At 42.8% G+C, this 72,089-nt stretch overlaps 2 protein-coding genes across 3 annotated transcripts in view; both read left to right on the top strand.

Annotated features, from left to right (window-relative positions):
* The first annotated feature begins 15,566 nt into the window (after positions 1-15,566).
* LOC145391043 (uncharacterized) lies at positions 15,567-50,895 on the top strand. The gene is made up of 13 exons (XM_080265775.1): positions 15,567-15,614; positions 20,786-21,043; positions 22,508-22,607; positions 22,799-23,082; positions 39,556-39,664; positions 40,480-40,545; positions 42,959-43,126; positions 43,728-43,864; positions 45,546-45,691; positions 47,021-47,250; positions 48,474-48,599; positions 49,638-49,765; positions 50,817-50,895. The coding sequence occupies exons 1-13, from the start codon at positions 15,567-15,569 to the stop codon at positions 50,874-50,876; spliced, it is 1,860 nt and encodes a 619-aa protein (XP_080121901.1). The 3' UTR covers positions 50,877-50,895.
* A 15,899-nt stretch (positions 50,896-66,794) lies between these two features.
* LOC145390943 (TIP41-like protein) overlaps positions 66,795-72,089 on the top strand; it is a 16,674-nt gene continuing 11,379 nt past the window's right edge. The window contains exons 1-2 of one of the 2 annotated variants that reach the window (XM_080265679.1): positions 66,795-66,834; positions 70,626-70,802. In XM_080265679.1, coding sequence (XP_080121805.1) covers positions 70,633-70,802 — 170 coding nt within the window. In that variant the 5' untranslated portion in view covers positions 66,795-66,834; positions 70,626-70,632. Of the gene's footprint in view, positions 66,843-70,625; positions 70,803-72,089 lie in introns of both variants that reach the window. The other variant, XM_080265680.1, reaches the window with a different exon arrangement.

Raw genomic sequence — 72,089 nt, 5'->3', positions numbered from 1 at the left:
CCCTTGCAGCCTATGTCATGTAGTTCCACAGCAGAAAAAGACAACGCTACAGCTCTACATCCTTTCCACAGCGTTTCTTCGTAACTAGCATGATATGTTAGGGTTAATGTATTGTTAAAACTCAGTATTGAAGAATGGGAGATTACATTTTTAGGCTAAGTTGAAGTAAAACGAGTATAGTAAGCAAGACTAATCCCAGTCTCAGTAACTATGGCTTCTCGAATTAAACGCGACTTTCATGAGCAGTGAAATCGTGGGAGTGGCTCACTTCCGTCAGGTAAAAACACACCGACCTAAGAGAGAGAGAGAGAGAGAGAGAGAAACATTAAAAAACTAGAAGACTAATAACGGAATACTTAACGAAAGAATTCACGAGAATGAACCCTGGCAACGAACTGTGCATGTACTATACACAGTGGGAGGCAGACGGCACTCAATTGAGACGATTACACTAAGTGAGAAAGGGAATGTACATCATAGGATCAGTTCTGTCGTATGACTGCCGGTTACTCTTGCCTTAAATGAGCCACCAAGTCGACCACGATGAGAATTCAAATTGCAGGCTCCTGAACGGTTAGCTTTCATCCCTCCCAACGATCAATAATTATTTAGTGATGCTGACCTTATCTATGATGTGAAACGTTGTTGCTGAGAGAGAGAAAGCGCACAAACTTTTATTTCTGAAAGGTCACTCGCCACTTGTAAACCTCAAATATTAAATGCACTGACGTATTGTTAAGCTTATATTATTTTTGACTGAATACTTTTCAAAGAGTGAAGGTTGGGAAAGTGATCAGCGGGATGCACGACGAGTTGAGTCCCCGACCTTCATCCTGGTAACTCAACTCTGGCTGTGTAGCATAAACCCATCTTACCAGTGAATAAAAATGAGTTCCTAGGATACAATTAACCAGCAGGTTATTTATAATACTGTTTCGCAAACATAAATAATTTACAGTTAAGTACTACCAATATATGAAGATGAAATTAAATTCTTAGTTTTATTATTTTAACAAATTGCATTCGCATCCACATCCGCATCCGTGAGGATGTGAAATCTGAATTTCCGCATCTGCATCAGCAAAATATGAACGTATAAAATCCGCATCTGCATCCACATCCACAATATGCAAAAATCTTAAATCTGCATCTGCATCCACATCCGCAATATGCAAAAATCTTAAAACCGCATCCTTATCCGCGGAATGTCTGACATTATAACATCCGATGCATCACTATACTGTATAAGCAGTTCGCAGCGGAGCTAAGTACATCTCTCACGTCCAAAATTAATGCTTCACTCAAACAGTGTAAATGCCTCAGTGCTTGGAAGACAGCGTATGTTACTGAACCACCTTATCTCATTCTAGTAGTTCAGTTACTCTTCTAGGAGCTGCCTAGCATGGGCCAACCGGCCTACTGCAGTTATCCCCTCTTCTTATGTTCTTATGTTCTTATGTTCACTAATCCGGAAACCCTTAACAGACTGCGACCTATTGCCATCACACACTTTCCCAGTCTGATTTTGTGAGGAATTTGCGTTCGACTGGACCTCTGGTGACATTGCTGGTTCAGTCGAGCCTTAGCAGTTTGGCAGTATGAATTCCTCCTCCGCCACACACACCCCCTTATAAGTTTAATAGGTTTCATTTACCGAAATCAGGAGCAACGTAAAACATCCGTGGCACTAGCCTTTGTGAACTTCATCAAAGTGTTTGTCCTGGTCAGCTACAGCATAATCATAAATAAGGCGGTCGAGCTGGGACTACGAGAAATCCTGATTACATGGTTGACAGACTTCTTCACAAAACGTCGACATGTTGTTAGATTTAGGACCGCCTCCACCTCTCTCCCCCTTCCCTATTTCTTATCACTGCTTTCAAACAACCAGCAACCTTTCTTCCTGTTGTACCCTTTCAAGCACTTCATCCTCCAAACTTCCATCCTTACTCATCATACTACCCGAGTTCATAAATGCACTCACATTTTCCATTTCCTTATCTTTCAACCTCACTGTACATCCATTGACTTAACACTCCTCAAAGACCATAACTTTACTCATCCCTACATTCACCTTTAGAGTCCGTTTCTTACACACTCTGCTTCAAACAGTGGGATTATATATATACTTCATCAACCCCTTTACCATTAAGGAACTCGGCTGGTCTGCGTAGCGTCAAGTATAGCAGCAACGACAAACAGCAGATCTGATCGGACTGAACCGGTTAACCTCTTCAGTCCGATGACTTTCCTTACTTCAGTCTTGCTGCTTACCAGACGATTTTCCCCAGCATTAAACATTTACGTACTGGAGGGGTTAGATATTGCCTCAAACACCTTCACTAAGAGAGATCCTTCCTAAGTTGGAAAAAATCATCTGGAAGTAGCTAGAATACAATAAACAACTCGTCATGGAAATGAAAGGTTAAAAGTGTAACTCGCCAAAGCCGAGATATTCAATAAAGTGCATTATAACAACTCACCAGATAAACACATTCATTATGTTATCAGAGCAGCAGTTTTAACACTAATGTCATACACGTAAGAAGGGAGCGAGTATTTTTAAAGCTTCTTAACTTTTTCAGTTGCGGTGCTGCAGAGGGAATGCTTCACGTGGTGGGACAGACATAACCCTGCGGTTCAACTTCCTGGTTATTCAAACGTCTCTCAACTACTTACATCTTCCCCAAAAGGATGATTAAAAAAAAAAAAAAAAAGGACTGCAGGAGAACACCTTAAACCTTCAGTCCTCAGTCCACCTGGTCCACGTTTCAGATGAGCCTGGTGCAAGAACAACAACATTTTGTTTTATATCAGGGGCTGACTTGCTTCCATATTTGTATTGTGCTTATCCGTCACTTTTTTTTGGTGTCCATTCTTGCCACTTCCAGATGATTTTATTCAGCTGAGGGGAGTTTTTTTAAGGGAGGGAGGGGCATGAAGAGTTGGAGAGATGTTTCATTAATCCCTTCAGTATCGGAGGGTCTTTCCTACTCTTAAAAAAAAATAAATAAATAAAAAAAAGAAGGACTGGTAGCAGCGATAGTTATAAATGCATCATTCTAGTTATATACTCGTTGCATCAAACTTGGCCCAGATTTTCGTCCTTTTGCAGCTTATTTCGTGAAGTTTAGATGTTACTCTCCATCCTCTCCTTCATATTCTTTGTGATTAATAGCATATTCTACTGTTAAAATAGTGTTAAAATGCGACATTTACGTAAGAAAGATAATAATTTAAAGCCAAGTTAGAGTAAAAGGAGTATAGCTGCAACCCTTGGCTCCTCCAGTCGTGAACCCCGTGGACTGCTGGATGAGGCTGTCCTTCTCTGTCCGTCATCCTCTCTTCCGGGGATAGCGTAGCGATTAAGGAACTTTCGTATAACCGGGTAGATGCACCACGCGGTCATATTAGCGCCGCAACGTGAAGGCGTCCCCCTCTAGCACCTCCAGTAACAATAATATTAATAGTAAAATGTAAAATATGACATCAGACTGAAAGGGGGTATTGTGTTGACAAGATAATGGGTGTTTTTATCCCAAATGACTTCCTCAATTACACTCAAGTATCAGGGATGACTTGCATTCTGACATAAATGAGACGTTTCCTCTCTCTCTCTCTCTCTCTCTCTCTCTCTCTCTCTCTCTCTCTCTCTCTCTCTCTCATGTGGAGAGAAAAGAGAATGAGAGACTGAATATAGTTGATTTTTTTTTCATCTTGTGGAATGGTAACAAACCCCATACCTCAAACATTAAGTCTTGGCTGCATGTAATGCGATGGTGTTTAGTCATGTGCAGATTACTGGTCAAATCAACCCTTTAATCTGAAAACGTGATCGTCAACTGGGCTGAGAGAGGTTAGGGATTCTCGTCAGGTTACAATAAATGCACTATTGATGAGTGTACAGTACGTGAGTAAGGTGGAGTGGAAAGAGGAGATCGACGATGAGGTGGAGGGATGGGGTGGAGAGGTATATGAGTGAGGGTGGTGTGAGTGGGAGAGAGGGCAGCCTGATAGCGGACGTGATTTGTTTGTGGCCACTCCTTCCAGAATTAACATGTCTAGCTATAGATATCTTAGTAAGGCCTTTATCTGTTTTTTTCGTTCTTACTGCCAGACGATATTAGTCAGCTTAGGGGAAACTTGAATATTTTTTTATATAAACTTACTAAAAAGGTGACTTTTTAAATTCATTTTTAGTAGTAGTAGTAGCAGTAGTAGTAGTAATAGTAGTAGTAGTTGTAGTAGTAGCAGTAATAGTAGTAGTAGTTGTTGTTGTTGTTGTTGTTGTTGTTGTTGTTGTTTTTGTTGTGGCTGTAATAGTAGTAGTAGTAGCACTAGTAGTAGTAGTAGTAGTAGAGGTAGTAGTAGTCGTAGAGGTAGTAGCATAGTAGTAGTAGTTGTAGTAGAAGAAGAAGTAATAGTAGTAGTAGCAGTAGAAGTAGTTGTAGTGGAAGCAACAGCAGCAGCTGTAGTAGTAATAGTAGTAGTAGTAGTACTGCAAACCCAGGCTCATCTGGACGTGAACTCCGTGCACTACAGGCTGTACTTGTCTTTACATTCCACCATCATTTTGAGGGATAGGGAGGGCAATGAGGGGCTTCACATAACCGGACAACCTCACTTCCTGTTATATCAGCGCCATCACATGAGTACGTTCCACGCCAGGAAGAGGCACCAAAAGCAGGGTACAAAATTGTGACATCAGAATGAAAGGGGTTAAGATGCTTTATAAATACTTCACCCCTTGTGCGTGTATATACTTAGTGTGGAGGTGGTCGTTCTGCTGATAACATAATGAGGGTTCTGTCCCGAGCGCTGTTCAGAATACACTTCATTGAATTTCACGGCCAGCTTTGTGTATTGTTTATTATATATAGCTTGTCCTTCTGGATTATGTTTTTATGTTGGCCATGTGTTCATTCTTGCGTGGGGGATTTTTTTTTTTTTTTTTTTTCGAACAGTGGTTAGTGACAGATATCAATATGCCTCTTCACCATAGCCAGCATTCTCGTCATTTAAGGAAGTTCCCTGACACAGTTTCCTAAGCGACTTATTTTGCCTAATAGACCTTACTGTGTTATTCTGTGTTATATAAATCCTTCAAACCTCGCCATACTCTGCATAAGTAACGTGTAAAAGGATAAACCAGCCATAGCCAAAATTAAATCGCTAAAGAAAGGGTGATACGGAGCTTCCTTACCCGACCAGAATACGGGTCTTTCCTACATTAAATAAAATCGTCTGGTAGTAGCAAGAAACAAGAAGAAAATAAAAAAAACACGTCATCGAACTGAAAGGGTTAATTGTGTTACTGTAATGGGGGCTAGCGTGTCTTGTTAAATACATTAGAGAGAGGAGAGAATGAGAGACTGACTTGGAGAGTGTGTGCGTGAGGTGGACGGGACTAAGGGAAGGGAACACCGAGGATGAGGTGGAGAGGTATATGAGTGAGTGGGGGATGTCAGTAGGAGGGAGGGCAAACTGATGACGGGGGATGAAAGGAAAAAAGCAATTTGTGGTCACCTCTTCCGGGATTGAGGCGCTGATTAGAGAGAGAGAGAGAGAGAGGGGTAAACAGGCAGACTGATAGACAGATATATAGGTAGATAGACTTTTACCTCAAGGAGTAGTGTGTGTTCAGTTTGTTATCACAGTAAAAGGTATTCATTTTTGGAAGAACAGGCCAAAGTTTTACGCCTATCGACTGCGCGAGTGATTAAGGGAGACAGTCAAATTTTACCAAGTCTCAGTCTTCCTCTAAAACAAGGCAGGTATTAATCGGTTTACATACAGGTCCCTAAATGTATTGCTGGCTGGGTGAAGAGGAACAAGAGGGGAACAAACTGAATCCAAGAGTCTGATCGGCACGAGAATCATTTTAAGGGAGCAGAGAGGCTATGTGAATCTTTCTCTCTCTCTCTCTCTCTCTCTCTCTCTCTCTCTCTCTCTCTCTCTCTCTCTCTCTCGTGGAACGTCTGTAAGCAATATGGTTCCCATTTTTCTCTGCGGGACATATTGCTGGAGAGAGGCGCCTTCACGCAGCAGCACCGATATGACCAGGCGGTGGAGTTGCCCAGTTTTACAAAGGTCCCTCGCCTCCCTCCCTGTCCACCAGAAGGGGGATGGTGGGCCGCAGGAGGAGGGGAACTTCAGCCTGGAGTCAACTGCGATCACATTGCAGATGAACATGGGGCCACTACTACTACTGCTACTACTATTACTACTACTACTACTACTACTACTACTTTACGCCAAGCCAAAGTGAGTAGAGTATAGCTAACAAATTCAATCCAGTTCTTTCTTTTTTATTAATGTATATTCTTGCTCCCACCAGACGATTTTATTCAGCTTAAGGTAGATTTCTCGTACTAAAGGTATTATTGAAACCTGTATCCAACCCCTCCAGTTCGAAAAGTCTCCCATGAGAAGAAAATCGCCTGAAGGTAGCAAGAACGAAATGTACATCCTCGGGTTGAAGGAGTTATTTCAAAAGTCTCTCTGAAATTAATAAAATCGCCAGGAGACAGAAAAAAAAAAAAATGTTTCGTTCCTGCTGTTTCTGGTGGTTTTATTCAGCTTACAAGAAAGGCTTCGAAACTGAACTCTTCACTACTCGAGATCCTTTGTATGTTAAAAAAAAATCGTCTGGAAGTATCTGTATCTACTTAAATTCAGACGCGTTAGTCCTGGAAGGGGTTGCCACAGATTAATAACCTCCGCCACCATCTCCTCCAACATCAAGCTGCTCGCCCTCCAACTCACCTCCCCCTCACTCATATACCTCCCTACCATATTCCTCCATCTCATCTTCCGTCTCCGTCTTCTCCATATCCCCTCCACTTCACTCACACACATTCTCCCATCATCATGTCCTCCACCATCAGGCTGTCCGTTCTCCAACTCACGTCCCTCTCACTCATATACCTCCCCGCCCTATCCCTGCATCACATCCTGCGTCTCCGTCTGCTCCATATTCCATCCACTTCACTCACATACACTCCTTGTCAGTCCCATTCTCCGGTCTCTCTACGCGCTGGGGCCACCTCAGTGTACTTCTGAATGTAGTAGGAAGAAAATAAATGCGACCGAGAATGAGGTGGAACGATGGAGTGGAGAGAGAGATATGAGACAGGGGGGAGGTGTTAAGTTGGAGAGAGGGAAGTCAAAAGGACAGGTAAACATTGAAGCGATTGGCCGCCTCTTTTTCGGATTAAGGAATCTGGCTATATATAGACAGAATATTGATTACTAAAGATAGAATTGATTACCGAAGACCTTAATTCGACTCTGATGATACACAGTTACATCTAACTTTGTTCTTGCAGCCACGAAACGAATTTATTCACCTTAATAGACATCTCTTCTATAGTTCTTTCATCTTAACTTGGCCAAGATTTTCGTCCTTCTGCAGCTTATTTCACATAGCTCATTGACAGAAATAGACAATTCAGTGTCTCTACATCCTATACATGGCACCTATTCGTGACTACCATCATATTCTTGCATTAATCTATTGCCACACCTCAGCAGTCAGTATACAGAGATTGCAGTATTAGGTCAAGTGAAAGTGAAAGGAGCATAGTGAACGGACTGACACAGTTAGCTTAAGATATCACTTCAAAATAGAGAAAAAAAAATTGTCAGGGAATAATAATAGTAGTAGTAGTAGTGGTGGTGGTGGTAGTAGCAGTAGTAGTAGCAGCAGCAGCAGCAGCAGTAGTAGTAGCAGTAGTAGTAGTAGTTGTAGTAGTAGTTGTAGTAGTAAACTGTTCTGAAAAGCTTACGAGAAAATGTGTTATGATATTCTAAGCACATTCTTGTCGTCAAGGTTTTGGTAACTCTTTATGGGCGTTGGTTATTGCTTTCATTTCCTACATTTTTATTTTATGCATCAGGTTTTGGATATACATGTATGCTAGTCAGTTCCTTCCCTGAGGCCAAACACTCATTTTAGCTATTGTTATTTCTTTGGGTGTTTCTTGTGTTCATTTCCCTGCCTCTTTATCTGTCTCAGAGAATCTATCAATATTTGTTAGTCTGTCTATCTGTCTGTCTTTATCCGTCTGTATATCTGTCTGTCTATCGATATATCTCTCTCTATAGGCTCTTCAGTGCTGATATGTCTATCTGTCTGTCTATCTGTCAAGCTATCAGTCATTCAGTCTTTTATCTATCCATCAGGAGCGGAGGGGCCAGGGGTTAGGCTGCTTACTTATAACATTTAAGGCAAGGGTGACCAGTTGCCCTTCCCTGAGCGGCAGTATATAAGCAATAAACCCCAACCACTCTTCTAAGTCCTTTTATAGTTGGAGCACCTTAACCCAATTGACCACAAGGCGTCTACTTGGTGATATGGTTACCTCCCAGCGTTTTAAATGGTTTGCTGGGCTACGAAAACCCACTTGGCTTGTCATTCAGCGTAGAGTCACCTGAAGACAGTTCTATATCGAGTGATTAGATGTTGTGCGGCCCCGTCCCCACCTGCCATCTTATTCCTCTCTTTCTTTCTCTCTCTCGAGAGAGAGAGAGAGAGAGAGAGAGAGAGAGAATTTAAGACCCATATAGCAAATAAAAATCGTCTGAAGAAAGCAAGATTGAAGATAAATCGGACCGAGAGAGAGAGAGAGAGAGAGACAGGCTTAGTGAAGGGAAATTTACTTTTTTTCCTTCATTTCTTGACACCACCAGACGATTTTATTTACTTCAGTACAAGCATACTTTTTTTCCTTGTTTTTTAAAGCCAGGATTCCGAGGGCTTGAATGGCGAGTGAATGGAAGTGTGACCCTTTCAACTGGGCGGACTTGGGTTAGATTCTCATTCTAACAAGTTCTTTACGGCTCACTGAACCCTGCCTCACAGCACCCTCGAGTGAGAAAGGAGGTCGGAATGATGATGAGGGTTATTATTATTATTATTATTATTATTATTATTATTATTATTATTATTATTATTATCATTATTATTATTATTATTATTATTATTATTATTATTAGTGATAGGTGGAGGCAACCATCATCCACTCAGTTGATGTAGGGCTGCCTACTTCTTCCTTCATCTTTATCATTCTTTTTCTGTGTCAGCCCTCCTCTCCTCCTATTTCTCCCATCTTTCCTGTCACGTTTTATTACTCTTCTTTCCTTTTCAGGTGGATTTACACTGAGTGACAAGCCTAATGGTTTCCTGTAAGCCAGGAAACCATTTACAACGCTGGGTGGTAACCATATAATAACTAACCCATACGTGTTCCTACGTGTAGCAAGTGGCTTGGCGGAGGGTTAGTGCCATCAAAGACAAACGGCCACCCGTCACGGGATCATGGTGTCTGGCTATAGAAAGATGGATTATTATTATCATTATTATTATTATTATTATTATTATTATTGTTATTATTATTATTTGTTGTTGTTATTATTATTATTATTATTATTATCATTTCATGAAGGGGTTGAAGGATAACGTAGTCTGTTCTTCCACCTCTGATTTCCATTTTATTCAACTTAAGGGGAAAAAATCTCTCTCGGATGAAAGTGGCTGATAACCCTCTCGCCGTCCATCAATTTTTAATCTATCCTCGCTGCCTCCAGATTACCTTGATGGCCTCGTGCAGTCGATAGGCGTAAATCTAATCTTTTTTTGATTCCCTCAGACGATTTTATTCAGCTTATCCCTTATCGTCCGATTACTTTTTATTCATTTTATTTTTTTGTGTCATGTCCAGATTATTTTATTCAGTGTACGAGAGCACCATGGTATGTAGTAGTAGTAGTAGTAGCAGTAGTAGTAATAGCAGTAGCAGCAGTAGTAGTAGGTGGGATAGAGAAAGATAAAAGACGTATAACCGGGCAGCGGACCCGACCAATTATATTAGTGCCACCACGTGAAGGTGTCCCTCTTCAGCACCAGAAGGGGTTAATGAAGGCTACATTTTAACCACCACCCCAGCAGCTCGAACAGAGACAGACAGACAGAGACGAAGACAGAGACAGACAGACAGACAGACAGACAGAAAGACGGAATACAAAAGGTTAAAAAATACAACCTCATAATGAAAGGGTTTAGCGATGACCGTGCGTCTGTTTGTCTTCACCAGGAAAAGAAGACTGGAGGAGGAAAAACTATTGGGAATCCAGGAAAATTTACCAGGAAAAATAGAAGGAAAAAGGGGATCGTGTATATCATTATTGTATTAGTCGGTCACGGAAAACGAGAAGTGTGTGTGTGTGTGTGTGTGTGTGTGTGTGTGTGTGTGTGTGTGTGTGTGTAAATCGGTGTGTGTGTGTGTGTGTGTGTGTGTGTGTGTGTGTGTGTGTGTGTGTGTGTGTGTGTGTGTGTGTGTGTGTGTGTGTGTGTGTGTGTGTGTAAATCGAGATCAACAACTGGTCTTTCTCTACAGCAATTACCATAAAGGTACCGCTATGTGAGCAGTTACCTAAGTATCTACTCAGCTCTCTATAATCAGTTTTTTTTTTCTTTAGTGCAAGGAAGAAGGAGCCAAAGGCCATGGGTCTGCAAGTTGCTCCCTCCAAGAAAAAACTAAAACATGATAACAGAGAGCCAAATTCAAGATCCAGTCGTTTGGTAACGTATGTGTTTGTATATTATTATGCATGGATATACATTTAATTATACCAAGGGTGGTCAGTTCATATCGCTCCACTAGAAATTCACCTGGCAAAATAATACATGTTGAAGGATGGCTCAGTCTGCAGGTGTGGGAGTGGGTAATGGAATGGGAGTAGGAAATGGATGAATGGCGCAGGCTAGGCATTGATAAAGTTGACAGCCGTCCCGCAGTGCACGAGACGTCGCCCGGTGGAGTGGAAGAGGAGTGTTATATACTGACCGTCCTGTATATGTAAGGCACAGTGGCGGCTTCCTGTATCATTCCACTTTTTACTCCAGTCAATACGAAACTCTTGCACTGTTTCTGATTCTTTTTTTAGTTCTAGAGATATCACTGGATTTCGATTTGTTTTTCATGCAAAGCAAAAACTAACCAAACAACAAAAGCTTGCAATAGATGGATAACTAGACGGATACTGTAGATAGATAAAGCCGTTGTTTTTGCCGAGAAAACAAGATTATTAGAAAGTCAGCCTCAAGATCAGTTCATTTCGATATATCTTGGGCAGGTTGAATTTAAATTGATTGGGGTCATAGGGAGATAGAAATATAGACTGAGAAAGGCAGATACAGAGGTGACCTGCTGTGTGCAAGGATGACTGAGAGTATAGGCTGACTCATGCCTTACAATGCTGGAGGCAAAATGGGTGAGTGTGTCCTCTCAGATCGATGCTACGCGCCGGTCGCAATGGAGGGGGATGCAAGTAGCGAGTTCAGAGGAGCAGTGACTATTTAAGTAACATCAGTAGAGATAAAGACACACGAGAGAGAGAGAGAGAGAGAGAGAGAGAGAGAGAGAGAGAGTTGAAAGGAATCACGAAGAGGAGGAAAAATGATGAGACGAGAAAACTTTGACTCTACCCTGTTAAGAAGTGTTGTATGTGGGGAGCTCACTGTCTCGTTATTTATCATAAAGATATGAAGAGAAATTAATGCCCGCAACAATACACTAGGGAGCCATTGTCGTAGCCAGGGGTAGACTTATACTAACTAGCAATCTATTCCTTCCTAGAACTTGGTTTATTTTTCCAGGAAGAATTAGAAACACTGAAAGACTCTTCACTGTCCTTTTCTCGTTCCCCCTGCAAAAGAGACGTTACATACAATGATTTTTCTCTCATGGCTTAGATTTCTTTCTTTCTTTTTTTTCTGTAGGAGAGACATGGGAAGACTGAACTCTTACTTCTTTCTCTTTCCTACCAAAATAAGATCATCCTTACGACAGGAACTTGATCTCATGTATGTTCGAGGATCCTGCACTGGATTTTCTCACTGAACTACTACCTGTTATTATCCAGTGTTTAGGTGATAGCTGGAACCTAGAATGCGTTTATTTCACCCTGACAGACAGCCTTCACACATTTCAGCTCGCGTGTATTCAGCTAACCTGACCGGTCGGTCTTTTCACCGAGGTCCAGTGAGAGCCACCCAAACTAACCTAACTGGGTTGGTCGTTTCACCGGGGCCTCTCCCTAGGGAGCTGGGAAAGAATACTTCCCCAGTATCTCTGCTTGTCGTATGAGGCTACTTAAAGGGGCCTTTTTGTCTCCAGTCTTTCTTTTCTTACTGTCCTTTTCTGCTCTTCTGTCCTACCTCTCTTCTTGATATTTTCGTGTTTCTTCTGGTCTTTATTTTCCCTCTACTCCACCCTTGGGGAGAGGGGGGGAAAGAATACTTCCCCAGAATCCTTCCGTGTCGTAAGTGGTGACTAAAAAGGGCCTTTTTGTCTCCTGTCTTTCCTTATTGTCCTCTTCTGCTCTTCTGTCCTATCTCTCTTCTTTATATTTCCGTGTATCCTCTGGCCTTTTATTTTCCCTCTTCTCCTACAGTGCCATATACCTATATTATGGCTTGCTGCTAATTCTTCACTATTCCTTCCTTCGCCGGGGGCCACCGAGAGCCACTTAACCTAACGGGTCGGTCTTTTTACCGAGGGCCATCGAGAACCACCTAACCTAACGGGTCGGTCTTTTTACCGAGAGCCACCGAGAGCCTCCCTAGCTAACCTAACGGGGTGGTCTTTTCACCGGCGGCCATCGAGAGCCACCCTACCTAACATAATCTAACCTAACCTTACCTTGATTTTCCAGTGGCCCTCGGTGTCTCTCGGTGGCCCTCGGTGAAAAGTCTCCTCAAAGGACCAGAGCATGTTGAGAAAAGTATATTAGTGGATTCTTGTCTGAGGCTGGGTTTTACCGCCCAAAACACTGTGTTGCAGGGACGGCTCACTCAGCATGATCAGTGTCAACCATGTGTCAGTTTCTTCATTACATTACTTTTTAGTATTATTTATTTATTTATTTACATATTTACTTATTTATTTATAGTGTCTGCTTTCATTTTCCTCCCCTAATGGCATGGTTAGTTATTATGTCTTAAGGAAGACAAAATGTCCGCTCCTCGCAAAATCAGACTGAGCCGGGCCCGCAACACACAAGACGGGAGAATGCATTTTTACGGTCCACTCCGTACGAAAATGGAAGTGTGTGTGTGTGTGTGTGTGTGTGTGTGTGTGTGTGTGTGTGTGTGTGTGTGTGTGTGTGTTATCAGTAAAAAGTAACATATGAAAGGATATACTACAAAGGACATGCTACCAGCCCTCACCTTAACTTTGTGTGTGTGTGTGTGTGTGTGTGTGTGTGTGTGTGTGTGTGTGTGTGTGTGTTCGACTCAAGGGATAGGCCTGCTCCTGCTTTACTGAAGTTGTAATTTCTTTCTTTCATTTTAAATTTGTTTTCTATCCCCAAACGAATTTATTCGGATCTGGGACGACATCTAATTGGAGAAGTTAAATTTTACCTTCATTAACCCCTCGTCTAACAGGACCTTTACAAAGTTGAATAAAAGCATATGAAGGTAGCAGGAATATAACAGACGAGATAGGCAACACTTGCAAGCAACTGCGTGAAATGTTGACTTTTGTTTCTTATGCGTGAACATACATTTGCTTGTAACTCAAATTAACGAACAAATTACGGAACAAACAGGCTAGTGGATTCGTGCAACTCGAGCTCACTTCATACCTAACCGCGCTCAGGGCCGAGTCGGCTAGAACACGTGCTTTTTTTGGTTTCAAGTGGTTTTACATCCGTCTTTTAGCAGTTACTTGACCTTCCTTTTACTCGTTTTGGGTCATGAATTTAATTTGAAGCTTTAATAGAAAAACCGTGAAACGTGTTTTGAAATACCAGGTACTGTCGGGAACAAAAATCATGTCATCTCTCCCAATTTTCTTTCCACTGGTTTTGAAAATCAGTCCCGTGAATCTACAGCAACTGATCTGGTAATTTTATATATATGGGCACCGATCAGCGCCATCACTGTTGTTTAAGTCAGACTCGAGACCAATTTTTAAAGGCCATGCGGAGAGAAGCAGGAAAGGCAGCTGGACCTCTGTTGTCGATAGTACGAAATATTTATAGTAATTTTCATATCAGTCGAGTGGGACATAAATGCGTGAGTCCGTGGCAACCAGTGCTGGTAAGGAACGAGAACACCAAGGTCGCTAATGCCAAGGAGAAACAAAGAAAAACGACCTTCCTTTCCGAGTATGAAACTATTGTGAAAGTAATGAGAGAGAGAGAGAGAGAGAGAGAGAGAGAGAGAGAGAGAGAATAAAAATAAATAGTGGGAGCTTACTGAAGAAAAGTCAAGGCAAAGCACTGTAACGGGTTTGTCAGTCACCTCATAGAGAGAGAGAGAGAGTGTACCATTAGTATTAATATTAGTATTATTATCATTATATCTAGTAGCCTCGTACACATTGAATCCGGTGACGTAATTAGTCGCTTGTTTATTTTTCCTGCCACAAGACGATTTCATTTAACTTCGGGCAGAACTCTGGTAATGAAGGGGTTAAGGAAGGCCATATCTAACTCCTCCAGTCCAAAAAAAAAGTCTTGCCAAAGCCGAATAAAATCGTCTGGTGGTAGGAAGAATAACAGAAAAAAATAGTCCTGGGAGTGAAGGTATATGAGAAGAATCGCCTGGGTTAGTTTCTGGTTAGGCTGAGTTAGATGTTATACTAAATTAGGCTGATTAGTTAAAATTAGCATTGGTTTAGTTGAGCTGGGTTGGGTTGTTATATTAGCCTAGGTGAAAATTTTTGTCTCGTGAGGTTAGGTGAGGTTAGGTTTGGTTTGGTATGGTTAGGTTAGATCAGATTACATTAGGCTAGGGAAGGCTTGGTTAGGTTAAGTTAGGTTAGGCTAAGTTAAGTTAGGTTAGATTAGGTTAGGTGTGGTAAGAAGATTTGGATATGTCAGGGTAGGGTTTGTTAGTTTAGCATTGACAAATACCGAGTCAGCGAATACCTATTTACATGATAGCCTCTCAAGATAACAGGTAACCTACAGCCGTGAACAAATACTACTCTGCAAGCTGTGACCTGGGAAGGTGCTACACTATTTTTATGTGACAGCAAAATGGAGCACAGAAGAGAAGAATATGAGGAGAAAGAATGTCCTCTCGTTGGGGTAGGAATGAGAAATGTGGAAAGCAAGACACAATGTTGACAAAAAAATATTCGGAAGTGTTTTGCTCCTACCTGTACGGTACATGAGGTGAATTGGTAAGTGATGCGTTTCCTGTGTTGGGTACGAGGAAGGTGGGCTAGGGGTAGAGCTGGGGTGATGTGGGGTGCAAGGGGGAGAGCTGGGGTGATGTGGGGTGCAAGGGGGAGAGTGGGGAGGTCGGGAAAACGTCCGTGGTTCCCTTGAAACTTAAAAAAAAAAAAATGTAAGAGAAGGACCACTGCACCATAACCTTATTTAATTTAATGCGAGAAAGTCTTTACCTTAGCTTAAATCTTTTTTCCTTATCACTCACACACACACACACACACACACACACACACACACACACACACACACACACACACACACACACACACAGGTCCGTATTTGTGATTCCTGTCTGCCTGATTATATTTACGAGTACCATGTATGAGCAGTTACATGAACCAGCAATCACAACACATAATGTTATGGTAAGTGAGGCTTTATATATAATTTTCAGTACAACCTACGCAGAATTCATATGATATTAAACGTTCTTTGAGTTAGAACAGAGAATGAGATACTGACTAGGAGAGTGAATGTGAGTGAGGTAGAAGGGATGGTGGGAGAGACCGAGGATGAGATTGTGAGATGGACTGGGAAAGTGTTTAAGGGAGAGGGGTGCGCGCATTAAACAAAGGCCATCCTGATGGCAGAAGACAGAATGACATGGAGGTGATTCATTTGTGGCCTCCCATCATGCAGTTAAGAGGTCTGGCTATAGATAGATGACAGGAGGGTGGGTCGTGTAATTTAGTGTTCTAATCGAGGTATTGTATCGCTCTGCGCGTGAACTGAGCATGTTGGCGCATATTCACTGGTAATGCTGGATTGAAAGTGAGTCTAGTGTCATATGTCACTCCAATGATTTTAGTAAGGGGAGTGTGTGTCACAGATACATTGTTGTTAGGGATGTACCTGTGCTCATGTTTGTTGCTGTTGATGAGTGTGGTGGTGGATCTGGCTAGTGTGATCGTCAGCTTATTGTCCTATACCCATCCCTAAAGTTTTAGGGATGGGTATAGGACACTGTTCCAGTGTACAGGCTGTGTTTGCGGTGTTGTGTGTGGATATTATAGTAATGTTAGCTGCATATGACGCAATGTTTGTGGGTGGTTTGGGAGTGGGAATTTCATGCATGAATAGGCTGAAAAGTGTATATGAAGGAAGAAAGCCCTGGAGAACTCTGTTAGGGAAGTTTCCTGTTCTTGACGACCTGTCCTAGACTGTAACAAGTGCTTGTATCAGATAAGTAGTTGGCAAGCCAGCATTTGATACTGTCCTCCATGTTTATGTTGTATAATATGATCAGCTCGCATCAAGGTATGGCATCAGTGGCTTTGCTAATGTCTGTTGTCGTAAGAAGTATATATTGTGCGGGTCTTGCAGAACTGATGCTGTCATTTGAGTATCGGGTGAGTGAGTATGGATACGGATGGGATGATTGGTGAGTTGGTAGGTGGGTAGTTGGGCACAGCTAGGTCCATTGTGGAAAATATCTATGGGGTAAAATGGCCCATAGTTGAAACGGGTCCATGGGGATGTGTTTGAAGGAAGGGGGTCCAAGTGGAAACGTAGGTCCCAAAATTTTGAAAGTCCATGAACAAAATAGGTCCATGGTTGAAAATGGATGGATTTTGGGATTTGATGTGTGTTCATGGGGAGAAGGTACAGGTAGGTTAGCAGGGAAAAAAGAGAATATAGATACCTGGAAGGAGAATAGGTTCTTTGGAAAAATATTTCCATTGGGAACGTAAGTCATTCAAGGGAAAGGAAGTTCATGGAGGAAAAGGGAGTCCATAGTAGACAACAGGTCCAAGGAAGAAAGCAGGGCCGTGGAGTCTGTAGATCTGTTTCCAGAGTCGGACACACAGGGGTAATAACAGAGGAGTTTACAGAGCTGGGGAGAAGGAGGAGGACGAGGAAAAGGAAGAGGAGGAGGAAAAAGAGGAGGAGGAGGAGGAAAAAGAGAAAAGAAAATAAAGCCAGAAGAAAAGACAATACGTATCACAGTTGCCTTGTCATTCTCTCTCATTTTCTTTTTTTTTTCTTTTTTTACCACAAAATACTCGACTCATCCCCCATTTTCTGCGCATGTGTTCAGGGGGGTCTTATTTTTCTTTTCTTGTTCTCCTTACTCCCTCTCACACTCCATTTGTTTCATCTCTCTCTCTCTCTCTCTCTCTCTCTCTCTCTCTCTCTCTCTCTCTCTCTCTCTCTCTCTCTCTCTTTCACGTTTCGGGCCACACAGAACCCATCTTCAGAGAGTCCTGTGCAGTCCGAAACGTTAGGAAAACAAAGAATTCTAATTCTAACCTGTGTCTCTCCCACCCAACATTTCCACTTCTCGCACTGAATCATCTACATCTTCAGCAAATGCTTGTCAACCCCAGAATGGTTTATGTGGCATTTGTATGAGAGAAATAAACATAGTAGCCAGTGAAAGATGTATTATACGTATGTGAAGTACTGTGCTAATCTACACCACGAATAAAGCAAGAGTGTTGCCCAGGCAGCACGGGCAACATCCCTGAATCCGTTCATGCTTTCCTTGGCGGATCCTCAACCCTTCCACTAAGCTCGGAAATATCATATCAGAAGTTTTTTTCTTTTTACAAACACATACACGGGTCTAACACTGGCCTTACCCTGTGACCTTGACTTTTGACACATTGTTCAGATTGTTCACAGACTTAAATAACTTCATTCTTGTCCTATCTTCAACCCTTCTCCCAAGTTTGGTCTAAATTCTAAACTGGATAAGAATAATTAAAGTTGATTTTGCTAGGTCAGCGTTTGATCCAGCCCTGTGGCTTTGAACCCTGAACTATTACTCTCAAAAACAGCGTGTTTACACATTGGCGGACCCGTGTCGCCTCCACCAAGTTTGGGTAAAATTGCGTCAAGTTTTTCTAACTAATTTTGTTCTACACACACACACACACACACACACACACACACACACACACACACACACACACACACACACACACAAACTGGACTCACGGTAAAGTAGTGCAGAGAAACTGGCGTGACAAGGGAGGGGTCTAAGTAAAACAGGTGAGCAACATTCTCTCTTTCCCTGTTTGCTGGTCTTTTGTCTTATTAAGTATTCTAATAATAAATTCGGCGTTCTCTTGTTATATACTGCCTTATGATGTTCTTTTGTTGGCTTTGGTTCTCTTTTGTGATATAATTTCTTCGTTGCTCCTTCTTTAATATACTTGATTTTTTACACTGCTTGCTGGCTCAGTGGTAACGTTCTCGCTTGCCATCTGGCAGACTGGAGTTCGCGCCTCGCTCAGGTTGCGAAAAGTTTCACTGACGAAGTGGGTGGTTACTGTTCCCCTTGAGCAAGGGCATGGGTGTGTGCGTGTGTAAAGGTCACAGCCTTGCCCTTAGATTGGACTATATGATCTCTCAGCTCCCTTCCGGGAGGGTAAAAGCTGACGATCACGACCATAAAGTGATCCTGACCAACACGGTGAATTACACCACACACACACACACACACACACACACACACACGCACGCACGCGCGCGCGCGCGGGTTCTCCTGTCAAAATATAGCACCTCTTCTCCCGTATAAGTCACGGGTGTAATACCAGCAATGAAAGAGCGTCAAATATAACAAAGACAGATTAAGTTTAACGAAAGAACACCAGATAAACACACAGTATTACAAAAAAGAAAAAAAATCAAAGTATATAAAAGGAGGAGCAACAATGAAATATCACAAAAGAGAACCTAATCCAACCAAAGAGCATCATAAGGCAGCATGTAACAAAAGAACGCCGAATTTATTATAAGAATACCTAATAAGACAAAAGACCAGCAAACAGGAAAAGAATGTTGCTCGCCTGCTCTACTTAGGTACCTCACTCGTCGTACCAGTTTCCCTGCACAACTTTACCGTGAGTCCAGTGTGTGTGTGTGTGTGTGTGTGTGTGTGTGTGTGTGTGTGTGTGTGTGTGTGTGTGTGTGTGTGTGTCCTTCAATTTTTTCCTTCTATAACTTCTCTCCCTTCCTTCTTTTCCCTTTTATCTTCCTTCCTTCTTATCTTCCCACTTCCTTTTCTTCCTCCTCTCCTCTTTCTTCCTTTATCTCCTCCTCCCTTCTCCATCCATCCCTCACACCTTCTCTCTTTTCCTTCCTTCCATCCGGCATTCGTCTCCCCTCCACTAACTCTCCTTTTTTCCTTTTCTACTCTTCCTCTTCTCCCTTCACCTCCTTTCTTCTTTTATCCCTCCTCTCCTTTCCATCTTTCCTTCTCCTTCCCCCTCCTCTCTCCCTCTATCCTCCTCCCCCCCTCTATCCTCCTCCCCATTCCTTCTTTTCTTCTCCCCCTCCCGATTCAGAAGAGAGGGCGAGTGGGAGTGGGTGGGAGTGTGTGGTTGAAAAACTTGTCCCTCCTCAAAGCACCCCACCCATTCCGGTAAGGGAAGCAGGTCTTATAATTATGCTGCTTGTTGTTGATGGTTATGATGACGATGTTGACGGGGATGGTGGTAGCGGTAGTGGTAGTGGTGGTGGTGGTGGTGGTAGTGGTCGTGGTGATAGAGTTTCCACAATATAGGTGTGAGAGCTTCTGTCTCTTAGGGAAACGGCTTACAGGGCCTACCTGGATATACAGACACTCACATAGATAAATAGATCGAATGAGGGATAGACAGACAGACAGATAAATAGATAGATAGGTGGATGGATGGACAGACATTCAATAATTTACACCATATATTTACCCCTTCACTGTGACTTATAATTCATTTTTCTCAATCACTACGGATATAATTTAGTTCAGGAAGGTTGGATATCACCGAAGGGGTAAATGAAAGCTATCTAACCCTTCTAGTTCTCAAGTCTCTCCTAAGCTGAATAAAATCGTCTAGAAAAAAAAAGCAAGAATGTCATAGAGATATGTGATCGGATTAATGACTTAATAGCTTCTGTAAACTTATATATTTTGTGTATCTTTATTTTATAGCTTTCTTGATTTCCTTTTATTTTTACAATTGCTATTATCATTATGGTTATTGAATGACGTGCTGAATTCTTTTTCTTGTGTGTGTGTGTGTGTGTGTGTGTGTGTGTGTGTGTGTGTGTGTGTGTGTGGTGGTGTGAATTTCCAAGTGACCGGATCCTACAACACAACTGATGATATAGTATATTGGCTGACAAACTTTTCCGTTTCGTGATCCTTTGGACAAAATACTGTGATATCCGTGGCCTCCCTCTAGACTACGTGTTGAAGAAACAAAGCAACGTCCAGGGAATGAATATGCTGGATATGAGATTTTAACAATTCGGGTAATTAAAACTGAAAAGCGGTATGAGCATGTAAAAGACCACTTAAAAAGCTATTGAAAACTCAGCGGCATAGTTTAGTTAACTTTGTATTTTGCTCTACCAGTGGAGGTATATGTGGTTGCATCATGCAGTAAGGGCACAGCAGGAGAAATCGTCCACACGGAGACGATTACGTTGCCATTATTTAATGCCCTGCGAGTTAGAAATTTACACTTTGCAAAGATAGGTATAGGTAAGACTGAAACACACAGTATCCAGCTTGCTGTTAAATGGGCAGCGGCCCATTCTTACCCAGACCTTCGTGAAGTTCCTCTCACTGAACGTGCATCTGGCCAATGAAATGCTTCAAAGTTCCAGGAGTTCATCATGCATTGTCTTCAGGTATGACCTGCACGACATGACAAAAAGAGAATTCCTTACAAGCGTGCCTCAAGAAAATCGATATCAAATTCTGGTATTAGTGACTCCAGATGCCGCAAATTATTCCATGGCCCCCCGAGAAATGCACCGTGGCCCACTAGGAGGCCATGGGCCCCTGTTGGGAACCACTGATGTAGGCCAAAGCGCCGAAGATAAGAGAGGTGATTGGGCCTTAATCCTCACTCTCAGGACAAGCAAATGACCCCCCAGCCTAACTGTTTGGACAGAGTAGCCTAAGCCTGGGCCTGTACTCCCCTACTGGGGCAATAAAGTACTGAAAGTATGTAAATGATGCACAGTTAAGACAATAAAGGACTGGATTCATGTTAATCAGCCTCACTAATAAAAGCAGTAAAAAACTGGATATATGTTAATGATCCACACTAAGTCGATATAAAAAGTAGTAGCAGAAAGACGTATGTAGCGTGCAAGAAAATACTAAGTTCTATAAACAGAATAAACCGCTGAGGAAGAAACGCTACAAAAATCCTGCGCCAAATGAAATACACTGTACAGTACGTCCCCGACTCTCCCACACCTAATTCTTTGTTAATATCATCTGACCCCTTCTGTTACTGATGCACACAGCGCGGGAGAGGGACGCCAATCCACCTGGACGGAGGGATTGCCTGGATGCACAAATGTCCCCTAAATCCCATCTTATTTCCCGAGAGGAGGTGCGTGATTCCTGAGCTCGAATGAATGATGAGCCAAGGGTTGCAACTATTGCTTTTATAACAACAACAACAACAGCTACTACTACTACTACTACTACTACTACTGATGCACGCTGTCGGTTTTAGACATGAAACACAAGAGATAAACGAGGTACAAAATGCCAAATAAGCTGTTAGTTCAGGTCCAGGAGGGAAAAATAAATCGTTACAGAAGAATCGCTGCGAAGTCTTTTATGCTAACGGAAGATAATCTCCCCCAACCAGTGCCTATTTTCACTATATTTATTGAAACTTTCTATACTTTATTTACTTCTACGTGGCCTAATATTGCCATCTCTGTACCATGAATGATGAATTATAACAGCAGTCTATAGTGTCATGAAAATGTGATATGGAAAGGTGTGGAGCCTTACTATTGCCCTTTTTCTGTCTGAGTGACGTGCAATTAGCTGCAACAGGACAAAAATCTGGGTCAAGTTAAAGTGAAAAGAGTACAGCACACCTAGCTGAACGACTCGTCCAGACTACTGCACATCGGTATTCTCTTGTATGCTTCTATGTCTTTCTAGCACCGACAAAGATTACATAAACACCATGCAGTAGTAGTGGGAGTTGTAGCCCGAGGTTCGTTTGAAACATGAACCCAGTAGAATATGTTGAAGTTGTCCTTCCTCGGGAGTCCACCATCCTCCACATGAAGGATAAGGATGTTACTAAGGAATGTGTGTTGTTGTTTTTATTGTTGCTTTTGTTGTCGCAACCCCGGTCTGCCTGGCCGAACAGTCCCATCGACCACATGCAAGCAGCCTCCTTCCTGTGGAACACAGCGCCTCGCCAGTGTCGAAACAGGGTCCTTCTACATGACGCGATGTAGGGAAAATGTAGAAGGCATACCTCCTAAGAAGATGATCTGTGTATAGGAGATAATAAGTAGCAATAGCCCAGACTTCGACTACTTAGTAAATGTACTCGAGTTCCCCGCTGGCAGTGTTGTGCTAAGTCAGCTACAGGCCGTTCTTGGTACGTTAATATGCTCCTGTATGTCATTATTAAAACGTTATAAATAAAATACCAGCAATGATCACGGTGAATTATGCAAAAATAAATCGCTGAGGGAGAGATGGTACAAAGCCTCTTCAAGTCACGAACCGTCTCTTCTCCCCACTCCCATCGCCCCCTGAGACAACCCCGTACCCTGGCCCTGTGAACAGACCGTCACCATGGTGAGGCCGTGACTTGCAGCCGCAAGGCCGACCCACGGACGTCGCAGTTGCACGGTTACACCACCTGGCACCATCACCCGCGTCAGTTCCCTTCTAGCCTCGTGGGTGTGTGCACGTCGCTTTCATTTGTGTGTTCGCCCCTCTCCCTCACGCGCGGTATGTCGTTCAGTCCTGTGTTTAGGTTGGCCAATGTTCCCGCCCGCGAATGGAACACCACCTTTGAAGACACTATCAAACGAGTCTTCCCGGGGACCATGGACGATTCTGACGCTGTGAGTAAAGCAGGAGATATAGAAATTTTGTAACGCCGGGGATATATTAATTTTGAGGTAGAATTAGGCAAATTTTTGTAAGATATGTGGATTTCAGTGTATATGAGTGCCTTTAGGTTCAAGTTCACCTGTGGTATTTCCCGGTGATGTGCTAGCCGTTGGACTGACTCTAGGTGGTATGATGCGCCTGTGTATAGATGTTTAGCCTACTGTATACTTATGAAGTAGAGTTCGGGGCTTGAATGGTGTGTGAATAAGAGTCGTCCCGTTTAACCAGAAAGGCCTGTAGTTAGTTTCTATATTTTTGTTTTTCCTTACGCATAGGACTGTACCTCACTCAACCCTCAGGTAGGGAAATAGGTCGAGATGATGATGATGATGGTGAATGTACAGCCAGATGAATGCAGGTTGGGACTGGTACCCATGCGAATAGTGAACGTATTTGCTTAGTGTTAATATGCATCTGCTGCCTTAGTTTACGTGCTGACAGTGCTTTCCGGCTTGTCACATGGCTAAATGCTCATGCCTAGAATGACTAAATGCAGGTAGTGTGAACGTGCCAGGTGCATATGCTAATAGGTATGCATTTCCTTTGAATGAGAATATAGGCTATACAAGTGCTTGTGGGTCCTTCGGGCCCTCTCGCACTTGCTCCTGCGGAGGGCTTTCGCGCTACGCGCTTGCTTTCACGTGCTTCGCACTCGTTTCCTCGTGCTTCTCACTCGTTTCCTCGCACTTCTCGCCCGCGTTGCGATCATTTCAGGTAATCTGAGTCACGTTTATGTACTGTTCTAGTCTAACGTTGTCACTATCGGCCGTCAAGGCGACATCGAAGGGCCCATGATGGTCCGAAAATTCATCTCACCTTTTTACGAAAATGTGTGCCTCTCTTCGATGCTTTTCGCCGTGGCAATCTAACAACCACCAAGGCAACAGCGTGGGAAACGAACAGTAAAAATGCTCAATTCGGCGGCTCTGATCGTCTAAATAGTACAGGGTCGTGGCACATGGCTCGAGTAGACTCAATTTCTAAAAGTCCCGGTACCGAATGAACTGTTTTCCGATCCAAACTTTGATCGCTCTTAACTCTAATTAAAAATCATCAATCGTGATGGAACCAAGTTTTTCGACATCAGCGAACTTCCTGCGATTTTCATGTCAATTTTGGTGCACCAGGACGCCTCCGTACCGAAGAAAGACGCCCTCACCTCGCTTCGGGAATGGAACCTAAGTTGTCCGCACGCAAGTCCAAGATATTAACCACTCGGCCACGGCAACCGACCGGGCGCCGCGAGCGGCGTTTTTTGGTCAAAATTTGATAGCCCATTAATATAGTAAAAGTTTTTCAATTGTGATGAGACCAAGTTTTTTCACATCAGCGAATTTTTTGCATTTTTTGTGCCAATTTCGGTGCGATTTGAATGTGTAGTTTCGCCTGCCCAAAATACACACACACACAGACACACGGCTACTGCTATAATACGTTAGATATGCAGTGGTACTAAATGTACTTGCTGATTTATCGGCTGTTCGCTCTAACGTAGTGTTTGCTAAATGTACGCTCTAAGATGCTGTTGTTGTTGTTGTTAAGTAACCGCGGTCTGTCTGGCCGAGCAAACCCATCAACCGCAGGCAAACAACCACCCACACTGGGTTGTCCCGTGCAGTGACCCAGAAGAAAAAAAAAAAAAAAAGAGAGAGAGAGAGAGACGGCTTTGTAAAAACCCCTTGTCGGATGTTTGTGTTGAACCAGCACGGCGGTTATGATAACTTGGCGCCACATATCGACTCTACTGAAAGAGAAAAGGAAGGAGACGTGGAAGGAGGGAAAGGACGAAAAAGATAGAGAAAGAGGAAGGAGAGAAGGAAGTAGTGGAAATGGAGGAGGAGGTTGTAAATATAGAAGGGGAGGGGGGAATGGCTAATGAGAACAAGGGGAAGGAAGTGAGGGAGGGACTAGTAAGATGTAAGGAGGAGGAGAGGGAAGATGAGGGTAGGAGGGGAAGGAGCAAGAGGGGGGTTAGGGGGATGGAAGATGAAATTAACTGAGAAATTGGGGGAGGGGAGGACAGAAGCGAGGGAAACAGAGAGAGAGAGAGAGAGAGAATCCGAATATTATGAAAGGTAATGAGGGAAGAGAACAACGACCAAGGATAAGAAGGAAAAAGAAAACTAGGAAACTTAAAGTAGGTAAACATTGAACCCTTCAGTCCGATGACACCTTTTATTTTTTACTCCACATACTGTATCATGTGCGAGAAAGGGACGCCTTCGTGTGGTGGCATCGATATAACAGGGTGGTGGAGGTACCCAGTTAAGCACACACGTTTAGCAATAGAAAGGAGCAGACTTAAGTGTGCAGTCCACAGGGCCCACGTCCAGATGAGCTTGAGTCCACAACAATAACAATAATTTCAGACGATTTTACTCAGCTTATCGAGAAAAAGAAGGGTGTGAAAGGGTTAATGGGGACTTTCTTGCCCCGTCACCAAAAACTCTCTTAATAGTTGGGGGCGCGGTAGCTCAGTGGTATAGCACTGAGCTCGTGGCCGGGAGGTCGCAAGTTCGAGCCTCGCCCGGGGCCAACCGTTGCCGGGAGGGGTAGCTTCTTCCTGTAACCTAGCGGGGCTATATGGCCTTTGATGCCTAGCCCGGGGAATTCATTTCTCCATTTCTCTTCATGGTTTATAAAATCGCCTGAAAGTAGAAAAAATAACTAAAGAAAATAGGTTGTCTGATCAAAAGGGTTAAGAGAACCAGACTCAGTTTAGTACATGCTGACTGAGGATACTGAGTGAGGATGTTAAATGAGGATACTGAGTGAGGGGGCTAAATGAGGATACTGAGTGGTGGATTCTGAATTAGGATACTTGTACCCCCTCCCCAATATGTCTACCCCCGATGTATATATGTCCCCCCCCCAATGCATACATGCCCCCACTAAACTTGCTGACCTAGCACGCTTTCCCAGGGCCCCACGCCTGGGAAGACGGCGCGACTAGTTCAGTTCATAGCAGACAGCCAAGACGGGCAGACTATTTTGTTGTGAGCTCGTAATAAACTCCTTATCTAGCTGTTTGTACACGGAGTTTCTATCACCAAAGTATTGCAAGTTACATACTGAGTGAGGATGCTAAAGGAAGATACTGAATGAGAATACTAAGTGAGGATGCCAGATGAGTGAGGATGCTGCCTGGGGATATTAAGTAAAGATGTTGGGTCGGGATCCGGTTGAGGTTGCGTCGGGGCACTGAAGTAAAATGTCAACACCGTAAACAGTACAGTTGACATTTATTAGGTAATTCATTAGTTTCACTGCCATTCATTATTTATTGCTCCACGGGTCAGAGAACCTCAACGGACACCACAGCGTCATCCCTTTGAACAATAATCTTTTTACTCTACCTTGACGTAAAATTGCCATCTCCACCCTGAATGCTGAGTTGTGGTAATAGCTCAACACATGAATACAATGCTAGCGAAGAAGTGCTGTGGAAAGAATGCAGAGCTGTAGTATTGACTTTTTTCGCCACTGAACTGCGTGAAATAAGCTGCAAAAGAACGAAAATCTGGGCCAAGTGAAAGTAAGAACAGTATTGTCATTACCTAAAAATGTCTTGGGGTACACGAAAAGCATCAACCAGTATCTTCCGAAATATATCTTCAAATACTCAAAAATGCTTGGAAAATAACAACAACAATTATTATTATTATTATTATTATTATTATTATTATTATTATTGTTGTTGTTATTATCGTTATTATCATTATTACTATTATTATTATTATTATTATTATTATTATTATTATAGTTTATAATGATGATACAGTGCATGAAAGTAGTCGCTTTTGTACCTGTTGGCCCGACCATACCCAAGCTAAAACTCTTGTACAACCCGTTATTTTTCTCTCTTTGATGACTAGTCTCTTTTCTTCTGATCCTTCTTTGATTACTGTCTATCTGTCTATCTATTGCCGGACGCCTCAGTCCCGTAAGGGATGGCCACAAACAAATCGCCTCCACATCGCCCTGTCCAATGCCACTCTACTGCCCCGCTCCCAGCTCACACACCCCTGTCTCACATACCTCTCCACTCCATCCCTCCATCTCATCCTCGGCCTTCCCCTCCCTCTCCCCTCCCCCTCCACCTCGTTTATATGGAGCTCTTATTGATTACTGTTCTCGTTTATTTTTATCCCTCTTTGATTACTGCTTTCATATAGTCTGATCCCTCTTTGTTATTGGTCACGTTTATCTTGACTTCTCTTTGATTGCTGTTCTCGTTTATTTTGTTCTCTCTTTGATTACTGTTCTCGTTTATTTTGTTCCCTCTTTGATTGCTGTTCTCGTTTATTTTGTTCCCTCTTTGATTACTGTTCTCGTTTATTTTGTTCCCTCTTTGATTGCTGTTCTCGTTTAATTTGTTCCCTCTTTGATTGCTGTTCTCGTTTATTTTGACATCACTTTGATGACTGTTCTCTTTTATTATGGTCCTTCATCGAATAATTTTCTCCCATGCCACATATGTTCCTACCTAAACAACTGAACCACAAAGAGATCATGGAGAATAAGGAGATGACAACAATTTCAGGCTATTCACGCGAGGTCAAACATCATGCCGGGCGCCTAGAACTTAAAAAATCTCCTGCCCATTTTAGACATAGTTACGTTCTCCCTACGTGTCAAGTGGGGTTGGTGGAGGATTAGTGCCCCTCCCTGTAAAAACAGTTAACTCTAAGCCCTTGACCACCCCGTTTGGGATACATGGCGTCTGGCAATGAATGAATGAATGAATACTTCAAATGGCGCTGGCTCATTTCTTTAGCATAATTTGCCTCCTCAGCATCAGAGACTCATTTCCACCATCCATTTCTGTCTCACATGGCACCAGCAGACCCCTACCATACCACTCGCTACACCGTTCTGACCCTAACTTGGCCCAGGTTCTCGTCTCTTTGCAGTGCGTACCTCAGTGGCGGAAAAAGATGTGCCACGGCTCTACATCCTTTCCATTGCGCTGCTTCGTAACTAGCACCATACTCTAATGTCAATCTGTTCGTACAAGTCAGTCGTCAAGGTGGAGAGACGGCAGTTCTAGGCCAAGTTAGAGTAAAAAGGGTACAGCTACAAATAGTTGCACACAGACCTGACTCGCTTGAACAGACGTGACTCCCTTTGTTCAGCTGCATCTCCGCTCCAAAGGGAAATCCCGAGACCGGATACACACATGATGGCCCATATTCTCGTCAGTTAAAATTCCCTAACACCTCTTTTTTAAGCGATTTATTTTGCTTATTATACCTCTTCTGTGTTACTAAAATCATTCTAATATAACCATAATCTGCATAAATAAGGTACAAAATGGTATTAGCCAGCTGTATCTAAAAATAAATCGGTAAGGAAGAGGTGTTAGGGAGCATCCATAACCAACGGGAATACGACTCCATGACAAGCAGGCTGCAAGAACAACACTCATCCTCTAGTCATGTGCTTCATATCCTGCCGTATCACTCACAACCCACAGCCTAAGAACACTTTTATGGTGGTGGTGAAGGAGCGTTGTGGTGTGGATGTGATAGGAAGCGTTAGGAGAAACACAATGAGGTGGTTTGGACATGTGGAGAGGCTGGAGAGTGAGAGACTGACGAGGAGAGTGTATGTGAGTGAGGTGGAGGAGGGGAGAGGGAGGGGGAGGCCAAGGATGAGATGGAGGGATGGAGTGGAGAGGTATATGAGACAGGAGGGTGTGAGCTGGAAGCAGGGCAATGAAATGGCGGGGGACAGGGCGACATGGAGGCGATTTGTTTGTAGCCACCCTCGTACGGGATTAAGGCGTCTGGCAATAGATAGATAGATAGTATTTTGCTTAAGACCGAGGATAAGAAGGAGGGATGGATGGAGAGAGAGTGAGTGAGTTGGAGAGAGGATGGGGTGGAGAGAGAGAGTTGGAGAGAGGGGGGAATGAGCTGGAGAGAGGTTGGGGTGGAGAGATGAGGTTTGAGTTGGGGAGAGGATGGTGTGGAGAGAGGGGAGAGTGAGCTGGAGAGAATTGTGAGGTGGAGAGAGGAGGCGTGAGTTGGAGAGAGGGCAACCTGTTAGCGGAGGACGGGGTGACATGGAGGCGATTCGTTTGTGGCCACTCCTTAAGGGAATATGGCGTCTGACGATATATAGATTAGTTTACACGATGATAGACAAATATGATCAGGAGTTTACGTAATGATAGCCGAGAAGGATCAGGAGTTTACATGATAGGCGAGTAGGATGAGGATTTACATAATGATATACAAGTAGGATCAGGAGTTTACATAATGACAAACAAACAAGAGCAGGAGGTTACATGGTGAAAGACAAACAGGAGCAGGAGTTTACGTATTAGGCTACAATACAGACAGTGCTCGACTTACCCTGTGCATGTTATTCTAGTGAAACCCATTCCTCTTCCACCATCTCATTCAAGACTTCACACCTAAACTCAGCGCAGGAGAACCAGAAAAAACGAAATTTTTCCTGGTGTGGTATGAGACAGCACTCTCTCTCTCTCTCTCTCTCTCTCTCTCTCTCTCTCTATACCAACAGTACCTTAGTGGGAGAGACTAAGATAAAAAAAATATATATATATCCTATGCAAGATTATCACCCCCCTCAAAAAACAAAACAAAAAAATCATTGGTATAGTCACCTTCACAAATCAGTATAACGAGGCAGCCGACATCCTTTCCAACTTCGTAACATTTAAGTCCACTGGGGGAATTTTTTGAAGATATTTACGGTCGACCCCCTGACGCAACCATGATTTGTCCTTACTGTATACGAAGGACAAGGGAAGGACGAGAATAGAGTTTTTTTTTCATGTTTTCTCTTCTTCCCACAAATATTAGTTTCGAGAGGAAAAATCTTATGGAGTTGGGCAGATTTGCAGGAAGGAAAAGAGAAAGTGAATGTAGAATTTTCCCGTCGTTTCGAGAAAAAATCACCCGGTTTTTTTTTTATCCAAAGAAGAAGGAACCCAAGGCCAGGGGGCAAGCAAGATTGTTCCCTCCAAGAAAAAAACAAAAACAAGACTAGGGCGCATCTCTCCGACAAGGGCAAGGTAATTTCCAAACCACTCTTCATAGTGGGTTAGGTTTTCTCATCATTATTCTCTCCGACAAGGAAGAGTATGTTTTCATCTCTGTCTGTTTAGTTGGTTGTCTGTCTGTCTGTTAGCAGGATTACTCAAATACTAAAAGAGAAATTTGAACCAAATTTGGTGGGTAGATAGCTGGTGAGGGGAGGGGTGTGGCGGATGTAGCCAAGGGTTGAGGGGGGTAGGTGGGGTGGGGGTACGAGAATGTGGAAAGGCGTAGGTGGTGGTAGGTGTGGCTAAGTGAGGGTAGGGATGCGGAGGAGATGTGGGTGAGGTGGAGGAGGGATAGGTCGGGGTAGGGAAGGGGTAGCTGAGGGTGGGGAAGGGGTAGATAGGGGGAGGGATAAATGAGGCAGAGGCAGAGGAAGTATACAGTAGATGTGGATATGGGAGGGATAGGTCGGGGTAAGCGTGTGGCGGAGGCATAGGTGGTGGTGAGGACGGGGGAGATGATGGGGGTGGGGGTAGGGACTTGTGGGTGTGGGGAGAGATGTATATGGAAGTTGGGGGATGGGGTAGGGGTGTGAATGGGAGCCGTAAGGGAATATGTAGGAGAGGAGCCGTTGGTAGGAGTAAGGATGTGGAGGGGGGCGTAGCAGGGATGATGGAGGGCTAGGAGGGGGTAGGGGTATTAAGGCTGGAGTGGGGGAAGAGGGTTAGGAGGGGGTCGTGATGGGGAGGAAGGATATAGTGAGTCCCTGTTTCACCCACTACTCCTTCTTGGCCAAACCATTTCTCGTCCAACAGGCACACTATTAAAAATGATGATGGAATGCTATGACAGTGCTTAGGGGGAGTAGCGGTAAGGTGGGGGTAGGAGCAAAGGAATAACATTTTTTATGGTGGGGAGAGATGGGGTGGGGGTGGTTAGGGTGGAGGGTGAGGGTGGGGGTATGAGTGGTGAAGTGGAGTTGTGGCTGAGACAGTGGAAAGGAGTGGTAGGGGTGGCGAGGGTGGTGGGTGGTGATGGGTAGGGGGTGACAGTGGTGGTGGTGGGAGTATGAGTATTGTGGTTGGGTAGGGGGTTGTTAATGGTGGTGGCGGTGTGAAGGTGGGTGGGTAGCGGTAGTAGTGGCGGTAGTAGTGGAAGGAAGTATCGTGGTTGGGTAGGGGGGTATAGGATTTGAAAGGCGATGTGTGGGGGGGAGGGGGAAGAGGAGGGGTAAGGTCAAGGAGGCTTATCCAGTATGACATAGTGGAGGTTTGGGAGGGGGGATGAAGGAACAGTGGTGGGGTGGAGAAGTAGTGGTAGGGGGAGAAATACTGGTTGGTGGGGAAGATGCGGTGGGGGAAAGAGTAGGGATGGAGGGAAGGCGTAGTAGTGAGGGGAAGGAACAGTCGTAAGAGGTAGTAATGGTGGGGAGATGCAGTGGTGGGGGAAGCAGCAGTGGTCTGGGAGGTAGTGGTGGGTTAATGAAGCAGTGTAGGGGGGAATGAATAGAGGTAGGGGGAAGGAGTGGTGATGGAGGAAGGAGTAGTGGTGAAGGAAGTAGTGGTGGTGGAAAGAGGTAGTGATGGAGGGAAGGAGTAGTGGTAGAGGGGAATAGGAGTGGTGGAGGGAAGGAGTAATGGTGGAGTAACAGTGGTGGGGGAAGGAGTAGTGGTGGGAGGAAAGAGGAGTGGTGGAGGGAAAGAGTAATGATGGAGGAAGGAACAGTGGTGGGGGGAAGGAGTAGTGGTGGAGGGAAGGAGTTGTGGTGGTGATGAGGAGGGGGGGGCAGTTTCGAGGAGAATGACTTGTGAAGGTAGAGAATATTAACCCCAGCCTTGGCTATGCGAGGAGAGCGATAAACAAGGAGAATGTACGTGAGGAGAAAGATGAGAAGGAAATGGGGAGACGGAGGATGAGCTGGAGGGATGGGGTGAAGCGGTATAGTGAGGGGGATGTGAGCTGGAGGCAGGGCAGCACTATAGCGGAGGACAGAATAACATGGAAGCGATACCGTTTGTGGCCACCCCTACCGGAATTAAAGTGACTGGCTGTAGAGACAAACACAGATAGATAGATAGATAGATAGACAGAAACACAGATAAACAGTTAGATAGATAGATAGATAAATGAATAGACAGATGGATGGATTTTCGTCCTTCTGCAGCTTATTTCCATGCAGCTCTGTGGCAGAAAAAGACAGTACCACGGCCCTAGATCTTTTCAGTGGCACCTATTCCTGACTAGCATCATGTTCCAGTGTTATTCAGTTGTTAAAACCCAGCATATTTTCTTGCCAGTTTAAGATTGTGTGTGTGTGTGTGTGTGTGTGTGTGTGTGTGTGAAATAGGGGAGACGTCGGACTGCAAGGGTTAGATAGACTAAAATAATTAATCCGCTCACAACTAAACTCCTTTCACTCTTACTTGGCCTAAAATTGCAGTCTATCCACCGTGAATGCTGGATTTTAACAATAGATTAACACATGAATATGATACCAGATAACCTACCAATGATACGATTCAAATTCCTTTCCATAGCACTTCTTGATGACTAGGGCAGTGTTGCAGCATTAGTCTTTTGCTTGAATGCAGAAATCTAGCGCTATATTATAGTGTTAATCTCGCTTAGAATTCAGTAAGCATAGATAGCAATTTTAGGCCAAGTTTGAGTAAAAGGAGTATAGTGATGCCTGTGAAAGTTAACGTGTTGTAGTGGTTGTTTGTGCTTGTCTGTGTGTATGTATGAATTCAGTATGAAGCGATAGGATCCAAACATATGAAGGGATATTTCAGTGTTCGAGAGAGAGAGAGAGAGAGAGAGAGAGAGAGAGAGAGATCTGCGTAAAAGCATTTGCGGAGAAAGAGTTAGGGGCTGAATCTCAAATAGGTTCTATATAAGGAAACACACACACACACACACACACACACACACATGGATTTATATACACAGAAACACCTGCGCATATATGTTAAGACTACTAACTTTATAAGACACAGACATACCTTACACACACATAAATGCACACACATGTACGCGTGGAAAGTCATATACACGCACATACAGATAACCAACTTACACATCTTTTTGCAGAAAAAAGATAGTAGTTTCACCTGCATATGTGCTTAATGTCATGTAAGCACACACACACACACACACACACACACACACACACACACACACACACACACACACACACACACACACACACACACACACACACACACACACACACACTCTCTCTCTCTCTCTCTCTCTCTTCGAACCCTGAATACTAAATGAGGAACAGTCCATCAGGGGAGGGAGAGAATGAACAGGGAAGGGGGTAGGGGAAGGAGGGGGAAGATGGGGAGGTAGATACACTCGAAGGAGGGATGGGAGGGGAGAGGGGGGCGAAGGGAGGAGAGGGAAGGGTAGGATGTAGGAGAGAAGATGCGGAGGAGGGAGTAAAGAAGAGGGAAGAGTGCAAAAGAGTACAAATGAAAGAGGCCGCTTGTTGATGAGGCGACTATCGCTATGGTATCTAATTCTATAAGTTGAAGGTAAGGATAGCAAAGTAAGAAGGCTCTCCCCTACCCACCAAACCCTCCAGCTGAAACTGGCAGGAAAAAAGTGAGAAGGACCACAATGCAGCATGGAAAAACTGACATGGAATTTTCATAGGAAAGACTGAAAATTGTTGAACTATAGCAAGTGACGATTGTGTGTTTATAGGGTTGATTATAATTAGCGAGACTATCCTATGAATTAAGGATAAGCATCGCAAAGCAGGTAGGTGGAATACGCTTGAGAGAGAGAGAGGGAGTGAGAGAGTTGGAAACCTTGTGTATGTTATGGATGCCTCGGGGAATGTGTATTGTGTATTGTGTATGTGTGTGTGTGTGTGTGTGTGTGTGTGTGTGTGTGTGTTAGATGTAGCTTTCACTTTTGCCCGTCATTACAGTACATACTGGTCACTTCAACTTGGCGTAAAATTGCCATCTCTTCATCTTGAATGCTGAGGTGTAGGAAGGGATGAGTGTTAGAAAATGGCGCGAGTCACGAAGAGGAGCTATGGAAAGAATGCAGAGCCATTGTATTGTCGTATTCTGTCACTGAAGTACGGGAAGTAAGCTACAAAGGGACTAAAATTTCAGCCAAGTTAAAGTGAATGGACTACGGATCCTTCGTAGGTTGAGTAAAAATCCTGTTTGAAGGAAGGCTAATCTAAAACAAGAATCACTTAGAGAGTGCATACCTGCGCCGTATAGTCGTTCTAGAAGCCCATCCGCACGATCAGCGGGCACCTGTATTTTCGTTCCATGGTAATAAAATGTAGAAAATAATCATATAGACGTGACTGCTTCTTCTGCCCCTGAGGCATAGGAGTGCAGACCTCACGAGGGGGAATGACAGTTGACATCTTTTCTAGACCATAACAGAACTCCGGGTTGATGCTTCATCATAGACAGAACCACCACCAGTCTCTAGCAGAATCTCCTCGCCTCTACTGTAGGTCCATCCCACCTGATGTGAACGCCAGGAGAATGAATCCGCTGTGGTCTATATGTTGGTTTCTTTTTTGATAGTGTTCGTTTTATTCCTGCTCAGTCCTCTGGTGAGCAACTTCGACAGACAGTTCGCGGTGACATGCTGTCATAGGATCAAATAATGTTCAAGAAACCCTTCTGCTCGCATGTTCTGAAACCTCGAGCACTGACATCCACTCTAGTGGCATTTTGATGGCCTTGCTGTTCTGTGGATGAAATACTCACCGTCTTGAGCGTCTATGGTGACATTATGGCAAATTTCCTGCAGCATTTTTGCAGTGATGTTGCATAATTCTTCATGCCGAATGCACAAAAAGCCTCCCTTCTTGTAAATCATGGCATGGTTTGCATCAAACAATGCCACAAACACACTGCTGAGGTAGGTATTCTGCTGGCCACCCATATCTCAAGGCTATAGCGTCATTAAATTCTTATTGTTCCAGTCGAAGCTTTTTGCCTTGAGAGGCAGGGTTGTCAGCCAATTCGATGCCCCAGCCACCTTTGTCATTTCAGTTCTTCTTTCCTGATCTAAGTTGTTGAATTATGTACTTCAACTCTTCCTTCTGTCTCACTTCTCGTTGCTTGAATATCTGAGCCTTTATTTCTTTCTGCCGTTTTTTGGTCGATTTTACTCGTCTCAGCTTGAGCCCACATCTTCTGTAACAAAGATTCGATGAGCCTTAGTGACTTTTTATGTTCAGAGACTGCCATGGCTGCTGGATCTGTAACGATAAGGCCTCCCAATCTTAGTTGGTATTGCCAGAATACCCCTCTCTTCTGGTGTGGGGATGTGGTCGTTGGTCAGTGATGGGGGGAATGATTCCCTGATAGCATCCTCCAGTGGTTATAACACCTCTTTGTCGGGGATAGTCCGCATCACGAAGGTCCATTAATATTCTACACTATTAAATAAATGCTGTGTTTGCTGCATGGGGCTCAGTTGTTGTATGGCTGGATAATAAAAGTATTTCTTCTACTCATATCCTTACCTTATCACTCACATATTTGTCTTGGAATTCCTTTGTTCCAGTCACTGGACCTGGAGGCCACCGGCTTTCTACTACTACTACTACGGAACTACTTTTACTACTACTACTACTACTACGGAACTACTTTTACTACTACTACTACGGAACTACTTTTACTACTACTACTACGGAACTACTTTTACTATTACTGCTACTACTACTACTACTACTACTGCTTTTACTACCACTACTACTACTGCTACTACTACTACTACTACTACTACTACTACTACTACTACTACTCCTAGTTAAGATGAATGAACAATACAAAACGGCACAACAAGGCTGAATAAATTCTTCAGCGGGACCAAGTATTAGTTATTATAGTGCGTTTGTTTTAACCTGGCCAAGATTCCTAATCCCTTTCACCTCAGTGGATGATCGATTGGCGTATTCTCAGTAACTCTGGAGATTCGTAACCCCTTCCGTAGCAATTTATTCCGCTCATTGCACCTCAGTATCCTCCTCGATGCTATTCATGCAATCGATGTCGAAATTACGATGATATACAGTAAATAGCCCAAGAGAAAATGCTAACGTTCATTATATGCAAAATAAATCACTGGGGAATAGGTGCTACGAAGTCTTCTACGCAACTTATAATACTGTACAGTCGCAGTTGCAGTTAGCCTTGAGGATCGATTTGACCAGTAACCAAGGAGACTCATTCATACATCCTAACCAGAGCCCATCAAATATCACGTAAACACGACTTAGTACGAGTCTTCAAGCCGTAAAGTGGTCCAGTTCTGACAGGTGAAAACATCGACCACTGTGGCGTAAATGATGTGTTGTGCTTCTCATAGGTGTGCTCAGGGAAATATGTGAACAGAATAAACATGAGGGTCCCCAGTTGGTGTGTGTAGTTTAGTGGTGTGTATAGTGTAATTCTGCTGTGTAGTGGTGTGTGTGCATTGTAGTGGCGTGTGTAGTGAAGTGGTGTGTGCTGTGTAGTGGTGTGTGCAGTATAGTGGTATGTTCAGTATGGTGGTGTGTGCTGTGTAGTGGTGTGTGCTGTGTAGTGGCGTGTGCAGTATAGTGGTATGTTCAGTGTGGTGGTGTGTGCAGTGTATTGATGTGGCAGTGTGATGTGTGCAGTGTTGTGGTCTGTGTTCTGTAGTAGTCTGTTCTGTACAGCGGTAGTTGCAATGTAATGGTCTGTGCAGTATAGTATGCAATGTAGTAGTCTGTACAATGCAGGGGTCTGTACAATATAGTGGTTAGTGCAATATCGTGGGTTGTGCAACACTGTGGTCCGTGCAGTACATGGTCTATGCAATGAAGGCCTCCCGTAATCGTTCATTGTAGGCTCTTTCCCTTCCACTCTCGCCCCCACCACCACCACAACCACCACCATCCCACCTCCCATCACCACCCTACCCCTGCCCTACCCCTACCCCTCCCTCATCCCCACCTCCACCACGAACAAAAGCACATAACTTCCCTTCACCCCTGACAGGCGTCCGGATTCCACTCCCTCCACTGTGCTTTCTCCATTTTAACTTGTCTAATAATTGTCATGTTTATTTCCTGAATGCCGAGAGATGACAGTAGATTAAAACAAAAACGATACTAGTCACGAGGAAGCGCTGTGGAAAGGATTTACAACAATATCATTTTCTTTTTCTGCTATTGGGGTACGTGAAATGAGTTGCTAAAGAACGAAAATCTGGGCCAAGTTGAGATGAGAAAAAACATAGTTGAAAGCGCGCTTATTCTAACCTGATGAGGTCCCAAGCCCCTTTCAGTTCAAATAATGGTAAGATGTAGTCAGATTGGAAGGTGGATTTGACTAATAACCAAGGAGATCCATTCCTACCTCATAGCTGTAGCTCATCGAAGTTCATGTAATTATCACAATATTTGGGGAGTAGCCCAGTTCCCTCAGGCGAAAACAAAGCGACTGTACCTAGTAATCTCATTCATTTACAGATTTGAATCAGCTAGCGTCAGGTCTGAAAATAAAATTCTCTCTCTCTCTCTCTCTCTCTCTCTCTCTCTCTCTCTCTCTCTCTCTCTCTCTCTCTCTCGAAAATGAAAGAAGACCTACAGCGTATTATGTATTATTGTCTATATGCTTATGTCATGTATTATAATGTTACAAATAAGTATAGTATAGTGAAAAACATCTGTTGAAAGATATGATGTCTTTTCTCATCCATTCTGGCTACCACCTCCATCACCCTACTCTCTGGGTTCCTGTCTCCACAAAACGTCTCTTTTACCCTCTCGTCCCCGACTCCCGCCCGTTGCTAACCAACATAAACTAAGATAATGATGAAATGATCCGTCAGGCACTGATCATATTAATATTATCATACACCTTTGTACTAAGCATCAGCAAGTCAATAACATAAAATATTTCGGTATATCTGCCAACTATTTCATCTTGTTGTAAGGTGTTACGTTACATACGCACTGCAAGTTGGACCTTGTGTTACAAGGACATACGGTTGTTTATCGTTAACACAGGTTATGTGAGGTTTTGGACGTCAGTTAATTCATATTAACTTGGCAATTTAAGCCTTACATTGTAAACACGTAAGGTCTATGTTCCTGTCATTATTGGATGAACCAAACGAACTAGAGATCCGCTCTGACGAACCACAAACTCTCTACTTTAACGAAAATATACTGACCTCTCGTCACAACAATGACACAATGTCATTATGTATACGACTGACCCACATTCAGTCATATACATAATGACATTATGTCACTGTTGTGACGAGAGGTCGGTATATTTTCGTTTTAGCAGAGAATTTGTGGTTCGTCAGAGCCGATCCCTGACTCGTTTCGTTCATCCAATAATGACAGGAACATAGACCTTACGTGTTTACAATGTAAGGCTTAAATTGCGAAGTTAATATGAATTAATTGACGTCCAAAACCACACATAACCTGTGTTAACGATAAACAACCGTATGTCAAGCTCTCATTCTCCTCTTCCACTCCCTCGGGTGATTTCTTGTGAGTTCCGGGAACGTCTCTGCCAGTGTTTTCAATATCTAACCTGCATCTTTTATTCATTTCCCACTCCAGCTGCCCCGCCCACGACCATACCCGTAGACTGATCCCTTCCCGATACCGCTAACATACTCCTAGTTGAGTTTCTAGTGGGAGAGCTGTTTCTAAACCACCATTTTTACCACTATATGAAGACTGACATTTACCATTCCTTATTTAGCATCTCTTTGTTTACAACATTTATTATACCTTATGTGGCATCTTTCTTTAAACCATTTACCACGCCTTACTGGTGGTAGGCGGGGGCGCCCATTATCTCTGCACTTGATATAGTGCTGGCTACTTCTTCCTTCATGCCCAACAATATTTTTGTGTTTCTGCCCTTCTCTTATCATTTCTCCCATCCTTCCTGTCACTATTTATTACTCTTTTTTTCACTCCAGGTGGTTATACACCGAGTGACAAGTCAAATGGTTTCCTGTACTATACTGTAACTCACGAAACCAGATACAATGCTGGGTAGTAACCATATAACCAAATAACGGGGTGACGTGGAGCCTTTCATGGTGCCCCTGTTAACTGGATGGCGAGTGGAGACGCAAATGCAGCGTCCATCCAGGAACCAACTCTCCACACTAATCCCCGTGCCTCGCTGTGGCGGGGGTGTTGTCAGTCGTGAGGGAACATCGAATTACTGCACAGGATATCTCCGTAGGGTAATTACTTCCCTGCGGTTGATGGGTCTGTTTGATCAAAAAGATTAGGTTTGCACTACAACAATAACCATTCTTTACTTAGCATCTCTGTCCATACCACTTACCATTCCTTAGAGAACATATCATTGTTTATACCATCTACCATCCCATACTTAGCACCTCTGTTTATTTCAGATACTAGGCGCGGCAAAGAGACAGAAAAGAGACGAGACCAACCCGGCGGACACAAGCCACAGCGATAAGGAACGGTTCTCTAAGCTGGAACTGAAGAAGCTTGAGGAAGGTGAGCCAAGGAGTTGTGTTGGTTCTTTCACTTTTGTACTTTCTCTTTTCTTAAATTTCCTTTCTGTTTCCTTGTTGTCTGGACCCTACCTCACCCCATTCTTAAGTGAGAGAGATTCCTGATGATGATGATGATGATGATGATGATGACAGCCTATATAAACCCTCTTTGGAACACACAATATAAGAACCCCTGTACTAAATCAAAAGCTGTCTAACCGCTGATTATGAAATGAATTGATAATGGATTCATAGCACCAGATAAAACCATATGCCACAAATGCAAAAGATGGATGGAGTACTGACTGTGTTTTGGAGACGCTAAGAGGATGAGGAAATAACAAGAAAAGTTAGTAGTAGTAGATGTAGTGGTAGTATTGGAAGTAGTAACAGCAGCAGCAACAGTAGTAGTAGTAGTAGTAGTAGTAGTTGCATTAGTAGCAGTAGCAGCAGCAGTAGCAACCCCAAACTCAACTGAAACGTACACCGAGCGGGATGGAGGCCGAAATTGCCCTCATCCTGCAGTTCACTGTTCTCCTTTGGGTGATAGGAAAGTAGGAGAGGGACCTTTGTACAACCATGCACTCTAGCCACATGGTTTTATCGGTGCCACCACATGAAGGCGTACCTCTCCAGCAGCACAAGAAAAGGTAAAAACAAAATTAAAACAAGGGTAAAACGCAATCAAGACAAGCTAAGATACAGCCAAGAAAATCAATAAAAGGTGAAATATTACGAGGTTAAGTATCACATAATGTAGTGATTGTAAAGTCACTGTTTTTATGGTATTAATGTCATTCGTTCTTTCTTTTACAGAAGAAGGTCAACCATATTTAAGGACGAAAATTCTCAAAACCAGCAGTACAAAAGTGGATTCAGACGGTAAGAGGAGACTTTATTTGTAGTGTTTATCTATTTAGTTAATCACAGTATTATTAGCCCAATATTTTCTCCTTGAATGGATTGTACTGGCAATATAACGCGTTTGTTCTGACCTGATAAAGACTCCTAACTCCATCAGCTCGGTTGATAGTCAAGTGTACTGTAGTAGGATTGGTGGGTTAGTCTGACTCGTGACCATGGGTATCTGTTCTTAAATGTGGCAGTTTTAAGCATTTATGGTATTGTAGGATTATCTTACACATAACAGCAGTAGTAATAGTAGTAGTTGTATAGCTTCTGATTCACTTGAAACATGAAACCGGTGAGCTGAAGGATAAAGCTACGTTTCAGCATTCCACCAACCCTCCTTTCGAGGTAGAGGAGAGTTGAGGATCATCTGTATAACCAGGTAGCAGAGTTTCCTAACTAAGTTGGTGCCACTGCATGAAGGCATCCTTGTCCAGAACCATGCATAATAAAATCGTCATGTATTTTACTTCCATTACTCACACAAGGCATAAAATTGCCTTCTTTCTTTCTCGACTCATAGCAATAGATTAACGCTTATGACAGTCACGAAGAAGTGTTATGGAAAGGATGCAGAATCGCAGTATTCCCTCATTCTACCACGGAACTCCGTGAAATAGACTGCAAAAGGACAAAAGTCTGGGCCAGGTTAAGGTGAAATGAGTATAGCAGAAGCAACGCACACAGACGGCAGATCACAGCGACACTCTCCTGGTCGTGTCAGCTTCTGGTATCTTACATGTCATACAGTTTTAACCAGTTGAAGGTAAGGCATTGGAGTCTGATAATATAAGTACTGTCCCCATTAACCCCTTTGTGGTTGCATTAACTCGAGTGCTTTAAATGAGATAAAAACTATTATCTGATTAAACAGAGGGCAAGTCACAAGAGTCTGAGTGTTGATGCAGTAAACAAGCTGAGATATGGACATGGCTTTTGTGTGTGTGTGTGTCTAATGTTTACCGGCTACTGTTGTGTTAGTTACTGTGCACTGTGACAGAGGCCCCAGTACTGGGAGACTTGACAGGCTTTCTTACCCGTCTTTCTTACACCTTGCTGCTTTATTTCTGCATCTAGCGTGTTATACTCCTTTTACTCTGACTTGGCCTAAAATTGCCGTCAGTCCATCTTGAATGCTCAGTTGTAAAATATGCTGCTACTCATGAAGAAGAGCTATGGCAGGGATGTAGCGCCGTAGCATTTATCCTTTTTTGACATTCAGCTGCATGGAATATACTGTTAAAGGACAAAAACCGGGGCCACATTAAGGTAAAAAAAGGACTTAATGATCTTTGTGTTAGTTATGCAATCCATCTCGATACTAGAAACGCACCAATATCCTACAGGATAATTCTAAACTGTAATACGCGGAACAACTAGCTAAGGAACAGGTGTTGGGGAGCTTCCTTAACTCCTTCAAGCTGATGACGTGTTCTCCCATTATATTCTTGTTACCTCTAGATTTTATTCAGCTTAGGATAGACCTCTGACAGCGAAGGGGTTAATGAAGACAATATGTAACTCCCGCTGTTTGAAAAATATCCCCTAAGCTGCGTAAAAGCTTATTGTGGTGCCAGAAATGAAAGCTACGTCATTGGAGAGAAGTGCTTAACCCTTCCAGTCCCACGACGTATTCTATTATTTTACTCTTGCAACCTCCAGATGGTTGATCAGTCGTTTGGAAGATCTCGTTTGGTGAATGGGTAAATGAAGGCTGTATCTAACCCCTCTGTTCCCAAAAACTTCAATCAAGCTTAGTAAGATCAACTGAAGATAGCGAGGAGAAACTAAAAGGCGCGTCATGGGAATAGTAGTATTTATAGTAGTAGTAGTGGTATTTGTTGTTGTTGTTGTTGTTGTGGTGGTGGTGGTGGTGGTTGTGGTGGTGGTAGTAGTAGTAATAATAGCCCCGGGTTCATTTGAAACGTAAACCAGGTGGACTGCAGGTTGAAGTTGCCCTTTCCTGGCAATCCACCATCCGTCTCTTGGTGGAGAGGGAGAGAGCTGAGGGACGTTTGTATAACCAGGTAGCTCCATCACCGAGCAACATGAGTACCACCGCATGGAAGCATCCCTATTCTCCACCTGTCATTGGAGTAAAGGAATGAACCAACGAGAAAGCGACCCTTACTGTTATTATCCTCAAAATTGGCCGCTTGAGAGTTTTTGGCTACAACGAAATTGAAAATATCGATATTAATTTTCGTAATATTATCACATCGCGTTAGAAATAGGGAAATATCGTATGAAAATAGCTTTGTCATAATATCAAACACTTGCTGAACATTGACATGCTTTCTTTTTGCCGTAAATAAGGAAAGTACGGTATCGAAGACCGTCTGTCGTTTCACATTTTTAAGAAATTGCTTGTTCTTACCCTCCCCAGACGAGTCCGACGATGCCCCTGAAGAAACCCTAGGCCAGGACTACATTGTACAGGACTCACCGATGAACATCAAGTACAGCATTGAACAGAAATTCCTCCTGGAGATGCCCAGAGACTTCTTTGACCTGTGGGAATGCTGTTCAAAAATTAATAATGAGAAGCCAGAAGGTAAAGCATCGTAATATCTCTTGTACAGTCTCTCCAAAAAGTGATGGCGGAGTTTCAGAATGCTTCGGTCACTCTGTACTGTATGTGCATTATCACTGATCGAAAACTTCTGGATACTCTGTCACTACTTCTTGGGGCGACTGTACAGTACATGTCAATCTGTTTAAAGCCAAGCGCCTTAATCTCGCGGGTGGTCACACACAAATCACCCCCATACTACCCTGTCTTCAGCCATCAAGCTGCCCTTACTCCTCACCATCCCCTCACATACCACACCATCCCCTCCTTCCGTCTCATCCTCGGTCTCCCCCTTCCCCACCCGCCCCAGCCCACTCACACCCACCATCATAGTCAGTCCCTCATTCTCTGTCCTCTCCTTATTTACTTTTTGGCTGCCATAAAGCTTCTACAATGATGTTTGAATTTTAGCACTGAATTGAAACGGTTACCTCAGGCTCTTATCATCATCATTATCACCATCATCATTATCATCCACCCTCTCTCTCTCTCTCTCTCTCTCTCTCTCTCTCTCTCTCTCTCTCTCTCTCTCTCTCAACAAGTTCCAACCATACAGTGCTAATGTCTCCCTACACCCCTACAGAGGCGCTCCAAAAGGCTGGTCTGACCCTGGTTGGCCCCTACGACGTCCTGACGGGTAAACTAAAGCAGCTCAAGACCCGCCGAGTGTCCAGCTACGTCTGTCATTGGCGCTACTACTATGACCCGCCTGAATTTATGGTGTGTTTAGTATACAGTAGGTGCATGAGCTTAGTATATGAATATTTCGTATCGTACAGACCTCGGCAGATTTAAACGTAACTACTTATGGACAAAATTAGCTTTGACTTTTTTCGTATACCTCCCATCTTTGTGACACTATTCCCCCTATTAAAGCAGAATAACAATTAGCCAAGAAAAGCAAAACAGTAAAAATAAGATAAGAGTAAGACAGAGAAAGGTAAATATTGTAACACCTGAGGAACAGAATGGGCTACGGTGAAGATACATTTCCCTGACAATACTCTTTCAGTCATATGTGCAACAGGTCAACTCTGGAACTGTCTTCTATGGTCTGTATTACCCCTATACCTATGACCCCCAATGTTTTAAACACTGTGTCCAGACATCTCGAAATGAATGGATCTTGAATTTGGCTCTTTTTTTTTTTTTTTTGGTCCATTTTTTATTATAAGCATAAAAAACGAAAATGAGATGTGGGAAAGCAGCAAAAATGGGTGAAATTGCAACAAAGTGTTTCAAGAAAGGCATGGATAGTGTTGTGGACCCATCACTCCAGTGTTGTACAAGTTTGTCTCATTTTACTCAGGCTTTCGCCAGATGATCCTTTTTAACTGAGGGAGAATCTCAAGTATTGGAGGAGTTGATTAAGGCTGTCTCTAACTCAGTCAATTTTAAAAGTCTCTCCTGAGCTGAATAAAAACGTCTGGAGATAGCAAGAGTAAAAAAAAGTCATCAGATGGGAGGGACCCCAACCAATCTCAGGTTCCCGATTTGAGGCTTCAATGTCCTTGTCTGGAGCTACCTGGGTGTCTGGTGGCGTAGTGGTCAGAGGAACGATCTTGCATACTTTCGATCCTCAAGAGGTGACTAGAGGTTATCATATCATTCAGCATCAGTAGCAGTAGTTGGAACCCTAGCCTCATCCGCAACGTGAACCTAGTGGACTGCAGACTTAAATTACCCTTTTCCTGCAGGTCCCCCATCCTCTTTTCAAGGGACAGAGAAGTAGTTCAAGGACATGTGTATAACCGGGCAGTGGAGCCACCCAGATATATCAGTACCAAAACATGAAACCGTCCCTCATGTAAAGTGGGAACACCTAGTATTTATTTTTAAAATGCACATCATCATCATCTTCATCAGCTTGAGTCAGTCCACTGCAGGGACAAAGACCTCTTCTACTTTTTCCACTCTGACCTATTAGCTGTTAGTTTGTTCCATCCAGTCCCTGCTATCTCCGAATCTCTTCCTGTCATCTCGTTCTCTGTCTGCCTTTTCCTCTCATTCCATCTCACTTACCCTGGTTATCCATCTGTCATCTCTCCAATGAAGGACGTGACCTACCACAGTCATATACGCTTTTATATTGTAGTGGTTATATTATCTACTTTCGTGTGTTCCCTTACGCAGGTGGCTGTCTTTTTATATGTCCCTAACTTAATCCTTTCCATTCATCTTTGAAAACTCCTAAGTTTACGCTCAGTGGATTTTGTTACACACACACACACACACACACACACACACACACACACACACACACACACACACACACACACACACACACACACACACACGAATTAGTGTTTAATAGACTTACCATTCTGAAATGTTATGTTACGTACTTAACTTTTATATACGGCATTTCTTGTAAGAAGCTAATTTTATTTCTCATCTCCAGACGATGATAGCGGGTGATGAGAATGAATACCACGTGGGCTACTACCGAGATGACCCGTTCCACTTGCCCATCTTTGTGGCGTCCATGTCTGCGGCCAAGCCAGGGAACATCAAGCCACTCGGGGGAAATCTATTTGCCGCAGTGTGGTGGGTTGCAGTCTGCACAGATATATAAAGACGTAACTGCTGGAAAACAAAATGATAATTTTAAGACGATTGTGCTCTAATATCATCATCATCATCATCATCATCATCCGGACCTCCATTCCCACCCTAGGGCGGGGTGAGTGTGGCAACGTCCAGACGGCCCAAGTTTGACCAGTTCAATGGGCCACGCTTCCATTCACACAACATTCAAGCCCCCAGAATCCTAACTCTATCTGATACGCCAAAAACATTCACCTCATTCTGTGGTTTCATACAAACGTATCCGATAGAGTCAATCCGGACGCTGTCACGTTAAAAAGGGGTGCCAAATCCCTGATCATGCACTTCTTCTCACAACATTCATCCAGCCAGGTCGATCTTTTGTCAGTTCCTTAGCCTCACCGACTTCCATATCTCTCTTCCTCACACACTCATCTAATATTGGAAATATAATCATAATAATGACGTTAACTGGAGGATTTTTTTTTTTTTTTTTTTTTTTTTTGAGGGGGACTAAATGAAGATTGTTATTAATATATACGAAATGCCTTTACGAGATGCTTTGAGAGGAATGAAACAGGTCGGCTGGAAAATGAATGCACTGGTGGTGTGATGTGTGTGTGTTGGGGGGGGGGGAAGGGAAACTGATGTGATTTGGAGATGTGAAGAGAATGAAGGAGTAAAATATAATGAAGTGCTATTAGTGTGAATGTAGAGGGTATAGCATCAAGAGGCGCACCTATTAAGACGGGATGAGGTCCTAGAAGATGATTTTGGAGATAAGAGACTGGGCAGAAATGCTATCAGAGATCCTGCAGCAAGGAGTGTCACCATCAAATGAAGAGTTGTACTAGTTTGCTGATGAATTCTGAAATTTGATTTATGAAAGAGCCACGGAAGAGATTTTAGCACATTGAATCCTGTTTCATTATTATTTTTAGGTTGTCAGTGTAGTTCCTAAAGGTTTTTAAAGTAAATGACCCTACTTCTATAGCAGATATGAGGACAGTACTGCAATAGCTTTGTACTGCAGGTAGTAGTAGTTAGTAGCAGTTGGAACCCCAGGATCATCTGAACGTGAACCAGTGGAATGCAGAAAAGTTGCCCTTCCCCTGCAGACTACTGTCTTCCTTTTGGAAAACAGAGAGGGAGCTGAAAAACAATTGTACAATGAGGCAGCGGAACCAGACGGTTATATCGTTGCCACAGTTAGAAAGCTTCCCTCTCCAACACCTTATGTAGAACTTAACATAGCTTAACATAATGATTATTTATTTTTGGTGCCGACTAAAAGTTTAATTGCAAATATAATTACTGTCCACTTTGCAGCTCCTACTTAAATCAACGGATGAAGGAAGAGAATCCCTTCAAGAAAATGCCCCTCCAACGACTGTACACAGAAGTGGAGTCGTACGCCCGAAGCCACGACTACTCCCTGGACGCTGTGACTCCCAGCATGAGACGCAGGAGGAAAAAAGTCTTATCCAGCACTTTCCACGGAGCAGGAATTGTTATCCCAGGTCATGACGTTGGCTACAGAGTGAACCCGGAAACTGATGGTATGTAGAATTGAATTATTACATTTTTCATGACTAAGCATAGACGATAGTTTGTTCTCTTAGGTTCATCAGTCTTGTGTGTCAGATATGATGAGTCACCACTGACAGTAATGCCCACCATCCACACTAAATATATATACTCACATGGGCTGCCTCATTCAGGTCTGGTATGGTAGTTAGTGGGGGCGTTTTTAAGATATGATGTAAGTATTATAGAAGAAATTAATGTCTGTTTTAATGAAATTCAAAGCACCAGACTGTTTCTTGTCCTTTCAGCCAACAGGTTACTTCCCCAACCATTTAGTATGGAGGAAAGAGAAGGTTTGCACTGTGGTATAGTGGAATGAATCAAAAGCCACACACTGATGTACAAGAAGGTCCGTATATTGAGCCTTCTTTGGCACTCGGTTAGCTAATACTTGTGTGTTTCACGGACGGCTCTGCGTTCGGGTGGCTGTCCTGAATAATTTTCTGCTTCCCATAACCCTTTTTATGTTGTATAGTTTTTGCCTTTCTGTGTCCATCAATTGCGTGGTTGATTACCGTACCAGTATCAGGAAGTAGGGTAGACATTAGTAAAGCTGACTGGGGTTTCTCCAGGCTTTCTCCACAATACAAGAGAATTTGATATCTGAGTGTAAAGGAGTCTGTACTACCCCTTATAGTACGTGAGTTGAGAAAATTGAATATGAAACTAACGACAATAGTTTGCAAGTAAGATTATGAGTGGTGTTGCAAGAAAATCTTCAGCTGTGTACAGTAGGAGAAAAGATGAACTCAGTTAAAATAGTTATTGATAGCTTAGGACATAGTTGCGTACTGGTAGAGATTCATGTCGTGGTCACCTTTTTAGGGTATTGCAGGGAGGGAGCAAGGTGTGAGATGAAAATATACACCGATATACATAACTTAAAGATTGCCATTGTTGTTTTTGTTGTTGTTGTTTCATGCCCCTCTGGATGTGAACTCAGTGAAGTAAGGGTTGAAACTGCCCTTCTCCACTAGTCCACAGTCTTCATTTTGGGGGGACAGTGAGAGAGAGTTAAGAGACATTTGTGTAACTGGTCAGTGGAACCACCTGGTTATAATGATGTCACCACGTGAAGGTACCTCTCTCCAACACAAGTCTGGCAAAAATGAGAAATGATCATTTAACTTAAGTGGAATATTTTAGACTACACACTCTACCAACAATTACTCAATACTGTATCTTCATCTTACAGACAACCTGCGCCAGATGCTGCAGAAGGTAGCAGACGCTACGACGGAGGAGGAGAGGACTAAGAGCTTTGAAGAAATACAGGAGCTGATCAATAATGCCCAGTCTGCATATGATGAAGGAGATTATGGTGAGGAACAGGCAGTGATACGGGGAGTTATAATGATTACGTTTCTCCTGTGACTGTATATTACTGCATCAGTACATTTTGATAGGCGGTGTTTCATCATTCCATTGGTTAGCTTTTTCACCCAACAGTTGCCCTTCAAGGTGCACATAATCTACAGCATTCAGTAAGGACTCTTAACCACTTAAACACAGTGACGTTATGTTACGCTTCTTTCCATCTCCTGGCGATGCTATTCAGCTTAGGAGTGACTTGCCGAACTGGAGGATATATATATATACTGTATATATATATATATATCTATATATATATATATATATATATATATATATATATATCCTTCATTAACGCAATTGCAAGGGTACTCCCTTAAACTTAATAAAAATCGTTTGGAAGTAGCTGGACTAAAATAAAAATTGTGTCATCAGATTGAAGGTGTTAGTCACGTCACTCCGAGTACAGTATTTATATTTCGTTCTTGCTATTACCAGACTGTTTTATTCAGCTTAGGAGTCAATAAAGGCTATATCTAACCCCTCCGGTTCATTTTCTGAGTAGCAAATGGATGTCTGGAGACAGCAAGAATAAACAAATGATGGGACTAACCCTAAAGTCCTTTGTTGAGGTACAGTACATGAATGAGAGTAGGTTAAGGAGGAGGGAGGGCAGCTTGATGGTGTAGGACAGGGCAACGTCGAGGACTGAGGCTTACGGCTACAGATAAATAAGTACATAAAAATTCATACAACGCTTAATTAATACACTATACTTCTTTTACGTTAACTTGGCCTAAATCCTCGTCCTTTTACAACTTATTTCACCTAGCTCAGTGGCAGAAAAAGGCAATACTACGGCTCTCCTTCCTTGACTCAGAACTTCTTTGTAACTAGCATCATATTCTAGCATTAATCTATTGTTGCAGCTTAGCATGTAAGATGGAGAGATACCAATTTCAGGCCAAGTTAGAGTAAAATGAGTATGGGCTACCTTTCTTCTTTGTTATTTTGTAATGGTGTATTTTTCACTACACTTCCGTCACAGGTATGGGTCTGGAACTGGGAATGAACATGTTTATATTTGGTGGTGAGGAGTTCCACAAGGCCATACTCCGCTTACTGGGTGTTGGCTACGACATGCTGGGCAGGGAACCGTACGTGGATATTATACACGTAAGTATAAGCTAGAGCATAATTGCCCCCATTGACTCATGGATATCAGTACTGTTATAATCTTGCTGTCATCATCATCATCATCATCATCATCATCATCATCATCATCATCACTACCACCACCATCGTCATCATCATCATCATCATCATCACTACCACCACCATCGTCACCATCATCATCATCATCACTACCTCCACCAACACCACCACCACCACCATCATCATCATCATCATCATCATCATCATCCACACCTCTTTTCCCACCTGAGCATGGGATGAAGTAGTCCAGAGAACAAGAAAAATACTGACTATCAAAGGTGTCCTTTGTCTTGTTATTGTTACTGCTGCTGCTGTTGTTGTTATAATAATAATAATAATAATAATAATAATTATTATTATTATTATTATTATTATTATTATTTATTATTAATATTATTATTATCCATCCATTCATCCATCATCCAATCGTATGTTTCCCCATGAGGAGCGGAGGAGCTCGGGGTTAGGCGAGTTGGTCATGACATATAAGATAAGAGTGACCAGCCTCACTCATCCCTGAGTGGCATTACGTGAGCAATAAACCCCAACCACCCCTTGGATATAAACCTTCACTGGCTCAGTCCGACTGGAACGCCTTAATTACTCACTAAACCACCAGGTGCCATAATTTGGTTACATGGTTACCACCCAGCGCAGTAAATGGTTTCCAGGTGTACAGAACACCATTTGGTTTGTCACTCAGTGTAGAGTCACCCGTAGGCAGAAGGAAGAGGAAAAAATGAAGGAAAGAAAGACGGAAGAGGAAGGAAGAAAGTGAGGAAATGGCAGACAACCAAAGCAGCACTATATCGAATGAGTGGATGGTGAGCGCCCCCACCTACCACATATTATTATTATTATTATTATTATTATTATTATTATTATTATTATTATCATCATCATCATCATCATCATCATCATCATCATCATCATCATCATCATCATCATCATCATCATCATCATCAATATTATTATTATTATTATTATTATTGTTTGCTTTTTTTCTCCACAGGCTCACCTAAAAAACAGAAGACGGGGCAGCAACATGAGCATCTTAGAAGTGTTAGAATGAATCTGCGTGTAATAACCGAACTGAAACTTAAATTACTCACTATTGTGGCCGAGATTCGACCACATGCCCCCGCGCTTTATACGCCCACACGTTACCACTGGGCCAAAGAGAGGATCCCCGTTTGCCTCGAAGCAACACGGGCTTTTACTGACCCCAGTACTCCATCCATTTCTCCCCTTGGTGATTAATTTGGTGAGTTTCGAACACATCGGAGGCCACCAGTGGGGACGCTGCGGACCACAATGAACAGCTCATCCCCGGGATGTAAGGACTAAGATGCTGTCAGCTAACCAACAACATCATTGCCCTCCAAGCATCGCCTCTCATCCCACCGCTGCCTCCAATGTAACAACAGAGCTGAAACTTAACAAATTAATCATTGTTCTGGCCGAGAGTCGATCTCAGGCACCCGTGCTTTATACACGCGAACGTTACCACTGGGCCAAAGAGAGAATCCCCGCCTTGCCTCTAAGCAACGCGGACTTTTATTGACCCCATTACATGCGAGTCTGGTTTTTAGCTCTCTTTAAAACACCACATTATTGTTTTTTTCTCTTAGAAGTACCATTTTGTAGAATGTTCCTCCCAGTGTATATTGTAAGCAGTAGATTTGCATTACTATACAGTAGTGCTCTAACTCTATCACAGTTTTTACAGAGCAAGTTGTCTTTATGCCTATAGAAGTCTAAGTTTCTGATAAACCCATTACTTTCAACAGGGTTTAGTTTGGTAGCTCAGTAGTGTTGTTTTCAGAATTCATCCTTTGGTTGCATGTCAGGATAGTAGTCTACTCTTGCGGTCAAAATTTCGCCGACATTTCTCTGCTGGCTGAAGTGGTGGAAGGTGGTACAGCTGTGGACATAAATAACAATCCACTTCTTTACGATTAACAATAAGACTGCGAGCAACGCCTTTCAATAATTAGTGATGGGATCTTTGTAGCCCAGCAAACTTTTCAGAATATTACGTAAGCGTTTTGTAATTTTTTGATCATAAAGTCGATATTATTGTCTGCAACTGTACATGAGTTATTTTTAGATGACTGCGATGTAAAACGTAAGCAAAAGAGTATGAGATGGAGGAGTATTCGTTGGGGAGAAATGGGAAGTATAGAAAGCAGGACACAATCCAACAGGGGATTGTCGGCAACTATACTTGTGTTAGTACATTTTTCATTTCAGCTGCCTAGTTGAAGCAGTTAACATGTTAGTATTATTTTCATCCTTGCCATAACCTCCAGTAAGTATGGTTTGCACTTCCTACTTGTGGTGTGTTAGTTATGCAGGGAATCAACATACGTTCCTAACAGTTCTTCTGTAATGGAAGCTGTCAATAAATTAACAGTGGATGTACAGGAACACTTGCGCCAAAAACTAGCTGAAACTTCCGTCTTTACATTTTGACCTCGTGACCGAAACATTTGAAAATATTCTTCAGTAATTTTTCATGTGTATGAATGCTGTTGTTATCGATACAGCATAAATAATGGACTGTATACACTATGAAACACACGGTTCATGCTGAAATGATTACCGTGAGTAAAATGACACACAGCAAAAACCCCGCTTATGAAAATGTCGCCGCCTGATTTCAAATATTTTTGGACGAGTGTATGGCACCTATTACGGTAAATCATGAGGGAAAATACGTCATCGGACTAAAGGGTTAATCAGCATGTGAACATTTCAATTATAATGCTCTTGTTCATTGTAAACATTTAAAATTTTTCTGAAATGATTGATACAACTCACACTGGCATTTCTCTCAGTGTATCACTTATTTCATTAAATAGCTTTCTGACTGACATTTGATACATACAGATACACCCAGTAAAAAGATCCAGTAAATGTTGATAACTGCAGCCTTGAACATGATTAAATATTTTAGATCACTTCTTATGCAGTTTTGGAGAAGCCCCAAATGGTACAAGTTGTTATTGTTTAATGGCCCCAGGTTCATCTGAAACATGAACCCAGTAGGACGTAAGATAATTTACCTTTCTCCTGAAGTTCACCATCGTTCTCTGGAGGGATAGGGGTAGAGCAGAGGGACGTTTGTATAACTGCGCGTCCACACGTGTCCTCGAACATATGTTGGCAACACAGCTAGCAACATGTTTGGGTACATGTATGCAGCTGTATTTGGACAGATGTATGCAAACATGTTTCAGTGCAGCTTCGAACACTAGCAGCAGAGGCGATTGGATAAGTGTGTCCATACCAGGCAGCTGAGACTTCATCATGATGTTGCCAGCATAATTGGACGCTGCTGTTGCCAACATGTTTGCAGCGTGTTCATTATTGTGTTGCTTACATGTTGCCAGCACTTGTTAGAGCACACGTGTGGACGCTCCCTAAAACGACGCAGTAGAGCCGACCAGTGATATCGATGCGACCGCATGATAGCATCCCTTTCCAACACCGATAAAGGGTTTACTGAAGGCTGCCTCAAACCCCTCCAGTTTGAAGTCTGCTTTGAGATTAATAAAATAGAGTGGCATCAGCAAAATTAAGCAGAAAGTTCCGTGCATCATCATAGGACACCATTTCCACTTTAGGCCTATTTTTGCCACCCCAGATGTCTGTTTTCATCTAATGAATATTTCTGGTTGAATGATGGCTTTGTTCAACCATTCCAGATCTCCCCTAAGCTAAGTAAAAAAAAAAAAATCATTTAGTGTCATCTGTCTTTCAGTCTAACGCCATAAACCCAGAAGGGTGGCCACAAGCAAATCGTTTTCTTGTCGCCCTACCCTCCGCCATCAGATTACCCTCTCTCATGCAAGAATAGAGTAACATCCTCAGGCAGAAGGGGTTAATCATGAAATACGTATAAGAATCATTGGACATAAACTCATTAATAGTCAATCACATTTACTGTCTATATGAGATCAGAATTTTTAGTCGGGTTACGTTGACTTTATACCTGTACTTTCACATATAAGTTTCTAATACATTCCGGTGTTCAAATACCTCTTGAAATACAGGTTGTTTTAATATAGTATTCTAGGTTGGCTGTATGTAGGTGTTTTTTGTCATTAAAACATAGTAATGATGATGATGATGATGATGTTTAAATTGGCGTAGATTTAAGGCAATCATACTTATTTGTTGTTCAAATGTAGTGTTGATAAGTTTTTGAAGGCCTTGTCCAGTCAGGTATAAGCAATCCTTTTTTCACCCCCTGAAGGCAACTTTCCGTGTTTTTCTGTTTCTAGCATTGCCTTTTGATAGCCCCATGTTCGATGGGTCTTTACACAGCATTTGTCCTCACATCTTGATATTAAAAATAATTGAGTAAATGATTTTTCACTCAAGAATGACAACAAAATCCAGAAATTATTCTTCTTAAGTGAGAAATACAGTATCAAAACTTGCATATTGTGTTGAGATTACAAAACAATTTTCACGAATAATCATCATATACTTTCACTAACTTTTCACCCCAAAAAGCTGCAGATTTCTGGCTTCATGAAATACGTAATCTTATTTTTTTAACTGTAGTTTTGTATTTATATATACCTTTAAGATTTGGGATGATTGGTGGAAAATGGGAGAGTCACCTGGATTAGTTGTGGCAGTCAAAAGAAATAAATTAAGTTCTCGTTATTAGTTTACTGGAATTTTTTTTATATAAAGTCTTCAATAAACTTCAGACAGGGTAGTTATTAAAGTTCCACTGCTATGTATGAAGTTAATTTGTCGGTTTCCCCAGCCTGCAGTACCTCCCAGTTGAATGCAAGGCGTTGTGATGTTTTGGAACTTGTCCTTGATTTAGAACTGTCTGTACTGTACATAGAGAGAGAGAGAGAGAGAGAGGCTAAGTAACGCTGTACTACAGTAGTTGCTGTAGATGTATTGTACAGTATGTATGTATTGATTAATGTGCGTATGTATACCATTATATGCAGTAGTGCACAAACTGATCTTGTCCAAGCTCTGGTTTACTGTACGGTACATTAATGTTGTCGAACCTACACATTATATTTCTATGACCATTTGTTTCCACAGTATGTATGTACGTCTGCGATAAAAATTTCATTACCTTTTGCATACAGTTTGGTATGGTAAAAAGTGTCATCTGTGTCACACACTTGACAAATGCCCAGCATCTGTTTCATTAAAGCTTAAACATATAGGCTACAAATTGTATTGTCGTTTGTAGGCTATATACTGGATACGAACCACATAAAAGTTTTGCCATATGTTACCAGTTTTCATTACATATTCTCTGAAATATTGTTTAATATGACCTCATACATTTATCTCTAGCTTAAGAAACGTTTGACTTTTTGTTTTCAAACGGTATGTTTAACACATGAAAGGGTATTAATGTATAAAAAAAAGAAGAAAATCCCCAAAACATGGTGTAATGCAATAGTTATTTTACTTTACAAAAAAGGCGACTCAAAAGATTTTAGTAACTTTCAACCCATTACCTTATTATCAGTAATATTATAAACTCTTCACTAAAGCCCTTGCGAAGAGAATAACAACAAATTAGGATGAAAGCCAACCTCGTGAACAGGCAGGATTCCGAAGGTATTGGTCTACTGATCATCTACACACAATGAATCAGCTAACTGAGAAACTACAGAATATACCAAACCACTGGGCTTAGGTTCTGTTGATTACGAAAAGGCTTTTGACTCAGTGGAGCACATAGCAATTATAAATTAATTGTGAGAACAAGGAGTAAATGAGAACATTCTAGAACTGCTCGCAAACATATATAAAGAGGGAACTGGTACAGTTAAATTATATAAAAACTTGGAAAAAATTAAGACTGGGAAGGGCGTGCGTCAGGGAGATACAATTTCACCAAAATTATTTACAGCATACCTAGAAGGTATTTTCATAAAGTTAGACTGGGAAAACAAAGGTGTAAACATAGATGGAGAAAAGCTAAACCATTTAAGATTTGTAGATGACAATGTCCAAATCTCAGAAACGGCAGAGACATAGCAAGAAATGTTATATGACCTGAACAGAGGAAGTCTCAAATCAGGGTTATAGATGAACCGGAGTAAAAATAAAGTTTAATCCACGCACACCAAAGAGAGTCATCACAGTAAGCGAAGAAATCCTTGAAGAAGTCGAGGAGTACAATTACTTGGGGCAAACGCTAAAATTAAATACCATGATAGCGAATAAAAAGTCGCATTACAGTTGGATGGCAAGCTTTCGGTAAACGTAGAGACATCATGAAAAGTAGCTTGGCAATATGTATGAAACGAAAAAAATATAACGAATGTGTAAGTCCATCTATGACGTACGGTTGCGAGACCTGGAAACTGACAAAATCGATGGAAGATAAACTAATCCGTTCTCAGGGAGCAATGGAAAGGCCAGTGTTCGGAATATCTCTAAGTAACAAGAAAAAATCACCTTGGATGAGAAAGCAGACTAAGTCAAAGACATTTTACAAGTTATAAAAGAACAGAAATGGAGGTGGGTAGGCCATGTAGCAAGAATAAGGGATAACCGACGGAGCAAGAGGCTGACTGACTGGACACCAAGAGATTGTAAGCGTAGCAGAAGCAGGCCAGACAGGAGGTGGAGTGATGAGATAGAGAAGCTTGCAGGGAAAACATGGCAGAGATTGACTCAGTCAAGGAATTCATGGAGAAGTTCGGGGGGAGACCTTTGTTCAGCAATGGACTTGTAATGGCTGATGATGAAGATGATATATATATATATATATATATATATATATATATATATATATATATATATATATATATATATCAAAGATATGTTGGTTTTCTGTGTACCACTAAAAGATATAATTATTAGTTGTGGTGTTTCGTTTAAGAGGGTGGGGAAGCCAAAAACTTTTACAGAATATATTGATACCTGTGAAAAGAAATATGTACTGGAGATAATAGTGAAGCCAATCTTTGATTGGCTCATCCATAAAACATCATTAAATAAGGAAGATAATAGTCTCTTCCTTCTGCCACTGCTTACATATTCATTGGTCCAAATGAGCTCGGTCTCCCCCGCCTGCACATGTAGCGACAGCTGCTGAGGCCCATTCATACCATGATCTGCATCATCCGTGACCGATCAGACACGAGATAGTCTGGATATTGTCATTTGAGATGATGATGAATATGTACTCGTAACGGTCAAACTACAGGAGAGCTTCCAGTAACAGTCAAAATTTAATGACGAGGACTATCTTTCATAATCATAAATTCATTTATAACACCCACATTCTGCGGAAATATCATTTATCTAAATAAAGATTGTATACTGTAATTCATTCAGGACGCCCAAATCTTGCGAAAATAACATGTTACTCAAGAGCACGAAGTTGGCAAAGCTATATTCTACAGAAGAGGGACTTGGTTGTGTAGTATCTTTAGCTAGGGATGTTTATTTCTTTATTGATTGTCAGGGAACTCTATATGAATTACTGTCTACCACTCCCACAGATTGTGTGATATAGTCAATAAATGTTTATCAACCATTCGATTTAAAGAGTCCACTTCACGTGGACCCCTTCCCATGTTGAGGTACCCTTCAATGAAACGGCTGATGATTTAACTCATAAAGCTCTGCTTTTAAATTCTCCTGATATTAATGCTGAATATAGCTATACTTTTGTCAAAAATACGATCAACTTTCTTGTTAGTCACTATATTAGTAAACAGAGCCTAGAAAATGGCAGTACTAGCTTTCTTCACTATATGAACGTGTCTCAGATTACTCAGGTAACATGGCCAAAGAGGTGGACTTTATGACATTGTTTTTTAGACTGAGACTTTGTTATAAATATTATTGGAAATTCACTAGAGATGACCCCGTACTTTGTGCGGTTTGTGGGGCACCAGCAGAACATACATTGCATCATTATATTATGGAATGTCCTCTTACTGCGAGATATTGGAGTCAACAACTTATTACATTGACTTAGCAAATCTCATGGTTAACCAATGAAAATGTGTTACTTTCCATTCTCAGTGAATACCAAAGTTCTAGAAAGCATTAGATTCGTTACATGTCTAGTTACACATACAAGTAGTTGGTATCCTTCAGTCTATCTTTCATTTATCGGCAATTGCAGCGTTCCTTTCGATACTCAATTATATGCATATTTCGCTTGTATATTTACGTCATAGCCTACGTCTTCCACAGTCTAGTCATAGCCGCTAACGAATGTACTACTCAAGCCAATGTGACAGAAAACACTACAGTGTGCCAATGAAGGACATTTATAAAAATAAATAAACAGAACACGTTAAGTTGAGAGAGAGAGAAAGAGAGAGAGAGAGAGAGAGAGAGAGAAAAGTGCCATGCAGGAGGATGTTTCTGTCATCACTCACCGACCCATACGACCCACTGATAAGGCGGTAAAATGTCATCAACCCAGGCTGGAGCAAGTGCTTGTGCCTCCATGCTGCTCTAGTGCTGCTTCTCTCTCCTGTATGTGAGATATGAAGTCCTTTACAATTTACAGCATGTACTGCATCTGCTAAGTGTATATTACTCCATCTCTATTTGCTAAAGAGCGTCTGGCAAGAACCTCCCCCTCCCCCCTCCCTTTTTTTCAACGGCATGAGCCGTTTAGCTGTCTTGACGCCCAGTTCTGCACGAATATTGGAATGAGGTACTGTTGCTATGTTTACACCCCATAGGCTTCTTACCAGAAACTGCTGCATGGAGACACCCACATACGAGGGACCTCCATCCGAAGGTATCTCGACCACCACTCCAAAAGTTGCAAGCAGTGACCGCAGGTAATGAGTCAAGAATTTTGAGTCTGAAGTTCCTTTCGAACACTATCACAGAAAGACATTCCGATTTCCTGTCAACAGAGATAACATATGAATATCCTGCCTGGCTAAAAGCTAACATACGAATATTTTGAAAATCTTGCTTGGCGAAACGATCATCATCGTCATCATCATCCGGACCTCCTTTCCCACCCTAGGACAGGTTGAGGAATATCAACGTCCAGACAGCCCAAGTTTGCCCAATCCAATGGGCCACTCTTCCATTTACTCATCATTTAAGCCTCCGGAATCCTGGCTCTATCTGATAAGCCAAAAACATTCACCTCATTCTGTAGCTTCACATAAACGTATCCAGTAGAGTCAACTCGGACGCTGTCACGTTGAAATGGGGTGCCAAATCCCTGATCATGCACTTCTCACAATATTCATCCAGCCAGCTCGATCTCCTGTCAGTTCCCTAGCCTCACCGACTTCCAAACCTCTCTTCCTCACACACTTATCCATCATATCCCTCCACCTTCTCCTTGGCCTACTTCGCCCCCTCCCTCTTTCAAATTCGCTCAGATATACCTTTTTCACCACTCTATCGTTACTCATTCTCTCCACATGACCATACCATCTCAATACACTCTCTTCGATTCTGGTGTCCAAAGACTTCCTCACTCCACATCTTTCACGAATCACATTATTTCGTCTCCTGTCCACTCTTTGTACTCCATATACATTCCTCAATTCCTCAACAGTCCCATTTCCACTACTCTCACTCTTGACTTTCATTTTCATGCCACACCATAGCCTCACATCCGTATGTCAAAGTTGACAATAACATTCCATCATGTATGCCTCATGCAGCTGCAACACTCAATCCTCTGTTTCTTATCAAGGCCTACTTTCCTTCCTTGAGTCACTCTACTTTCCACTTCTTTTGCGCATTTTCCTCTCTTTTCGATCACTGTACCCAAGTATTTAAAGTCTCTTTCCAATTCCAGTCTCTCTCCATTCACTGTAACATCACACTGGAAGTCACCTTCTCTCTCGATTACCATCATTTTACTCTTTTACTCTTAAGACACGACGCTCACAGACAACAGCAAAACTCTGCACTAGTCTACCAAGTTCTTGTCCGGTATTTTCAAATAGTACTGCGTCATCAGCATACAACAAATTTTAGATATTCCATCCATCACCATTCATTACTAACGCCATCCCTCTCTCCAATACTAATGTTTTTACTTCTCTCATCACCCCATCCATATATATACTGTATATTGAACAACCATTGGGACATCACAGAACCTTGTCGCACGTCCACATCGATCGTGAACCATTCACTTAGATGCCCATTAACCCTTACACATGCTTGACTACCATCATAAAAACTCTTTGCAGCACCTAGCAGCTTACCATCCACACCGTGCATGCGCAAAACCTTTCACAATCCTTCTCTGTCTACTTTGTTGTATGCGTTTTCCAGATCCATGAATGCCATAAAAACCTTATACCGGTAGTACTTCACACAAGCCTTCTCCACTATCTGTCTTACTGCAAATATTTGAACCACACATCCTCTGCCACTCCCAAAGCCTCCCTGTTCATCACTCACTAGAACTTCTGATATCTCTCTTACTTTCTCTGTAATAATTCTTCTATATACCTTACCTACCACACTCAATAAATTTAACCCACGATAATTCTTGCACTCACTTCGCTCACTTTTATTTTTCTTCAGGGGTACAATCACAACCTTTTTCCGCTCTGCTGGCACAGTTTCACTCATCCGTGCCTACTTACGTACCTCCAACAAGCACTTCATTCCGCTTTTTCCACTACACTTAATCATCTCTGCATACACCACATCAACCCCAGCTGCTTTCCCATTTTTCATCCGCTTCACGGCGTTCTTCACCTCTGCGAGTGTCACGTTTCCTGGCACTGCATTCCTTCTCTGCGCACCTCCAGAACTAATCATGTTTACAGTGGCTCGACTCTGTTTATTCCTATTCATCAGGCTCTCAAAATATTCTTTCCATCTGGTCCTTACTTCATCCCTATGGGTTAATAATCTACCACTTACATCCTTCAAACTTTCATATTTTTTTTCCGCTGTCACATCTACATTTCCAAACCTCCTTCCAGAACAACTTCCTATTTTCAGAGTAATGTGCATTCAATTTTCTTCCTGGATCATCATATGAATATCCTGCATGGCTAAAATAATCAGAACGGGTACGTTCGAAGGGATATGTTTGTATGATGGGGAGATACGACGGTGCTGCAGGCTGAGATCAGCAATTGGTGTTGTAGGTGATGCACTGTTGGCAACGTTGAACTATAGCAGAGAGAGAGAGAGAGAGAGAAATAGAGAGAGAGTCCAGCCCTAGCCAAAAAACTGATTGCCTAACCCTACTTTCATACCCACAACGCCTTGATGAGCAGAGTGGAGTATTTCAAGCACTTCTGACCTCAAAGATGTTGGAATAACCACTCGGTTTCTGTAGACTACATCATCCACCACACTACGGATGATGATGATGATGATGATGATGACGATGATGGTGTTGTCCTTTGATGGAAAATGTGGTCTGGATGAATGTGATGATGACGATGATGATGACGTTCTTTGGTGGGAAAAGAGGTCTGGGTGATGAAGATGATGATGATGGTAATCATGTCTTGTTGGAATAAGAGGTCTGGATGATGATGAAGATGATGATGACGGTTTCTGGTGGGAAAAGAGGCCTGGAATATGATAATATGATGATAATGATGATGATGTGTTGGGAAAAGCGGTCTGGATGATGATAATGATGATGATGATGATTTTTGTTGAGAAAAGCGGTCTGGATAATCGTGATGATGTTGGTGAAGATGATGATGACGTCGTTACGTGGGAGAGAGATCTGGATGATGATGTTCGTGATGATGATGTACTTAGATGGGAAAAGGCGTGTGGATGACGATGATGATGATGATGGTGATGATGATGATGATTATTAGGTATTATTTTACAAGTGCACAGGGATTTGGAATCTCAATTTTACTCTTACAGATATCTAAATCTCACCATTGCGAACATTTTGAACCCTAGAAACAACTTCCGCAAATGAATATTAACGCGAAAAAAGATTTTTGAAAATTTTCCGAAAAATTACTCTCTACAGTCGGGCGATTCGTGAGACCCATTACGGCGCGTGCCTAATGCATTGTGGTCCTGTCTTGCGTGTGTCTACCATCACGTCACGGTTCACGTGACTTATGGGTGGGTCTAAAACATGTGTCTACTGTTACGTCACGCGCTATCTGCTCATGCGTGAAGTTCAAACTGATACAACCGGCGCGCAAATTTGAATTTCAGATACGCTAGGGTCCCGCAGGATTTGAAAGTCAGTTTGTCTCCAGCCACGACCTGTGAAGCCTGCAAAATTACCGTAAGTACTTCAGGAGCTGTAAACTGGTGAGTAAAGGCATTATTTCGTATTTACACCCGGTTAGGTTAGGTTAGATGAGGTTTGGTTAATGTCTGGGGGGCGAAGCCCCCCAGTTAGAAAGCACGGCCAGGGCTGGGGGGTCAAACACGGACTCCCTAAGAAGCTTAAAATTTCATTTTTCCGATGGATTTTAGTGTTTTCGATTTGAATTTGGTAAGTTTCAATCGGAAATCACTCGTTTTTGCGTGTTTTCCCCACCCAAAACCCCGCTTTCCCACAGGTTCCCCATTGTTCTTGGCACGGAAAAATATAATTTTATGACTTAGGTTAGTTTAGCTTAGAAGATAATGGTTTGCTGGTGACAGCGGGCAGGCGATTGTTGGTGCGAGTCGGTTGGGAGTAGGCCAGACGGCCCGGCGCGGCGCGCAGCGGCCTGGCTGGTGAAACGAATGTATTTCTGATGGTTTTTGATGTGCTGTGAATTATTCTGACCTTCATTTCTATCGCAGATCAATATATTATGTGATTTCCCCCACCCAAAAACCCCGGGTTCGCCCATCTCCCCCATTCTTGTGGGGGGAAGGGGGGTGGGGGATATCTTGAAATATACTGATTTGTGGCAGAAATGAAGGTCAGATTCGTTCAAAACACATCAAAAACTATCAGAAATACCTTGGTTTCACCAAAAAAGACGTCCCTGTGCACTTGTAAAAAATTACCGATTATTATTATTGTTGTTTCTTTACGAGGAAAGAGGTCTGGGTGATGATGATGAGTATATTGCGAGTCAGCGCACCATCATCTCCCTTCACTAATTTCCACCCATAATAACACCCTTTTCTATGACATTATCAGGAATTTACAAACATACTAACTTAACTCTTAACAAAATAATAAAATCGTGTGCAGCATGCATCTTCCACGGGTGCTGGCGGTGCTGGCGGGGTTGCTGGTGGCGATGGGGGCCGGGCTGGCGACGGGGATGGACTCGGTGCTTGTGGGGGATGAGGAGTCGCCCGCGCTGGTGCCCCTGTCGACGTACGCCACGCTGAGGGTGGAGGGACGGCAGGCGAGGGAGGAGACGCAGCGGGTGAAAGCCATGCGAGAGGCGTTGGGTGCAGCGCGGCACGAGGTCGCCGCAGTGTGTGGCTGGTCCCACCTCCACCCCCACGCACCCAGCCACATCGAAGGGCGATCTCTTGTTGGCCATCCGCCTCTCACCCCACAGGCAAAGGCCATTTGCCGCCAGTGGCTCATGGGGCGCGGCCTCTACCCAGACGTCCTCTCGAATCAAGAACTTGCTCATATCCTCCAACACCATTTCCATGTGACGTGGAGACCCGAGGACGTGGGAGGCGAGAACGAGGACGAGACTGACCATGAGGGCGGAGATCAGGAGTACGAAGATGGGAGCGCATATACGACAGACGGAGTAGAATCCGAGAATGAGACAAAGGAGAGCTATGTTTTGGCCCTCAATGAAAAAAAGGAAAACATAATAGAAGAGGAATTATCCCTTCTGGGTCAAATAGAGAAGAATGAGGAATTTTTGGATGAAACCGAAAAAGAAAATTACCCAATTAATGAAGAAGAAAAAGAATTAGTAACAGAAAGTCTAAATGAACTAAAGGATCGAATGTTAGAGTTGGAAGTGGAAAGGACAATCATTGAAGAGGAGGAGGCTAAAGTGAGACAGGAAGAGGAAGAGGAGGTGGAAGAGGGGGAAGAAGAGGAGGAGGAGGAAGAGAAGGAGGAGGAGGAAGAGGGGAAAGAAGAGGAGGAGGAAGAGGCGGAGGAGGAGGACTTCCTCCTGAAATTGGACAGAAACCTGGAAAACGAAAAACAAATGTTGCTGAAGAAAGCTGAATCGAAAGAAGAGCTTTTGGTGGACATGGGAAAAAATCCTCATTTATTTACCGAAACACAAATAGATTCCCTTAGACAATCTATAGTGTATATTCAGAACAGAATTTTGGAACTAGAGGGGTATCAAATCAGAATAAAGGAAGAAATTGCTTCGGAGGTGTTAGGTCTGATGAATGAAGCAAAAGAGGAGGGAGAGAAGAAGGAAGGGGAAGAAACTATAGAGGAGGAGGAGGTGGTGGTGGTGGAGGAAGGGGAGGGTACAAAAGGTAAAGATGATTATTCAGAAGAGTATTCTGATGAGTTATATTACAGTGAAAGTGAAGCAGACTCCGAGGAGAGTAAAGAAGATTTAGAGTTGTTAGTACATAAACTTGTGGAACATCCTCGGTATGAAGAGGGGGCACTACTATTCGCTGGTAAAGTGATAGAAAAAGTAGGCGAGACAGAAATATGGAAGGAGAAAGAGGAAAAAGAGAAACAGAATGGAACGGAAGAGGGAAAGTTTTCTCACCTGGAAAGTCGGGTAGGAAAACTTGAGGAACAGGTGGTAAAACAGGAGGAGCTGCAGGAACAGAAGTTTTACCACCTGGAGAGGCTGGCAGAAAAATTTAATGAGATTCTGAAGAAAGGGACGGAACAAGAACAGAGGTTTTCCTATCTGGAGGAGCGGGTAGAAAAATTAAACGAGATGCTGGGCAAGGAGCACGAACAGTAGTTTGCCCACCTAATGAAGCGAGTGGATAAATTAGAAGAAATGCTAAGTACACTGAAGGATATGGTCGAGAAACTTACTGAGATGGAAGACGAGGGAAAAAAGGAAGTTAAAAACGAAGTGAGGACAGGAGAAGAGGGAGACAAGGACAGTGAAGGAGAAATGGGAGCTTTGTCCTGGTTTCCTGTTTCCTGGAGTTACGTCATGGAACGGGTATGTTCTCTCCCTATGAGCACAGTGTTTGTAATGCAGATCTCTGCATTTGGCATCGCAGCATTATATGGGTTGATTTTTAAGCGATGGTACAAAAGGGTATGAACTGACCCAGCTAAGGTATCGCTAAATTACTGCTCTATTGAAAATCGACCCCTTTCTCCCTCCCCTCCCGTCCTAGGGACTCATCGGAACATTTGCACAACTAGGTATTTGAGCTCCACCTATATTAGTTCCACGGCACACAAGCATCCCACTCCAGCACCAATGGGACTGGTGAGAGAGTTGGTGGAAGGCAGCAGTTTTCGCGTAAAGTTCTTAACAGACTGACAGACAGACAAACAAACAAATAGGCAGACACAAACCGAGTGTAAACAATACCTCGACCCCCTCCGGGGCGGGGACGGGTAAAAAGGGGATCCTTAATTAGTACCACCTCTCCCTTAACGATTCATTCAGCATTTGGCATCCTCTTGTATATTACTAATGCAAACCATGTTGATATTAAAACTATATAAATCGCGTGCAACACAGTTTTAAGGTGTGAGATATATGTCGTTACGAAGTCTGCTATGACAACTATATTTATAGAGTTAGTTTAGATGCAATGGACGATTTTATTTAACTTAGGCGAGACCTCTTGTTGTGAAGGGGTAAACGACGGATATATGCAATCTGTCCAGATCAAAGTTTCTTCTAATTTGAATAAAATCGTTTTGTAAATGCAAGAATTAAAATGCCGGGAATAGCGACTGAGGGCAACAAAACACCCCCAGGAGGAGCCTACGGAGGAGAGAGCGCGACCCGACCCCGGGCGACAGGGACGTAAGTCCATCCGGGCCACACGCCCCTATGACCTAGAACTCGCCTGCCACTGCCATAGCAGGAAAAGGAGACCACCTTGCAGCCGAGCTGACACTCGACAGGATCGGGGTGGAGCTAGCTATTACTCTAGTTCCAGGCAGCACCCCAGCAATGGCCGGTAGCCGCACTCTTCTTGAGACGGCCTGTAGCCACTCACCCTTTCTTCAGGAGACAGCCGGTAGCCGCTCCCGCCTTCGTATTGAGACGGCCAGTAGCCACTCACCCCTCCTTCAGGAGACAGCCAGTACACTCCCGCCTTCATCTTGAGTTGGCCGGTAGCTGCTTCAAAGGTGCCCTTGAGATGGCCAATAGCCACTCACCCCTTCTTCAGGAGACGGCCGGTAGCCGCTCCCGCCTTCATCTTGAGACGGCTGGTAGCCGCTCCGAAGGTGCCCTTGAGATGGCCAGTAGCCGCTTACCCCTCCTTCAGGAGAAGGCTAGTAGCTGCTCCCGCCTTCGTCTTGAGATGGCCGGTAGCTGCTCTGAAGGTGCCCTTGAGATGGCCAGTAGCCGCTCGCCCCGCCTTCAGGAGACAACCGGTAGTCTTCATCTTGAGATGGCCGGGTGGCCTCCCCGAAGGTGCCCTTGAGACGGACAGTAGCCGCTCACCCCTCCTTCAGAAGAAGGCTGGTAGCCACTTCCCCATGTGGGCCACGCCCAGTAGCTGGCAGGAGCAGCTACCGGCTGTCTCCTGTAGGAGGGTTGAGCGGCTACCGGCCTTCTCAGGGATGCTGCCCGGAACTAGAGTAATAGCTCTACCCTGATTCTGTCGGTGGTCAGCTCACCCGGAAGGTAGTCTCTTTTTCCTGCTATGCTGGCGGCGGGCGAGTTCCGGGTCATAGGGGCGCGCGGCCCGGGAGGACTTTTCGTCCGGAGTCGGGTCGCTCTCTGCCCCTCCGTTGGCTCCTTCTGGGGATATTGAGATGCCCTCAACAAAACTATTCGGCATTTTAAACGATTATGAATGGATCTAGATATTAGTAGTTCCCCGTGAAAATTAATGATTACGGTATCCATCATTAATATTAGGTGCTATATAGGATAGAATGACGGGGAATCGTCCAGGGTGCGAATTGTTGTGACGGGGAATCGAGTATGTTTTGACGGGGAATTGTTAAGGAACGCTCAAGCGAGGTAAAACGGTAATTTCCTTTTGTAGATGAATTTATTATTAGTAATGACTGATTGTGTAAAGGGTCAGCATGCAATGGAAGTATATGCTTTAATTATATAACAGATGGAGAACAAATAATCGGTGAAATGTTCATTTAATGGTCCTGCGAGATGGGCGTACGACTGACCTGTTTTTTCATGGATTTTATCAGCAAATTTGGGGGTTTGATTTTTTTTTCTTTTTTCTCAGAAGGGGACATTTTTATTGTATTATGTCCCCCAGCACAAATAAAATCCTTAACAAAAATGACACAGCATATGCAGCAGGAAGAATATTTAATGTGGTTGTAAAATAAGTATTTAGCCGGTGTCATAATTATGCACGGAGTGACTTTAAGCCAGAAGTTACCGTTCCCTTCTCTAATTAGCCTAAGTTAACCTAACCTAACCAAACCTACACTAACCTAACCTAACCTTATCCTTGATCAACCTAACCTAAATTAAACTAACCTTACTTCACGAAATGACCGATTTCACAGTCTGCCTATAACACATGTATACTGGTATTTATATATATATATATATATATATATATATATAGGCCTATACATATATATATCGACCCATAGTTACAAATAGGTCGATAAGACATCCAACCATCTCCATGACACATATATTTCATAAAATGTTGTTGATAAATGGCACAATACTTCAGCTAACATGCAGATACTTTCAGCACAGCAAGTAAAAGGGCACTTGGCGCATGCTTACTTAGCGGAACGGTAACTAACTGCATAAAGTCACTTTGTGCATATGACACTGGTGTCGTATACATTGAGTGACTTGTTACTGTTCCCCACTCTAATTAGCCTAAATTAAATAACCTAACCAAACCTAACCTAACCTAACCTTGTCCTTGATCAACCCAACCAAACTAAACCTAATTTAAAATAACCTTACTTCACGAAATGACTGATTTCATAGTCAGCCTGTAACATACTTATATATATTTATTTATATATGTCTATATATCAACCTGTAGTTACATATAGGTTGATAAGACATCCAGCTATCTCTCTGATACATATATTTCATAAAATGTTGTTGATCTATCTATCTATCTATTGCCAGACGCCTCAATCCCGTTTGGGGTGGCCACAAACAAATCGCCTCCAAGTCGCCCTGTCCCCCGCCATTTCACTCCCCTGCTCCCAACTCACACCCCCCTCTCTCATATACCTCTCCACCCCATCTCTCCATCTCATCCTCGGCCTCCCCCTCCCTCTTTCCCCCTCCACCTCACTCACATACACTCTCTTCGTCAGTCTTTCACCCTCCATCCTCTCCTCATAACATGGCCAAACCACCTCAGTGTGTTCCTCATAACGCTTCCTATCACATCCACATCAACACCACAACGCTCCTTTATATCCTCATTCGTCTGCCTGTTGTTGATAAATGGCACAATAGCCTACTTGAGTTAACATGCAGATACCCTCAGCACAGCAACTAGAAGAGCACTCAGCGCATGTGCATTGAGCAGAACGGTAACTTCCTGCATAAGTCACTCCGTGCATGTGATGCCAGATTCCGTAATCCAGTAAGGGGTGGCCCACCCCCCCAAAAAAAAGAAAAATTGTCTCCATGTCATCCCTTCTGCCATTTCACTGCCCTCCTCCCAGCTTACGCTCACCTCTCATAAACCTCTCCACTCCATCCCTCCATTTCATCTTCAGCTTCCACCTTCCACCTCACTCAGATACACTCTCCTTATAAATCTCTCACTATCTATCCTCTCCACATGGCCAAACCACCTCAGTGTATTTCTCCAAATGCTTTCTATCACATTCACATCACAGTGCTTCCTCATTTGTCAGTCTGTCTCTTCTTGTAACTGGACATGCTTCTCTCAGTTGATTTCCACTGTTTGGATTCGTTTACCCTTTCATTATCTGCCTATCTATTGCCAGACGCCTGAACCCCCTGTCACACTTACGCGACTCAAGGGCCGACCATGACACGACTCAAGGTCATGTCCTAGTTGGCTCCCACGCCTCCCGACTGGCCCGGAATCTGCTCTGCTCTTGACTGCCCAACGACCACGTCAGGACTGCCTCAGGACCAGTCGTGACGTCCTCAAGAACGCAACAAGATCAAGAGGCGACCACGAGGTGAAGAGCTACTAGTCTTCAAATTTGAAATTTAACTAATTTTTGTCATCCACAACCGTCACACAACCCCAAGATGACTGCGTGATGCGTTTGGGGAATGCACCCAGACCCCCCCCCCCCTGCAACTGACCCATGGGGTGGGACATCACACCTGAACCACCAGTGACACCCAGTGTGGGGCAGAGCATCACACCTAGACTACCAGTGACACCCAGCATGGGGCGGGGCATCACATGTAGACCACCAGTGACACCCAGCGCCTCACCATGGACCTTTCCTGTGTCTAGTCAGTTGGTGAGGGACACGCAGTCATAATGTTTTTTTTTGTCAGTGACAGCATCACGACTAGCAACTACCGCATCACGACGCATCTGATTGAGCTAAGACTGCTTCACCACCGACATACGACACTCCCGACTGATGCAACTGTAACACAACTTTTGACAAGTTGTGAGGCCCGATGAATCGTCCCAGCGGCTTACGAGCGCCTTAAAGAGTCCGGGCTTTGTTGGCTAATAAAGGGACTTTCAGTGAAAAAATGCGTTACGACCTTGAGTCGCGCCGCAGTCGGCCTTTGAGTCGTTTGTGTGTGACAGAGGCTTTAATCCTGTAAGGGATGGCAACAAACAAATTGCCTCCATGTCGTCCTGTCCCCAGCCATTTCATTGCCCTGCTCCCAGCTCACACCCACTTTCATATACCTCTCCACTCCATCTCATCCTTGGCCTCCCCCTCCCTCTTCCCCTCCTCCACTTCGTTCACGTACATTCTCCTCATCAGTTTCTCATTCTCCATCCTCTCTACATAGCCAAATCACTTCAGTGTGTTTCTCCTAACACTTCCTATCACATCCACACCACAATGTTCCTTCACTTTCTCGTTTTTGTCAGTCTGTCTCTCCTTGTGACTCCACATGCTCCTCTCAAATAACTCATTTTCACTGCTCTCACTGTTGGTTTGTGTCCCTCCAACAAGGTCAAAGCTTCACTTCCATACGTTAGAGTTGGTACCAGTGCCGATTCTGTCATGCAGTAACTTTTTCACTTCCCAGCCCACTTCCCTGTTTCTTATCACTGCTTTCAAAGAACCAGCAACCTTTCTTCCTTGTTGTACCATTTCAAGCACTTCACCCTCTAAACTTCCATCCTTACTTATCACACTACCCAGGTACAGTACTTAACCCACCCTGTCCCGGCTGATTTCTCACCAAGGACCACCCCCCAATCTCGGCAGATTTTCGATTTTTTTTTTTTTTTTTTTTTAAACTCCTCTTTTTATGAGTGAGAAACAGTGGAAAATACCATAATAAGTGCTTATACCTGAGCTTATAAGTGCGCTATACAGGTCTCCCTTTGAACACCTGGTACAGTGTTCTCTGGGCGCACGCTGCTGCTGTCACATTTTCTGTGGTAGGGGTAACTGTTGCAAACCATTCAGACTAGGAAGATATTTGTTCATTTCGTACAAATTTATATGTAGTACAAGAATATACCAGGTATTGGATTTCACACAATAATATGGGTGATACCAGCTCACTGAATTTCATGTAACCATGATGTGGTGTTCAAGTTATGGAAGTGGCAGGGTTTTGTCAGCTAAAAACAGTCTGTAGTACAAGTTTTTTTTTTTTTTTTTTCCCAGGCTAAGAATGTCAGAGAAAGAAGTTACACCACCTCCTGGAAAAGGCGTGGAGTTCAGTTTTGGTGAATGGACGCTGAGAGTAGCAAAGAATCACATCATGGGATCCCAGTGTGAATCACTCTCCTCCAACCCATGCACCCCCGACACACCCCTTGACAGTCTGTGTAACCTGTGTATGTAAGTGACAACATATGTAGAAATTGCTGCTTTTACTGACTTGGCATACAATTGCCACCTCTCCATCTTCAGTGTTCAGTTGTAGTATTGGCTTTACACAAGAATATGATGCTAGTCACAGTGAAGTGCTATGAGAAGAAGGTAGAGCTGCAGCAATATCTTTTGTTGCCACCAAGGTGCATGAAATATGTTACAAAAAGGGCACAAATCTGGGCCAGGGCAGGGTGAAGGATTCAGCCTTAGCAGTAACTTTTTAATTTTTGAAAAGGCAGTCTTTCTTGTTGGAACATGTCTAGCTCTCACTAAATGCAGTTTTTACCTTATGCTGTAGTTTTGGAAAACAGATATTATAGTATTGAGAGAAATTACTTTGCGTGATTTTGTGACAGAATCCTATAGATCTGGTAGATGTAGCGTGCATATAAATATAAAGATTTATTTATGTTAATTGTAGACACGGTAGGCTGAAAGCAGTAAATGTTTTATTTTTTCCTTTCAGTGTGTAAGTAATAATGGAATTTTAAAGATACCAGTATAAAGTACAATACTTGTAGCAGGTGAATTTGAGTCTGTCTGCCTGTTCTGTTATTATTACTGTTTTTGTTATTGTATTTTAGTGTAGCATAAAAACTGACATTTCATATGCTGACTTATATCAAGAAAATCTGAGTATTCTTCTGTATATTCTGAATGAATCTGTAAATACACTCAGAACTCGTAAAGCATCATTTATTCATTGTTGGTACAGTCTGGGACACAACTGTGCATACTAAATTTTTAGGGCATATCTGTTACTTTGCTCCTTGACGCATAGTCAGAGTATCATCTGTGGTCACTAGTCAGAGGAATATACTAAGCCTCTCTCGCTTTGGTAATATTAGTTAAACAAGGAAAATTAAAAGTACATTAGGTGAAAGACAAACTTTTGCCCCAGATCTTACACATGAAAGAATTTGAAAATTTTCTGTATACTTGATAAACTTTTGCCCCTGATCATAAACATGGAAGAATTTGAAGAGACTTTATATTATTGGTATTGAAACAGGCTGTCCTCATTTAAAGTCCTAGGTGTGCAGGCAAACTACTAGTATAAATGAAACAACTTTTAGTCCTGCATGCTTCAGGTTCATGACTGAGGAGTTAAAAGCATAAAAAAACACTAATTTCTAACTTTTAAACACCTTATTGTGAATCATGATGAACCAAAACAATAGGATATACAGTAGTTATTAATTCTTTAGCAACTTATTAATGAAACAACTTTGAATTAAACAACTGTCACCCCTT

The sequence above is a fragment of the Coenobita brevimanus genome, chromosome 16, assembly GCF_032717465.1.
Source record: "Coenobita brevimanus isolate Jiangsu-jjx chromosome 16, ASM3271746v2, whole genome shotgun sequence".
NCBI classification, from domain to species: Eukaryota; Metazoa; Arthropoda; class Malacostraca; order Decapoda; family Coenobitidae; genus Coenobita; species Coenobita brevimanus.
Note: the sequence above shows the minus strand (reverse complement) of the source record. Positions and strands in the feature narration are given on the sequence as shown.

Coding starts and splice junctions, on each gene's coding strand:
- LOC145391043 (XM_080265775.1), top strand. CDS start 15,567: ATGTATGAGCAGTTACATGAACCAGCAATCACAACACATAATGTTATG. Junction 22,608..22,798: donor TCAGCTACAGGCCGTTCTTG/GTACGTTAATAT, acceptor CCCTGTGAACAG/ACCGTCACCATGGTGAGGCC. Junction 23,083..39,555: donor CCATGGACGATTCTGACGCT/GTGAGTAAAGCA, acceptor TGTTTATTTCAG/ATACTAGGCGCGGCAAAGAG.